At 37.1% G+C, this 60,948-nt stretch overlaps 2 protein-coding genes across 2 annotated transcripts; both read left to right on the forward strand.

The window, feature by feature from the left end:
* Positions 1–8,413: 8,413 nt before the first annotated feature.
* Positions 8,414–50,403, forward strand: egln1b (egl-9 family hypoxia-inducible factor 1b). The gene is made up of 5 exons (XM_079844796.1): positions 8,414–9,368; positions 36,169–36,288; positions 47,783–47,919; positions 48,007–48,074; positions 49,600–50,403. The coding sequence occupies exons 1-5, from the start codon at positions 8,673–8,675 to the stop codon at positions 49,653–49,655; spliced, it is 1,077 nt and encodes a 358-aa protein (XP_079700922.1). The 5' UTR covers positions 8,414–8,672; the 3' UTR covers positions 49,656–50,403.
* Positions 50,404–51,927: 1,524 nt separating this feature from the next.
* On the forward strand, positions 51,928–60,731 carry LOC307142745 (D-serine dehydratase). Its single transcript, XM_079843817.1, has 8 exons — positions 51,928–51,982; positions 52,253–52,411; positions 54,408–54,688; positions 54,781–54,961; positions 56,506–56,627; positions 56,720–56,909; positions 58,421–58,526; positions 60,184–60,731. The coding sequence occupies exons 2-8, from the start codon at positions 52,263–52,265 to the stop codon at positions 60,271–60,273; spliced, it is 1,119 nt and encodes a 372-aa protein (XP_079699943.1). The 5' UTR covers positions 51,928–51,982; positions 52,253–52,262; the 3' UTR covers positions 60,274–60,731.
* The last annotated feature ends 217 nt before the right edge of the window (positions 60,732–60,948 follow it).

Consider the following 60,948-nt stretch of genomic DNA (forward strand, 5'->3'; position numbering starts at 1 on the left):
TTAAAGACATTATGGGGAATAAAAAACCAAATTGAGTCAGGATCACCAATACACTTTTTGATCCAATTAATCTTGAAGGTATTATTTATATCTACATAATCCAATATTTCAAATCCTCCTTCAGATTTCTTCCCAGCTAATACAGATTTTTTAAGATGGTGGTGTTTATTTTTCCAACAAAAATTTATCAGCAACTTATTAATTTCTTTACAAGTGGAATCCTGAACAAACAAAGAAAGGCCAGGGAAAATAAATCTAGAAACACCTTCTGCCTTAGACAAAAGAACTCTTCCTAAAATAGACAGATCTCTCCGTAACCAGTTATCAAAAATCAATTTTGTTTTCTTAATTTTATTATTAAAGTTAAGCTGCTGTCTAACTGACATGTTTTTTGATATATAAATTCCTAAGTACTTTATACAGTCCTTTACTGGAATGTTTGACAATGATTGTTCAGCCAAATCATGCACAGGAAGAATTTCACATTTAGTGAGATTTAAATGGAGCCCTGAAGCATCAGAAAATTTTTTAACTAAATTAATTGCATTATCAATTTGACTCTTATCTTTCAAAAATAAAGTTGTATCATCAGCTAATTGTGAAATTTTTATCTCTTTATTGAATAATGTTATACCATGAAGATTAGATTTAACTATACTGATTGACAATAGCTCCACTACAATCAAAAACAAAAAGGGGGAAATTGGGCAACCCTGCCTCACTCCTCTATTGATAGAAAACCTTCCAGAAGTATTAGCCTGTAATATAATTGAACTATTAATGCCTTCATAAAACATTTTAATCGTTTGAATAAATTTACTACCAAATCCAAAAGAATTTAAACCCTGTAACAAAAATGGGTGCTCAATGGTGTCAAACGCCTTATAAAAGTCAAGGAACAAAATGAGAGCCTCTGAATTAACAAATTGATTATAATCTAATAGGTCTAATATTAGCCTAATATTATAGCTAATATGACGTTTTGCCATAAAACCAGTTTGAAATTCACTAATTATGTTACCTAAACCACTTTTTAATCTTGTTGCATACACTAAAGCTAAAATTTTATAGTCAACATTTAATAAAGTAATTGGTCTCCAATTATCGATGAGTAAAGGATCTTTGTCTGGCTTTTGGATTAAGCAAATAACCCCTTGTTTCATTGTTATACTCATTTCTTTTTCTTCTAAACACTCTTTATACATATTATATAGAGCATCTTCTATCAGCTCCCAAAAAGCACAGTAAAATTCAACAGATAACCCATCTGTTCCCGGGGATTTGCCTTTTTTCATAGAAAAAAGAGCTTTAGAAATCTCAGCTTTGGAGATATCATCCTCACATAAGTCTCTATAATCATCAGAAATAACAGGGACAAAATCTACGATTGTCTGTAGGAAATTACTTATTTTTACATTATCATTATGTGAGGTATAGAGTTTTTCATAAAAAGAGTAAACAAATGACGTTATCTCTGAAGGGTTATTGGAAATTCTTTCATTTATTTTTAATGATGAAACAGAGTTTCTAGCATAATTTCTTTTTTCTAGAGCAAAAAAATAACTAGTATTTTTTTCCCCTTCCTCAAACCATTTGGCTCTTGACCTTACATAAGCACCTTTGGCTAATTCCATGTACATGTTATCTATTTCTAAACTGAGTTTATGCATTTTAGAGTTTTCGTCTTCTGATAGAACGTTTTTTTTAATTAAAGTATTAAGTTCTTCTGTTATCTCTGTAATCTTTCTAAGTTTGTTTCTCTTTAACTCTTTGCCTCTTTTCATAGCCATTTCCCTGACCTTAAATTTAAATAGCTCCCATTTTTGTATACAATTCAAATTCTGTTTTTCAAAAATATTTGCTAACAATTTGACCTGTTTCACAAAATATTTGTCTGATAGTAAATTATTGTTTAATTTCCAGTATCCACGAATAGTATTACCCTTATTCATAGACCCATCAAAGGAAATCGAAATCAATTTGTGATCCGATAGCGGGGCACAAGTGATTTTTGTTTCAGATATATAGTGCATTAAATCATGAGGTATCAACCAGTAATCTATTCTTGATTTTAAAGAAAGAGAAGAATTACACCATGTGTAATCACAACAGTTAGGGTTTAAATATCTCCATGCATCAGTAACTTGTAACATATCAGTTATAAAATAAAACAAGTCTGAGATTCGTGAGCTGGTGCCTTTAGGCGGAAAACGGTCAACAGAGTCATCTGGAGTATCGTTGAAGTCACCACCTATGATTACATATCCTTCTTTGTATTTCTTTTTTAGATTTGTTAATATTTCACAAATTTTCTTAAACATTTCTAGATTATGTACTCGAACATTAAAGCCATAGACATTGCAGATTATTAAAGTAGAATTATCCAATCTAATAGACATTATAATCCATCTTCCATTATCAGACCGAATAGTTTCCAAAACATTACCTTTAAATTTATTAAAGAGAATAGCAACACCTGCTGAGTGATTGGATCCATGGCTAAAAACAATAGAATCTCCCCATTGGGTTTTCCAAAAATTCGCATCAGAGTCACAAGAATGAGTCTCTTGAAAAAAAAGTACTTGAGCATCTGTATGTCTTCCGAAAAGAAATATAGCTTTTCTTTTGATGGCGTCGCGAATGCCTCGAACATTTAAGGAAATAAATTTAAACTTACCAAACTTAAAATCTGCCGTTGCAAAAGGTAACTAAATAAACAATAGAATAGTGAGAATAAACTTTGGAGAAAGTGAATACTGAGAAGTCATGAAACATTGAAACATTCAAACTTGCAACGTTCCCGATTTTTCCCCCTTTTTTTTCTTCTTTTTTTCTTCATGTTCCTTGCAAGATAGCAGTCAGAATCCAATCATTCAGGTAACATCTGGAACATTAATGCGCACCCCTTCAATGAAGGCAAAACCTCCTCGAAAGCCGGCCCTTTTGCCCTCTTCCCTCGCTCTTTTCACCAATGGCCATGTCTTCTTTCTTGCAGCTCTCTCCTCCGAAGACAGATCTTCTTTGATGTGTAGCCCGTTGTCTTTCAGGTATTGGTTGTCTTTGGCATCTCTCCACACTGTGTCCCGATAGAGTCGCATAGCAAACTGTATGATTATCACCCTAGGGCGACCATCACCTCTTTTCTGTCCCAGTCTATGAACCGAATCCACCACATCTGGAAATTTCTGCGCAATCTTTGGAGATACTTTAGAAAGAATCTTGATTACAACATCTCGTGTGTTGTTCTCCCTGTCAAGACCACTTTCTTTTACCCCGTAAATCCTGAGATCCCATCTTCTTTTGTAATTCTGCATTCCCATACACGTCTCCTTTAAATGCTTATTTTCTTGCTGCAACGCGGCAACATTTTTTTCCAGATTCAAAATCTTCTCCTTGTGGGACGTGGTCTCTAGTAACAGTTTGCTTACTGTGGTAGAAAGAGCGGAGATAGAAGACGCCGTATTTTCCATTATTTTTTCCATGGACTCGACTCTTTGAAATGTGCCTTCACACTTCGATGTAAGTTCCGCAACAGCCACAAGAAGTGAATCGATTTTCTCATCAATGTTGGCCTTCAATTTACCCTTTTTTTCGGGTGGACTTTTACACGGAGTGCATGGAAGCGGTGTAGCAAGCAGCACTTCAGAATCCATAGAAACTTCGTCACTATCTTTGCTTTCCTCAGTCGCCATGTCGGTTACTTTCAGATAAGCCTTTTCTCGATTTCTTTTCTTACCCATATGGGCCTGGCGAGCTTCACAATAGAAGAGGAGCACTTTAACTAATCATCAAGAAAATATATCGGGGTTATCATACTTAGTTTCATGTACAACTCAGAGTTGCCTGACGACACCCCTCAAAACGTGTCTACACGGATGAACGCCATCTTGGCCCCCCCCCGCAATAGACATGGCATAATTACGTCATTGTGAAATGACGTCATTACGTTTGAGCGCAAAAGAACTGGTGAACCAGTTTTTGATCCGGTTCATTGGACGAACTGTCCGAAAGAACCGGTTCGCGGAAAAGAACCAAACTTCCCATCACAACCGGGCAGGGAAGGGAAGGGTTAATTTTAGAACATAACACAGTAGCATGTGCTATAGACCTGCCGACTGCACGCGAAATATTCCTGCAGTCTAAGAACACCCTGCTGTGGAGGTCTGTGTCGAGAGCGACCCAGTAAGTGCACTGGTTCCACTGAGCTAGCCGCACGGCACACTTCTCAGAGAAGAGTTTGTGGTATGTGTAAAAATGACCTCCCCCATAGGACAGCGCGAGCTCGGCTATGATTGCCAGATAATCATTCAGCTCGCGGCGCCTTTGGGGGAAAACTGAACAAATAATGTCCGTGAAACGGGAAAAAGCAATCGAAAATTCAGGAAAAGAAAGTAAGCGGGATGAATGTGGGTTGGGGTTTTTTAAAGTGACTGAAAAGTCCCCGCAGTCTATTTGACGATTTATGTCTGACACAGGAAACAGAGAGAGTGATGACAAATCAATGTCCAAACCTGCCAGGATCTGAGCCCTGTTTTGGGCCACTGGAGGCGGCTCAGAGGAAAACGCGTTAGCTGGGACAGACATCTGTGTTGCTGTGAGGAGAGAGAACGAAGATTTAGTTTGCAGAAGGCGGTTGGAATAGAGAGGAACCGGGGCTGCGTCTGGAGCATGGAAGGAACAAAATGTTAGGGGCATGAGAAAGAGAAGGAAGCATCCGAGACGTATGCTCTTGTGCTGCTGGTAGAGGCGGCCCTGCGTTTGCTGGAGCTGCAGGCCACTGAAAAGAATGAGTGTTAGTTAATTGTTGATAGCTTGGACCGCTAGCAAGCTCACGCTAGCATCTGCAGTGGGAGCTGGAGGCCACTGAAAATGCAAAGGATTAGGAACTGGAGGAGGAATGAGCTGAGAGGCTGAGAGGAGACCTGTGGGCCCAGCCCCAAACATCTCTGCGCCTGTAGAAGTCCATGCTAAGAAACTGTCAACGACAGGAAGGTAAATCGGCAGTCTATATACACCTCCTATCGTTGATTTTTTAATGAGCTCCTCTTGTGTTCAATTAGGTTTAATTATCTGGGTCTGCTCCACTTAACAGTTTTAATTTCCTGAATGTGTTCCTCCCGAAATTTGTTTATAAAACATCAATTCCTGAAGCAGTTTTACTTTGTGGCAGGGCTCATTATCCTGCTGAAAGAGACCACAGCCATTAGGGAATACCGTTTCCATGAAAGGGTGTACATGGTCTGCAACAATGGGTAGGTGGTACAGTCAAAGTAACATCCACATGGATGGCAGGACCCAAGGTTTCCCAGCAGAACATTGCCCAAAGCATCACACTGCCTCCACCAGCTTTCCTTCTTCCCATAGTGCATCCTGGTACCATGTGTTCCCCAGTTAAGTGACACACACACACACACGGCCATCCATGTGATGGAAAAGAAAATGTGATTCATCAGACCAGGCCATGGGCACCCTGACTGGTCTGCAGCTATGCAGCCCCATACGCAACAAACTGCGATGCACTGTGTATTCTGACACCTTTCTTTCAGAACCAGCATTAACTTCTTGAGCAATTTGAGCTACAGTAGCTCGTCTGTTTGATCAGACCACACGGGCCAGCCTTTACTTCCCACGTGCATCAATGAGCCTTGGCCGCCCATGACTCTGTCGCCGGTTCACCACTGTTCCTTCCTTCTGACCACTGCAGACCGGGAACATCCCACAAGAGCTGCAGTTTTGGAGATGCTCTGACCCAGTCGTCTAGCCATCACAATTTGGCCCTTGTCAAACTCGCTCAAATCCTTACGTTTTCCCATTTTTCCTGCTTCTGTCACATCAACTTTGAGGACAAAATGTTCACTTGCTGCCTAATATATCCCACCCACTAACAGGTGCTGTGATGAAGAGATGATCAATGTTATTCACTTCACCTGTCAGTGGTCATAATGTTATACCTAATCTGTGTACATAAACATAGTAAAAAAGAGTATTTGGTATTTTAAAAGAGATACTTAAATTCACCTTATAAAATGAATATGTACACTACCATTCAATAGGTTGAAAACACAATGAATTGCATTAAAATTGGTATATTCACCAAGGTTGCACATTTTTTGTTCATCAAATAATCTTCAATGTGTATGTTTGCAGACCTTTGGCATTCAATCTGTCAGGTTATTAATATAATCATTCTTCATGTCCTTTCTGTGGCACTTCTCCCAGACCTTATATGTTCCCAATGTCCAGCTCAGTTTCAACATTATTCATACATGTTTTTGTAGTATTTCAGATGTGGCTGTATATTTGAAACTCTTGCATCTTGAAATGTTGTTTTTTTTTTTTTGCTGTGACCTGTTCAGTATCTGGGGCTTCCACTTCTCTCTTTGTCCTGCAAGTTGCTTTCTTAATAAATTATAAATACAAGTAGCACAACCATTTGGAAATGTGTTGAGATAACAATAAGTGTATTCGTAGCAAATTAACAGCAAAATAGAATGATTGCTTTTGCATGACTTTACACAATGTTTCATAGTAGACAATCGCTGCTAAAATTATTAATAAATTATTATTTATTCTAAACAGTAATAATTTGCATCTTTAATATAATGTATTATATATATTAAAATGCTACCTTGGTGAAATTTATTTCAGGAAAAACGATATTAGTCTCTTATGCTCACCAAGGCTGCATTTATTTGCTCAAAAATACAGTAAAAACAGTAATTCTGTGAAATATTATTGTAAGTTAAAATAACTGTTTTCTGTTTTCATACATTTTAAAATGTCATTTATTCCTGTGATGGCAAAGCTGAATTTTCAGCATCATTACTCCAGTCTTCAATGTCACATGATCCTTTAGAATTTGCTGCTCATGAAGCATTTCTTCTTATTAATGTTGAATTATGAAATGAGTTCAATTCAGCCATAAGCAGCTCTAGAAGTATTGTTGTTCACGTTCTACCTTTGCATCTGTCTTGGTCAGAAAATTATGCACATTTAAGCACAGTTATATACGCACCTATGCACTACTTTGCCAGGCCACACATCAACACACAGTCTTGTCAAAAATAGAACAGCCTCCTGAGGTACAGCAAGAGAGAGATGGAGGGAAGATGGAGCGATGGCCTCAGGCTTGGGATAGCCCTCCATAGGGACAGCGATGAGGACTGGTCCTGGATGTGGACCCACCCTGAGCTCTATATGACTGAAGATGCAGTCTGCATAAGTACTCAGACACAGAGAGAGATAAACACAAACATGCACACTGAGATTGTAAATAAACATGTCCGTATCTGAGCTTGGTGGGGCGGTTAGGCCAACAAAGCCCTCTGTGAGAAATTGTACTCCAAACATCAGCCATGCCAAAACTAGACAGACAAAGCCATGGCCATCGTTTCACCCTCAAACCCAGCGAGGACAAAAGAATCTCAATCATGAAAGACTCAAGCATTATCCAAATACTCCAATTGTGACAACAAAGTGTTTTTCTGCCTGTAATTGAGGCAAGGGAACTGTCATCATCACTTTCACAACTTTCTCATTACATGAGCAGCATATTTTGGCATACGATGACTGTGTTCAGCTACAAAATAAATGCTTGGAGGAAAACATATATAACAACAATACTGTCATTTGAGTGTGTTAAAATGGCGTAGAGAAAGCAGAGTAGGCCTATCATATCAGTTTTATCTTAAACAGTGCAAAGCTAATCTTTATTGCTTCCACGCGAATAATATTAATTGGGTGATGGAAATATCTTTGAATACGTGCTACACGATTGGGATGCAAGCCAAGATTTCATTTGGACTTTGTTTTATGAAATGACATCAATGAGTTAGGCCATAACATTTATGGACGCATTGTAGAGATTTTTATTTTAAGGAAACCACACAGATTTTTGAAAGGTGTAATTATGGTAAGACTTTATCCATTAAAAGGCAGTTCTGGTAGTGTTCTTTTTATTTTCCATATTTATTTATTTCATGCTCCTAAATGATTTTAAAATAAACTTTATTTACCTTTTTTTACCACTTTGAATTGCCATTAGGCCCATGTATACAGTATGCAATGTGCAATATGCATTTGAATAAAATATAAACTATTTGCTCACTTGTTTACTTATTTGTCTATGTGCTTGTCTTACTCTGTAGATACACCAAGTTCCCCCCAATAATTAGACATTAGAAATGGTAGTTTATTTGTGTTTATTTACTTTTTGGCCTTTCTATTATGCAAATTGGAGTTTATTTATACATTTGTGTTTATTCTTTTGTTTTCTAACACGCAGATGCAGTATTTCTGCTCATAAAATGTTTTTGGGCGACTGCTTGTGTTAATTTTCATTCTGCCCACATTAAGTTGAGAGAAGCACATGTGAATCATGCCCACAGTGTTGTCTAGCCGGTCTCTAGTGCGCATGCGCAGATGGTTGACGTGCGCTATGCGCTGAAGAAAAGGAACAGCAGGCGCCATGCGCTTCCATCAAACTCACGGCTCGCGCCGGGACTTCACAAGTGTCAAACCATAGATGTCTCGGGAATGTGAGAGCGTCACGTTGCCCTCCGTCAAATGGAATGAAATTGGCAGCGGGGGCAAAGGGACAGCGTTTCTTTTCATTTCGCTTTTGGATACTTGTGGTGAAGTTGCTGGCTGATACTGTAATACAGCACTGAAACATGGAGGGAAACTCAAGGGAAAGCGACCGTCTGGAGCGAGAGCGCCAGTACTGCGAGCTGTGCGGGAAAATGGAGAACCTGATGAAGTGCGGACGGTGCCGTAGCTCTTTCTACTGCAGCAAAGAGCACCAGAGACAGGACTGGAAGAAGCACAAACGGGTGTGCAAGGAGGCCGAGAAGCAGCAACAGCCGGCAGAAGAAGAGAGCAGCGCCGTCCAGTGCAACACTTCTGAACAGTCGAACACTTCTCAGAGTAACTCCGCTCTTACGTCACCCAGCGAAAGAATGCAAGATTTTATCAAGTCGGCCACGAGCTCAGACACCAAACCGACCGCGGACAGCTCGAAACCCAACGGACAGACGCGGTCGACGCCTCAGAAACTGGCAACGGACTATATTGTGCCCTGTATGAACAAGCACGGCATCTGTGTGGTCGACAACTTCCTAGGTGACGAGGTCGGACGCAGTATTCTGGAGGACGTGCAGGCGCTTTACCTGACCGGCGGCTTTACGGACGGACAGCTGGTCAGTCAGAGGAACGACTCGTCTAAGGACATTCGGGGGGATAAGATCACCTGGGTGGAGGGGAAGGAGGCCGGCTGTGAGAAGATAGCGTTTCTCATGAGCCGCATGGACGATCTGATCCGACACTGTAACGGGAAACTTGGCAACTACAGGATCAATGGAAGGACGAAAGTAAGTACGTTAGAGCTGTCATCAGGAGAACTGTAATGCCTTACGCTTAAAAGGTACGCTCAGTAATTTTGTGCAAGTTAAACAAAAAAAAAAAGTTTTATGCAAAAACATATGAGAAATATATCTAGATACGGCTGTTTTTATTATACAATTTACAAAAGGTAGATCCTATTTCGGGCGTACTGATGGGTTTGCCATTTAAACGACCAATCGGGTAAAGCTGTTTATGAATATTAATATGCCTATAAGTTTTTGGATATTTGCAAGTGAAGGGGCGATGTCACATGACCAGCCACTCAGCCGCTGCTAATTCACCAGTTGCGCAAAAAAAAGAAAATTCTATTATACAGATTTGTGTCGGATGAGATTCACAGAATTGAAATAATACAAAAATAAAACCATTTGGTGTCAATGGGTTTCTGTTAGTAAACAAACGTCAAGCCGATAGGTGTCAGTATAGAGTATAACTACTATTACTGCTGTGATGAATAAGAGTCTTAACACAAGAGTTTTATTAAGAGTTTTATTTGTCACATACACAGTTATATACACAATATACAACTGGCAGTGAAATGTAAACAGGTCCGCTCCATGGACAGTGCAAATAACAGTTACAAGAAATTAAATAGAAATAGAATAAAATTAGAATAAAAAGTATTAACATAAGTAGAATTATAAATAAATCAAGTAAAAGATAAAAATAGGAAATAAGATAAAAATAAAAATATAAAAAAATATGTGGATATGATAAGTGAGATAAACTGTAGACTTAAAAATAAGTGGTTAACATAAAATATATAATATGTATATATAAAGAAGTATAATGTGCAAGGTTTATTACAGGTTGTTACGCAGTAACAATAGGGACGTAAAGTGCAGTGCAATTGCAGTATGTGGATGTTAATGTTAAAAGACTGTATGTTTATGTGTGTGCGGGGGTGAAGTGAGTCACGTGACTGAGTTCAGGAGTCTGATGGCCTGGGGGAAGAAACTCCTCCTGAGTCTTTCAGTCTTTGCCATCAGGCTACGGAAGCGCTTACCAGATGGCAGCAGGGTGAAGTGAGAGTTTGCAGGGTGATTAATGTCTCTGATGATTTTAGTAGCTCTACCTCTGCAGCGTTTGGTGTAGATGTCCTGCAGAGACGGGAGAGCTGAGCCTGAGATGCGCTCGGATAAGCGCACCACTCTTTGCAGGGCTTTGCAGTCGTGACTGGTGCTGTTCCCGTACCACGCTGTGATGCACTGAGTCAGGACACTTTCTATCGCCCCTCGATAGAAAGTTTTCAGGATGGCTGGTGAAACCCTGAATTTCCTCAGCTGGCGCAGGTGGTACAGTCTTTGCCTGGCTTTTTTCACCTGTGTCTGGATGTGTGTAGTCCAGGTCAGATCCTCGGAGATGTTCACTCCCAGGTATTTGAAGCTGCTCACTCTCTCTACCGGTGTCCCGCTGATCATGAGAGGGGAGTATGACCGATGCTGTCTCTTCCTGAAGTCCACAATCAGTTCTTTGGTCTTGTTAACATTCAGAGAGAGACAGTTGTCCTGGCACCATGATGTCAGTTGCTCCACTTCGTCCAAGTATGCCGTCTCATTGTTGTTGGAGATGAGACCCAGGACAACAGTATCATCAGCAAACTTGATGATCGAGGTGGAGCTGTGTGTGGACAAACAGTCATGGGTGTAGAGAGAGTAGAGCAGGGGACTCAGCACACAGCCCTGTGGAGCTCCAACACTCAGGGTGATGGAGGTGGAGGTGAACTGGCCTACTCTCACCGCCTGGGGTCTGCCAGTGAGGAAATCTTCAATCCAGAGGCAGAGAGAAGGATTCAGGCCTAGATCCAGGCATAAACAAGCATAAACATACTGAGTGCACCTTTAAGTTATCAAGACATTTTTTTTTTTTGATAAGCATATTGAACATCAACAAAAAGACAATCACAATTGAAAGAATTACAAACAAGGACTGAGATTACAATCAGTAAGTTAAAGATAAAAGAAAAAGAGAACATAAATAAATGATCAAAATAAAATAAAATGTAGGGGTGAAAGGAAGAGTTTTTCCTCTAAGTTATAAAACTAAAATCTTCTAGTAAGGAGTACATATGCAATGCTTTGGGGGGTTTTCATCTCTCTCAGTGTTTCTAGATATACTCGAAATTCCTCTTTAGAAACCCAATCATTGTGGAGGGGTTTTGAAAAATGTACATTTGTGTTTGTAAAATTTCAACAAAAGACACATCATATTTATTACATAAGATCCCTTTTTATCCTTAATTAACAAACCACATTTAACAGTTTTCCATGACATTGTCAATTTTGTAGGTATTCCTTGTTGCATCCAGTTGAATGCATCTTTCCAGAATGTGTTAACCAATTTACACAGAAAAAAACCGTTTCTATCTCTAACTTGCATATTTGGCACAAGTTTGAATCTCCTACATTAAATCTTATTCTTAAAAATTCTTTTGCAGGGTATATATGATTCATATAGTTATCAAGACATTATCTGGGATAGGGAAATCTGAAAATATCAGGTCATTTTGAAGGCCTAGAAAGTCAGTAATGTTATAGGGTTTTTTTTTTTTTTTTTTGTATAGTTACGCTCATCTCTGCTTTGTCAAGTGCAATATTATTGGTCAACAGGTGTGAAAAGAAACATATGGCTGGGTGATCAAGTGAAAGCCCCAGTTTACACATTAACACCGCTTTCATGGAATTAGTTAAAAATCTGTGTCACTTTAGATGAGAAGAGGCTTCACCTTTTGATCCTAATGTGATGCAGATATCTGCACCTGCCTTTCAATAGAAAGTGAATCTTAAGAAATATTATGCAGACACTGTATCGGAAAAAGAAGTGGACGATATTTTTATTATAGATGGTGTAAATATATCGCTTTGTATTTAGCATTAAGGGCATTACTGAACAGCATCTGTGATATTAGCGTAAACCGCTACTTTAAAACAACCTTCTTCACTGTCTTTGTAGCAAACATGAAAATCTCCTACAATTAATAATTCTGGACTAAACGTATTAAAGACCCTGAAAATATGCACCATCAGGTCTCTCCTCCAGATTCAATTGTTCTTGAATTTTCTACCCCCACAGAAATGTCAGACTGACCGTTTTATTTAAAACAGGAGCTTCCTCTGGAGCCACAGACTATGTTACTGATAGTGCCATTGTGAGTTATCCACGACCAGCATGGCTCTCATATTTCCCCAGGTCAGGGGAACGCCTGCGACCACCAGCTGCTATCAGGCGTACCCAGCGCACGTACAATGTTTGGACAAACCTCCAACCTCTCAGGGTTTAGGGAAACCGTCACCTTTTCCCTCTTGCTGTAAACACATGCACGCTTATTGTGACATACAGGAAATTTGTAACACCGTTAGCTTACGAATTTGCAAGAGTTGGTACGATTATGCAAGGTTATGTATTTGTATGTCTCGTTTTATATCGCACACTATGGTGAATCATTTGGAAAGACAATGACCTCCGTACTTCACTGACTGTCTGTGCCTGGGGGAGTATGCGTTCCCTTTCTTTTATTTTTTATTTATTTTTTAGATTCACTCCCTCTACGCCACAGCAAGCCATCACAGGCATGCTTTACGATCAGTCACGTAGACCATTATCAGACTGTCAATAAAAACCACAGCACTATGAAAGAAAAACAATAATGCTTAAAAAACGTTCTTTAAACATAAATGTTTCCTTGGCTAAAGATAAATATCATTTATTAAAATGTCGTAAATTGCATAAAAATGTACTTTATACATTTGTTCTTAAAACTAAGGCATTTGCTGTGTACAGGATGTTGTAGTGTGAATATCAGAAGCCTTGAGGGGAGGTTATAGAACTTCCTGCGACTGCATAGTTTTTTTAATGTCATTGTGAGTGTCGCAGATGTACAGCTGGACAATTCAGGATGCTCAGCAGGCGTATGAAAGAATCAGCCGAAGGGAAAGAGTCTGTTACATAAAACACAATGAACGGATAATATGTTTATGTTTTGTATTGATATTAAACTATAAACGAGCTTTGTGCTTGTTAAATGTTGGAGGATCAGAGGCAGAGTGTGTATATATATATCTGGACTTCAGTGAGGCCGGGCGGAGATTGTGTAAGGGAAGGAGATGAGTAGAGAAAGAAGTGAGAACAGGAATGAAAGGTAAATGTTCATTATGAAACAACAGAACAGGCCTACATTTAGTTTTTTTTGAGTGGTTTTCATTGATTTAGAATAGATGCATAATGTTTTGATGCATTAAAATTTCATATGTAATTATTATGATTCATCTCATGTCTCGTTTTCCACCGAGCGGGACAGATCAGCACAGTTCAGTACGCTATGCAATTTTTGCTGTTTCCATTGTGAATGACGTTGAACGCTACACCACGCCAGTTGGTGGTGGAAACGCAAGCCGGATCAGGGTTTACGGTCCCGAATCGTACTGTACTGTACCGTACCGCTCAGTAGAAACGAGCCATTAAAGGGATCGTTCACCCCAAAATTTTAATTCTGTCATTTACTCCCCTTCATGTTAGAGCTGCACAATCAATCGAAATTAAACCGCACGAGTTTTGGCAAAGGTTGCGTTTTGTTGGGGTTTTTTTTCTGCGCTGCTTGTCAGTGAAGCACAGCTCTGTGATCAGTAGTATGCCCCTCCAAATATGCCCCTCAGAAGTACAATAACGCACATCATTCCAGGAAATCCCTATGGGCATCATACTATTGCTGTAGCTGAATAAACAGAAGATTGAAATGCTTAATGTTGATTAAACAGGATATGACTAATGATATGATTAATAAACACAACACTACGACAATAAATGGTTTAGTTCAAACTTTCTCTGGTATTTTCATGATAAAGTATATATAAATATATATATATATATACTTTAATGCTAATCGACATAGCCTTGTCGATGTTATTAAATTATTTATTTTTTTGGATTAGAGGTCATAAATACTTCTCGCAGTGCTTTCAGGTGGAGAAGCATTTAACTACTGATCACAGAGCCTTGCTTTACTGACAAGCTGTGCATAAAAAAATAATCACCGCCTTTTGCAATTTCATAATCGCAATAAGCCAAATCGATGCAGCCCTACTTCATGTCATCCCAAACCTGTATAATTTTTCTCTTCTGTGGAACAAGATATTTTGAGAAATGTCTTTTTTTTGTTTTTGTTTTTTTTTGTTCTGGTTCCAAAAAATGGAAGGTCACCAAAACTGCCTGGTTACCAGTATTCTTCAAAATATCTTATTTTGTGTTCCTAAATATACAGTAAGTCTACAGGTTTGGATGATTGAGTAGCTATGATGGATAGTAATTTAAATTGTTCTTTTTTTTTTGTTGTTGAGTGAACTAGACTACCCCTTTAACGATTCAAGTTCCTTAATAACTCCATTATTAATTCTTGTAGTCCTTTTGAGGAAGTATCTCAAAATAAGTAATTGTAATGTGGACCCTGTTAGTAATATTTTAATCAATTATTTAAAAAAATCAAAACTGCCCTAAAGTTACTGAATGAAATGTTCTCTAAGACTGTGCAAGCATTAGGGGTGTTGATGGACTCGATCTACTCCATCTGTGTTTTGATCATCGTTCTGAATCTGATCTGGATGTAGTATTTGACAAAAACGTGATTTTCTCAGCTTTTTGTTCAAATTTTTTTATTATTTTGATTAAACTTAAAATAGGAATGCATGAAGCTAGAATATTTTTTGTTGTTGTTTAAAAGCAGAGGGTCTGCTCTTTCTTTTGATATGTGGCATGCTCAGATATTCATACAACAAAATATTCTATGTGCTATATCACATTTTTGTGAAAATGACCAAAAACCCTGGCGGTGGCTGGCAACCTTTTTTAAAAACACTGACGGGGAAAGAGTTAAACAATCATTTAAAAAAAACTAAAATAAATGCATAGTTTAGTTTGTCACTTTTTAAAATGAATATTTTTTTAATGTACCATATCAGGTGGTTGCTTGTATCCATTCCATGGTTCTTGCATCGCCTTTCAGTAGCAACATTCCCTCCTGAATCATTGAATTCATGGAAATGAAATGATATCCGAGTTGTGAATGTGCGTGTGCAGGCTGTGCTAATGCAATAAAAAAGACTGTTAACACAAAACAATGGCAGGAGTTGTCTTCACTCAAACAAGCATAAGAAGTGACCAGTGTAGTCCAATTCACAAACAAATGACTTATGATATGAATATTTTAGTGAATCAAAAACATGCCACATGACCAGTGTAGCTCAATTTCCGAAACAAATTACTCTATGCTAGTTCTTTTTTCGAATTAATAATTCAATAGGATGCAGTCTGAAACCCCTGTATAATTTGCAGTGGCAAGAAAAAGTATGTGAACCACTTGCAGAATCTGTGAAAATGTGAATAATTTGAACTAAATAAAAGAGATCATACAATCATAACAATCATGTTATTCTTTATTTAGTACTGTCCTGAATAAGACATTTTACATAATTTTTTTTTACATATAGTCCACAAGACAAAAAAATACCTGAATTTACTAAAATAACCCTGTTCAAAAGTTTATGAAGCATTGATTCTCAATAGTGTGTGTTGTTACCTGGATGATCCACGGCTGTTTAATTTTTTGTTTTGTGATGGTTGTTCATGAGTCCCTTGTTTGTCCTGAGCAGTTAAACTGGCCAATGTTCTTCAGAAAAATCCTCCTGGTCCTGCACATTCTTCAGTTTTCCAGCATCTTTTTCATATTTAAACCCTCTCCAGCAGGGACTGTATGATTTTAAGATCCATCTCTTCACACTGAGGACAATTGAGGGACTCAAACACAACTTTTAAAAAAGTTCAAACATTCATTAATGCTCCAGAAGGAAACACGATGCATTAAGATACATTTTTGGAAAAACATTGGGCAGTTTAACTGCACAGGACAAACAAGGTACCCATGGACAACCATCACAAAACAAAAAAACAGCCGTGGATCATCCAGGGAATGACACACAGTATTGAGAATTAATAGTTCATAAACTTTTGAACAGGGTTATTTTAATAAATTCAGCAATTTTTGTTTTTTGTCTTTGTAGACTATATGTAAACATTGTATATGAAAAATATCTTATTCAGGACAGCACTAAATAAAAAATAACATGCATTGTGTATGATCTCTTTTATTTAGTCAAAATTATTCACATTATCACAGATTCTGCAGGTGGTTCACATACTTTTTCTTGCCACTGTACATCATTAGCTGAGAGAGAATTTCTTCCAAATCACAGAAAAATGCACATGTATAACTAAAATGTTCTCAAAATAGATGGCATGCACTGACGTCAATTTCCCACCGGAACACGCCCCCTCAGCCGGACTGAGTGGCAAAAGAGTCTGCTGCATGACTGCATTTAATAGGGGAAACTGCGAAAATGAGAGTAAAACAAATGATTATTAGTTTAAAGTAAACTATTAGACTCGATATAAGTCAATCATATCAATATGATATGATATAAATCACTTATATCAATGTTATATATATATATATATATCGTCATTTCGTCAAGCCCTAAAACTTATGTTTATTTAAAAACATCCAATTATGCAGAATATATAATGTTAAATATTTAATTGATGAATGCAATATATAGGGTAGGATTTTACCCCAAAATTCAACATTAACTGCAAATCCACGTTTCGCTGCCTGTAGTCCAGTTGTTTCTGTGAATTGCAGCGATCCATTTGCTTCTCCTCTTTGTAGCTTTCGCCAGTCTGTAAAAATGTACCTCAGATTTCTTGTCAAATCTATTTGTACAGTCAATTTCAAGGCTATTTCCGTTTATAGATGTTTTTTGTTTTTCACAGCGTTCACGCTAAAAACGAATGCTTGCCAGCAGTGATGGGAATAACGGCGTTATATATAAACGGCGTTACTAACGGAATAATTTTTTTCAGTAACGAGTAATCAAACAAATTACTGTTTCTCCCGTTACAACGCCGTTAGCGTTACTTAGAATAAAATGCGACGTTACTATAATTGACCAAAGGAGTAGTATTGTACTGATCATATTTACACAATATTTACTAGGGGTGTAGCGGTACGCGTATTCGTACCGAACCGTTTCGGGACAGGGCTTTCGGTACGGAGCGCGAATGGTTACGAATGCAATCTTTAACAGTTCACAATTAGCTTGTTTTATGCGCGTAACACACTTCAGTCCTAGTTCCCACACTAACATATTAAGTATTCAGTCCATTTTATCACAAAATTCAAACGATAAATGCCGTTTTGGCGCTCTTTAATGTGACGACTGATCATGTAGACACGTCAGCTATTCCTAAAGAATAAACATGAATTAATATCTTAAGGTATGTTGAGGATACATTAACACTGAAACGTATCATATGTGATGTAATCGCTCAGTCAGTGTTTCAACCGCGGAAAGACGTCAATATTAAAACAGCAAGTAAACAATATATAGCATCACAATTTACCTCAGAAGTCATTCAGTGTCCACAGCTGTTAGTTCACTAGATAAATCAACTATTTTGCTAAATATATGCACTATATTAGCCTATATATTCATTATATTCTACTTAACCTGTTAGTGATGTCTTGATTATTTCATGTTGGCCTGTTTTAAATAAACCTGTCATGAAAATGACACTCACTGTGTATTTGATTATATTTCAACAACGAATTGGAGAAAAAACATAATTTTATAAATTTGATTTAGAAATTAATGCAAAAACAGCCTTATGTGAAGCTTATGAGTATTGATTATTATACCTAAAAATAAATAGCAACTGAATTTGTGCAAGTAAGGGCTCCTTTTATAGTTTACACAGCAATATCTTTAATAAACTTTGAGTTATAATTTAATTCATTTAAGGACAGATGCTTTTTTTTTCTTCAGTAAACCACTGTTTAATAAAAATAAATAAAAAGCAATTTTGCAAAACTGCTGTACTGAACCGTGACTTCAAAACCGAGGTACGTACCGAACCGTCAGTTTTGTGTACCGTTACACCCCTAATATTTGCACTATAGTAGGTCTACTGATAATATTTACAATAATATATTGAATTTGATAGGTGTCTCTCACATTGTCCCACAGCAACATTACAATAGTGTACATTAATGTATAATGTTTTATAATAATAATTTATTCTATTTAGTGTCCAATTCATTCATTTAACATATTTAATATTGGGGGCATCCAAGTTATTTGACATATTTGAACATTTGAAGAAATAAAAAAAAAAGTAACACAGTAACTTTCCCTGGTAATTAGTTACTTTTATAATGATGTAACTCGACTTCCGGTTTGAGCGATGACGGCGTAGGTCGCAAACTGGGAGAGCTCTGTTGAAATCCTTCCTAAATTCGACTATTATACACTTTATTATTATAATTAACTTGAGCAAGCCTGTGTGAAAGCATATTTAAGATGGAGAAGCTGAGCAAAGCCAACCCACAGAAGGCTCTTCAGAGGATGGCCACGATGCCGGAATGCAAGCTAATCAAAATAATGATATAACTCAGTTATTATTTGTAAGAAGTAACTAGTAACTATAACTAATTACTTTTTTAAAGTAACGTGCCCAACACTGCTTGCCAGTTGCCACTCAGTCTTTTTGCCACTCAGTGGGCTTGAACGCAGTCACTCGTCACGTGCATACCCTCTATAATCGAAATCAAATCGAGAGCTTGTGAATCTGAACACAAATCGAATCAGAAAATATAGTTCTTTCCCCTCAAGGTTTTTGTGTGGTATTTTTGTTTTTATTATTGCTTATCACTGGTCTAGAGGGTTTGTCAGCTTCTGAGTGTCCGTGTGAAGAATGTTTGCTGGAGTATAACACAATGAATTGTTAAGTGGTCATGTTTACTTTACGTGACCAGAGATGCTGGCACTGGATCAGAATGGGCTGTTTTTGAGCATATTCGTTAGAGCATTTCATTCCCTTTGGAAAGTCCCACCTCACCAGGAAGGATGTATAATATTTCTTTGCGTCTGCATCAACGTTCAGTTACGTGATTTTTGTTTTTGTACCCTTATGTCAGGAAACCTTGCGTGCAACCAACAGGAGACATAGGGTTGTTTTTTGAAGGGGGAAAGCTGATGTGTAAAACACCTGTAGACTTCATAATGAACCATAATGAAGCCTGCTTTTTTATTTCTGGTGTATATTTTAAGGCGCTTTATGTGTGCGTGCTGTTAGGGTGTGTTTTTTAAAATTAAAACGAACAATGGTGCGATTGCTCTGTTAGTGCGGTTCATTTAAATAAGTGTGAATGCTGCGATCCGAACCCTGGTGCGCATTGTTAGGGGACAACAGTTTAGAACCCAAGACCTGTTTTGAAGAATGAAGACCAAGAGTCAGGAGTGCAATTAATTAAAGAAAAATGTACTGAAGAATAGTTTGCGGTTTCATCAGCAGAAGCCAGCTTCAAGTCTCACAAGGAGTTCGTAGGCCGCGCTCTCCCTCTACCTGTTTTCGTACATACAATTTCTCAACAGTTATGCTCTTTTCAAGGTCTACGTCATTACTGCAGTTTGAATGATTCTGATTGGCTAAGAGAAAATAGATAGTCATAGTAAATTTCCACACATTGTCAGTTAATCAGATGCACGTCTTCATAGATCACTTGTTGACACTTTCACCCCGGAATAGTGAACGTAGTGACCTTCCAGGTTTGGAGCAGGCGCCAGCTTGCCCAGAAAACAAGTCCACCCGTCTCTCAGGATGCCCGTAATCCACCTCCAATACTGATCTGCAACACAGAATACTGACGCACATACACAGATACACAGTTTCTCCAAGATTGGAGTTGGAGCATCAACTGAAAACAATATGGTTCTCCAAAACATACAGATAACTTGTTCTTCTCCTCAGAGAGAAGTATAGGCAATATTCATCTTTATTCTTTAGTGTAAAGTTTTTTGTTTTAGGATTCTTTGATGAATAGAAAGTTCATAAGAACAATTTTGTAACGTACTACTGTTCAAAAGTTTTGGGTCGGTAAGAATTATATTTTTTTGGGGGGGGGGATTAATACATTTATTCAGCAAGGATGCATTAAATTGATCAAGTGATATATAACTGCAACACGGACCAAAGACATGTATACGAACCAAAAAACAGAAAGATGATACCCTAAAAAGGACAGGATGCATACCTGTTTTTTCACGTCATAGTCGTGATGTTGCCATCACAGTTCTGTACAGGCATAAGAACCGCATCTCCTAGCAGCAGATGTGTGTGTGTGATGGAGATCTTCAGAAGTCCAAAATATCATCAAATGCAAGTTACGCGCCTACAATGAGTGCATTTAGCATTTTGTTTTGGATGTTCGGTAAGTTCTGTCACAAAAGCGACCAATCAGGTTGTGAACGTATCCCTATGCCTTTAGGTTCGGTGATAAAAAATCTGAATGCTAAGCGCTTGTTTGTTTTGGTCTGGAACAAACAAATCAAGCAAACCAAACCACAAGCATGAACACCCCCTTAGTTGCATGTTGTGCCCATTTTTCATCAGCAAAAGCTTATATGTATGACTTATCTCTTGGACATGTGCACTGTCACTGCTTTTTCCTCAACGTGTTTATTAATGGTGCAGTGTGTCGTGTCAGTCTGCCAGGGTGTCAGCGCTGGAACAGCAGTGCAGCTGCACGCTCTGCACGTAGCTGGACTATTAGAACTGTCTGTCTGGCTAAAGTCCAGCCGCTGAGGTTTATATCAGCTCTGCATTGCTCACTGGAACAGATGCAGTATTACATAAAGGAGAAAGGACATGTTGTAAACTAGGGCCTCTTACAGGAAAAACCCTGGATCCAGATGACCCCCAGGCATGATTAACATATTAAGGGAATGTTTTTAGTTAGAAATCATTAAAGACTTGATGCACACTGAAATCAGTTCATATTAGGTGCAACGTGCCTAAAAAATTACATTTTATGTAATTTGTTATGTTTTAAAGCACAATATGTATGTAGAAATGTCTATGAAAGCTAGTTAGTTAAAACACCATTGATTAGAATCAGTAGTTCAGATGTATTTATCTAAAAAATGACGTGTATTATAATTTTGTCTGGACATAGTGTTTGTGTAGAATAAAATGCATCAAAGTCAGGCTGATTATTTAGGGATTCATTCGTTTATTTTAGGGCGATTTTAGGATATTTTAAATGGATTTTCCTATTGTCATTGTCTGTATTTATTTCCTTATGTCCACTAGACTTGATGTAAAGGGGAAGTTCACCCCAAAATTTAGAATGTACTCCTAATATTGTTCCAAACATGAATGCAGAAGTGAAATTACAATTTGAGAGCTAAGGTGTTCCGTGTCACATGATCCTTCAGAAATATGCTGATTTGGTGCTCAAGAAACATTTCTTATTATCAATGTTGAAAACATTTGCGCTGCTTAGTATTCTTCTGGAAACCATGATACATATTTTTGGGATTCATTTATTAATAGAAAGTTCAAACAGCATTTAATTGAAATCTAAAATCTTTTGTAACATGAATGTCTTTTAGGTTCACTATACTGTAACTGTACTTAATGCAAATTACTACAAAAGAAAAGAAAAAAACACTTTCACTGTATCAAAATTCTGCTTTTGCCATGAATATTGACAATATTAGAAATATAGATATTAGATATGTGCTGGTATACGGTAATACAATATATATCACGATAATGAACATGCACGATATTGTTATCGTGGTCCCTTCAAAATGCCGTGAATAATTATTTATTACAAATTATTCTGATTTTTAGAATGCATTTTAGGAATACTTAACCCCTCTACCGTTTAAAATGAACAACACCGCTGTATGCTTCCCCAAAGAGGAACGCGCACTGATGTAAACAAACCCAATGTGCATGAGCATCACATGGCGGAACGAGTGAAGGAGACGCACATTCACTCTCTGACAGCAGATGGCGCTGATGGAACAGCAGAAATGCAGTCGTTTCACGGGAAACCTCGTAAACAAAACAGACTCACGCTACTAAACGTTTTTTAAATGTTTCACACAGCCAAGCAGATTTCTGTATTCGCTACGGTGCTCATCACATCACCAATTACTTAGTACTTAAAGACTTAAGGCTATTTATTTTCAAACTTAAACATTTTATATTTTAATCTGGACTACATGCCCTAGATATTGTTTGAATATGTTCTGATTTTTTGTTGTTCAGTCATACACTTTACAATAAGGCTCCATTATTTAACATTGGTTAATTCATTAGTTAACAAACTGGCAATGAAAAATACTTCTAAAGCATTTATTAATATGTACTTAGTTAAATGTAAATTTCAACATTTAATAACATATTATTAAAATCAAAAGTTGTAACTGTATTATGTAAAGGACCTGAGCTTAATGCATTAACTAACATTAACTACTAGTGAGACCTTATTGTAAAGTGATAGCCTATGTATTGTTCTTTATAATTCTTTTGCACTAATCGGTTTGAAACATTTGTTTACTTTATACATTGTTGTGTATTGCTTTATTGTACTTAAATGTTTAGTTCTTTTTGTCATAAGAAAAATGTATTAAACCTGTTATGAAAATAGTATGACGACACTTTTTTTTATTAAACTTATTTCAATATCGTGATTATACCGTGATAAAAGCTTCAGCAATTAATCGCAACATGAAAAATTGATACCGTCACATGCCAAATAGATATATAGATGGCAGTCACAGCTGTTTGTGCTCACAGCGTCACATCCAGGTGTGTCTGAGACATTGAAACTGTAATACACGCACACTGAAGCTCTGATTGAAATGCTCTTTGTTTTGTGGGACTGTGGCATCCCCTCAATCTCCGTCACCCTCCTTCACGGTCATGGATCTTTGCAGGTGGTGATGGGAGAGTGGCGGCATGGCATCCTGACGCAAAAGCCGCTGCGTGATGTTGATGAGTTCCATCCGCACCCACCCCTCCTCACCCGGTTGTTTTCTCAGCCTAGCATGCCTTGCTTACTTTCTGACGCAGTTGGCTCTCACACTCACCCCCAGCTGAATGATTGAAGCGCCATTGAGCGATTTCACCCTTATCTGCTCCGGCCCATTCACGTGGGGGGCTCGCGGATTGCGTCAATGCCCTCGGTTCGCTTTTTTGTCTTTCCTTCTCCCCCTATATATCCTTCTCCTACTGGTTAAATCGCTCCCTCACTTCCTCTCTCTTCGTCTTTATTTGCGTTGTCCCTCGCTTTTGCACCTGCCGCCAGGGAAAACAGTTCAGTTAAAATGTTGTCACATGTATTGTGATCCGCCGTGCATTGCGTGCCATTGCAGGCTGCATGACTTGGCTGTAGAGGTCCCTATTAAACACCTTTTAAAGAAGTCGATGTACGAAGGTTATTAAAAACTAGGGGTGGGAGATGACCAAAGTCTTATATCATGCTATGAATAAGACTATTTCACTATATCTATATATATCACAATGTGGTTATTTTTGCTTTAAATAAAGTTTGTATGATAACATTTTTGATGCCATTAAATTAAATATACATTTATTCTTATTAACCCCCTCAAGTTGGCGTTCGCGCCGTCGATGACTTGCTTTTTTTCTTATCAGTGCCAAAGAGACTCAAATAACGTTGTTTTTTTTAATCGTTCAGGCAAGTGTTATACATCATTATAATCTGTTAGAAAAAAGAAAACCAACATGATGCGCGATCTTCAGCCTCTCTCTCTCAATGTCTTATCAGATTCTCTTCAGAAAATGACCTGTTAACTTACCACACAAACATGAGACATATGTCTAAAGAAAAGTTAAAATGTCAAGTTTTAAATGATGTAAATCAAATCGAATACAAATATTCTGAGTTTGTTATCTGTTTGAAAAGAGAGTGATGTCAGTCATTTGCGAGCCTCTTCATTATCTGGTAATGTGACCACGCCCACGGAGCGCACGCTCTGAGATTCAGATACTGAGGCGATCCATCCGTCAAAGGCCACACATCAACCCAAACAAACACTTCAAGTGAAGCGCTACACTTCAGCTACATCATTTTGAGACGCGTTGAGGAATAATCCTGGAATAATTCTCCTCATGGAAAGCTGTTCATGTTCTGTTCAGAGCAACGGATTCAGCAGCTGATTGTGGTTGGCTAAGTTTATTCTGTTAGCATCTGTGAATATTAAACGCAAAAAGTTTAAATATGAATCATGCCGCAAAATAAAGTACATCATAGACACAAGACTGTTTAGACAAGATTTATTTGCCCTGTTTTCGTTTTGTATAAATTGTATCTTAATTTTAATCAATGTTTTTAATATATTTGCTTCTTATTTAATAAGAAGCCATAACAAGGGATGCATAACAAAACAAACTATCCCATACCAGATCTGTTTACATTTCAACGAAAATTATGATGAAGAAATGTTAAATCATTACATTAATGATGTGAACAAAATAATGCATTAGTCCACATGGTTTCCATCAAGATAAAAGATAAAAGGGTGCCAGATTTTGTCAAACTGCTCAAATTTGTCCTTCAAAAAGCATTTAATTTGTTTGAAAACCATAATTTGATCGTAGGACTCGGAGCCTCCTTTTTCTTCCAGACCAAAAAATAATTATACAAATTATTGGCCTTATATGGCCTTATAACCTATTCTAGTAGACCCCAAAAACCAACTCAAGACTGGGTATGATATGGCCTCTTTAACAGTAAAAGGATAACAATAGTCATCGTCTTGCTGACTGGCCTTTCCGTGACTTTTGCATTCCCCGTCTTCCACTTGAAATAAGTGATTTACTGTCAGCCACACCCCAGCACTGCTAACGGTTATGGTGCTGGAAAAAAGGTCCTTGTGTACAGTCGTTTTAAGACTTGTTCCCTGCATGCTTTCCTCAGCTGTTGTCTCCTGGAAATGATGACGCTCTTTCACTGGAAATCTGATATCAAATTATAGGCCTCAGGAAGCTGGGGAGAAGAGATGTTAAGGGGGGACACACACTGCCGTTAGCATCTATGTGTGCTTGTGAGTGAAAGAGTTTGTATGTTTTTGGGTGTAACGGTTCAGATTTCTCATTGCTGTTTGTATCACTGTTCTGTGGTCACGGTTTCAATACTTTTCGGGAGGGACAATTTAGATACCGATATTTTAACACTGTGATTAGCTTGTACCAATCTGATTGCGAATTTATTTATTTTTTCCCCCTCAAATAATACAAAATATATGCTGCAGAAAAATGCACTGTAAATCAATGCCAAAAGTTTGACAATGTTTTGACATCATAGTGGTTTTAGGACTGATATTGGTATGTTATGTATGTATGTAGGGCTGTACGATTAATCGAAAAATAACCGAAACCGACATTCAGAACCTCTAACCGACGTATTTTTTCCCATGTCGGTTATTTAGGTTTTCACGTGACTCCGCCCCGTCAGTCACATCAAGTGCAGTTTGCAGGCACACAGAGAGATGCAGGAGCGGTTATCTGTGTTTTTAGATGCCCAGAATCACTATAGTAACTGCATGTTTTACACAGTTTATACAGGTAAGTTAATTGCCGTTCTTCATATAGCCTACCGCTGACGCACACACACACACACACACACACACACACAGACGGTGCGCGCAAGCCCTGAAGCCAGATCGCTTTCACTTTCGTGCTCATAAAGTTTGTCAAGTACATGCGTTTAAAGGCTTGCCAGTTTCAACATTTATAGCGATTGTGCACTATTCAAAAACAACAATACGGAAAACGTATCCGTTCAGTCCTCAGCTTTTTTCTGTGACACAGAGAGCCGAGCCGAGCGCATCTCTGACAACACGCGCGCCCTGAAGGCAGACCTCTTTCACCTGTCCTCACAAAGCTTTGTCATTTGTATGTGGTTTAAACCCTGCCAGTTTGAACATTAAAGCGAGTTTCGGCCATCAGATGTGTATTATGTTGAACTAATGCCTGATATATTGTGACAAACGAACACTCAGACAGAAGCTCGCACATCACGCGAAGAATGCGCGCAGAAACGCACTCTCAACGCTGTCCTGTGACTAAAGTAAAGTCACTAAAGTAGCTTAGAAACTCAACCGTTATAGGCATACATTTTAATACCTTTGAAGTACAAACCACAGCTTCATAATGAATAGAGACGGTATGAGTAATTCACACACACAATCTCTCTCTCATTAATGCATTCAGATAAATGTAATGTAGGCCTACTGTGCTAATGTATCTGTATCTGATGTACAACAAGCAGAAATCTGCCCCATAGACAATAACTGCTGAAAGTGAACCGTTTCCTTCAAGTATTTTAAAATCACAAAGAAATGCACTTTTTCATTAGAAAAAAAAATCCACCTGTTCTATATATAAATATGTAGAACATATTTACAGTACAAACCTTATCAGTGAACTTACTCAAAAACCTTGTGAGGGCAAAAAAAAAAAAAAAAAGCAAAATAATCGTTCATTAATCGTAATCGAGGTAAAATGTTCAATTAATCGAGGTTTTTATTTTTGGGCAAATCGTTACAACCCTATATGTATGTAAGTTTATGTTATTTTATTTTTGGCCAATATATTTGCCATTTTCAATCATCAAGCTCTAATAGATAACTATTTAACCAGTACCTCAGATGAAACTCAAGGATCGGTATCTGCGCAGATTAAGGTTTTTAATAGGGATGCACCGAATATTCGGCCACCGAAAATTTTCGGCCGAAAATGCCCCAAAAGTGCATTTTCGGTTTTCGGCCGAAAGACTTTTATCACCGAAACAACATGGCCGACATGTTGTGATGACGCAAACAGAAACCGCGACCTGCACGTGCTTGTCTGAAGCAACATGTCTTTGCTTTGATACACTATTATGTTAAAGGCCTACAGAGAAAATAAATGTATCTTTAAGCAGTTGCACTTGTTCTGAATGCACTTTCTTGTAGTAGTCCTACAGAGAACAATTTTAAATGCACTAGACCTAAATGCACTTTGTTTTTATGAGAGAACATTTAATTTAAAAACCTTTCTGTAGGCCTGTACATTATTATTTAATGTACAAATGAGTGGGGTCAAGTTAAACATTTTAGTTTGAATTTTATTTTATACTGTGCATTGTTGCAATGTGCTAAATAAATATTGGCATAACTTGTAATTGATTTATTCTTTGAATCTTTAATATTAATGTATGCAATTGCAATGCCTTGATTTTAGTAAAGTTAGTACACATTCATAGCGATAAATGCAATGGTACTAATATTTGGCATAATTTCTTTCGGTGTTTCGGTTTTCGGCTTTCGGCCTTGGTTTCCTCTTTTTCGGTTTTCGGTTTCGGCCAAGAATTTTCATTTCGGTGCATCCCTAGTTTTTAATATATATATAAATATATTATACGCCCACATATATATATATATATATATATATATATATAATTTTTTTTTTTTTTTTTTTTTTTTTTTTTTTTTTTTTAAAGCATCGGTATCTGCTGTCCTAAGGGCCAGTCCTTTATTTTATGTCAGGTAAGGTGGCAGTATTTGCCTTCAAGTGGGTTTGTCAACCATGAACCATCATTAAAAGTAGAAGAAGCTCAAATGTGTGTGCATGACGTGCAAGAACCAATGGCCATTTCTCAATACCAAGCAAGTACACAAAGTTCAGACTTGCGTCCTTGGTAGTTCGAACTTGCCATGTTCAAGTCAGGAGAACGAACTCCCGAGGACAGGAAGATGCAAGCCCGGTAATTCTGCAAATGGTACAGCAGTATTCTTGATCACGTCACTCAGCCCTCTCTGGCTACTCCGGTTATCTCTGTGTGTATATTTTAGGCAACAATAAAACAAAATATGTTCTAAAACACCACTCTGCCTCTTTTTTTTATTTTCAGTTAAAAAAAAATCTTAAAACACATTATCCACACAAATGTGTTTCAGGGAACGCATTGATTCTTCACTGCATGTATATTTAAAAATATATATATATATAAAACACAATCCTGCCTCTTTTCGTAAACATTTTTGAAATATTAAACATATTAATATGTGGTTCAGGCAATATGTGCGTATGTACTCTGATGTATGTACTCTTCACTGTAATAAAATTAATATGATATAAAACAGCCCTGTCACTTTTTGTTAAATGTCACTTTCAATGATCAATAATAGCCATTATAAAAGTATAAGGTATAAGCAGCTATACAATAAGAAATAAACAATTCAGTCAAACGTACAGCACTCTAGTGGGCTACAATGGTAAAGTTAAATAGCCTAAATATATAACGTTATGAAACTTCACTTTGCCCTCAGCCAGGGAACAAATTATAGATTCATGAGACCAAAGATCTCCGTTAGATATACACAAGACAAATGATATCTCAAGTTTAACCACCACAGAGACATCAGTCAGCGGCAAACGTCAGAAGGACTAATCGAGGTACTGCTGTTCTCGGCAGGGTTAATGATCACTGAGCGCCCGGTGATCGCCTGGATCTCACAACTACGAGAACGTCAGATCACATTTTCAAATGGGTGCTATCTTTATAAGTAAACCATAGATTTGAGCTTTAAACAACTACAATATTGCCTAAAACACTCTTAAAACTAAATTTTCGTGACACAAAACAGTATTCTTTTTTAAATTGCGCAGGTTTTCTCATCCATTGTTGACACATGCTGGATGGCGCGAAATGCATTCTGGAATACCTGGCCGCCTCAAGTCCGCACAAGTCACCTCTCGATGCATCCTCGATAAAAGGGGCGGATCAAGAACACATCCGGGGATTTGAACTGTTCTTGGTTGTGAACTTTGAATTGGAACAGTACTTGGGCTGCGACAGATGACGTTTCGCAAGTCCACAAGAACACAAACAAGTACAGACAAGAACACGGCAGAAACGGCCAATGAGGTCTGTTCTAGCTCATCACATATGTTGGAGCTTCCTTGTTTAGCATCTTTGATGCACATTTTGTAATTAATTAGGCTTGCTACGATAGTCGGTGTTGCCGGTGTTACCGGTGTCCAGACTTAACACCGGTTACATCACTTGCCCACCGTGGCATCGCCCACTGTCTTTTTGATTTTTTTATAGTAATAAAATAATTTAGTTCAGTTAGAGAACAGACAATACAAATAAAAACTGAACGTGTCTGCTTAATAAAGCAGGATCCGACCGTGAGTCTCGGCAGCGGCAGGAGTCATTCATCAGATTTAAGAGTGAGGAGTTGACTGAGATGATCGCGGAAGATTTGGTTTCAAAGCGAAACGTAAAAGCGCCTATTTAAGGGAGTTTGTCATTTGTTTTGTTGTTGTGTTTTTCATTAAAAATAATAGGCTAATGAACCCCCAATTCAAGCAACCCGCAGCCGAATTGGCGCGAATTCAAAACCGAAAGTAAAATGTGCACGGCCGCACAGAGCGCGCATTGTTTACTTTCGCCTGGCTCCGCAGTGCGAGCCTCCGCTACGCTGACTGCGCGCATTTATTTTTGCTGCGCGCACCCTCGCGCTTGTGCGGCCGCGTCGAGTATAAACAAGGCTTTACGGACGAACTGTTATTCATTCATGGCGTGCATCTCAATCATAGACTGATCAATGCTTGATCAGTGCCCTGACTACTGAACTAGGGAACTGATTGAGACGCACCCATGGCCTCACAGACGAGCTGTCATTCACGGTGTGTGCGCACTGGCGCGTTTTCAGTTCAGAGCGGTCGTGTGCATGTTACTTTCGGTTAGATAGAATTAGTGATTTAAAAGCCTCCGCCGGTGATACCGGTATTACCAGTGTTGTCACACATCAATTAACTGGTGGGAAAATTTCCTCACTGTCACATGCCTATAATTAATCAACACGAAAATCAAGTTTACTTTTTATTTTTATCTGCCATCAGACTGAGACGCCGTTGCCATAATGCATCTATCTTCGGACTTGACTGACAGACTGGCACCCTGACACCACGAGCTTCATGCTTTCTAACCTTAACTTATCTAACTTGTTTGTTTTTTTTTTGCAATTATTCTGTTTATTGTACAGAAAACAGCATGTGAGTCGTCTTTGTGCTCAAATGTTTAAAATAACATTTTCTTGGTGCGTTTTTGATGTGTTTTTCAGAGAAAGGCAAGTCTTTTGAGACTGAATGGTTTAACCCTCTGGGGTTCTTCGGTCATTTCTGACCCAATTTTTATTTTATTTTTAAATGTTAAAAATCGTAGCTTCATCGGAATGGTCCGAAACTTGGTGACTTTATTGGTACTTGGTATATGAACACCAAAAAAAAATCTGTGGTCGTAAAAAAAAATTTCACACTCAGGACCTTCGGGTCAAAAATGACCCCCATAGGAAACGAATGGGAAATTGGCAAAAATATGAAAATAAAGAGTTTTTTTTGTGCATACAATCTACAAATCAGCCAGGATGCAGAAAAAAAGGACTCAACAGTGAAGGGGTGAATCTCTAAAACATCAAGAGTGCAAAACAGACAAAAAAACTCACACACACACACACAAAAACACAATTCGCTTTTGAAAAGGCATGCGTTAATTTGTGTGTGCGTGTGTTTTTGTGTCAGTGTGTGTGTGTGTGTGAGGGTTTTTTTTGTCTGTTTTGCATCATAAATGAAGAACCCCAGAGGGGTAATATCGCATTAAAATGTGCACACAACCGATAAGCTGAACCTAAATGCTCGTTTCTTATCGAACCACTGGTTTTGGGGAAACTTGGAACCGTTTCTAAAACAGAACCGGTTCTCAATACCCATACCCATCCTTGCATAAAATAATACATTTTTCATCAATAGTCCGTAGGGGTGTAATGATATATACAGTGAGGAAAATAAGTATTTGAACACCCTGCTATTTTGCAAGTATCATACAAATAAATAGTTAAAAAATCATACATTGTGATTTCTGGATTTTTTTTTTAGATTATGTCTCTCACAGTGGACATGCACCTACGATGACAATTTCAGACCCCTCCATGATTTCTAAGTGGGAGAACTTGCAAAATAGCAGGGTGTTCAAATACTTATTTTCCTCACTGTATGTTGTTATTTTGAAATATCATGATTGACACATAGCCTATGTAACGGTGGTGTGAACCATATGAATCCCAATATAGAGTTTGTTTTATCCACAGCTCAGCTTACTGTATTTATAAGGTATAATTCACCCAAAAATGTAAATTCTGTCGTCATGTACTCACCTTCATGTCGTTTCAAACCTGTAAGATTTTCATTCATCTTCCAAACTCAAATAAAGATATATATTTTTTTATCCAAGTCTTCTGAAGAGACACTGATCAACACACATACTGGAGTAGACACGGACGTTCAAATGTACATGCATGCATGAGTAAATTAAGACATATTTAATTTGAGTAATATTCGATTCAATTCAAATTTATTTGTATGGCGCTTTTCACAATACACATTGTTTCAAAGCAGCTTTACAGAAAGTGCATTTCATAAATGTACATTGAAAAATGTTAGAGAATATTAAAGAAAAATGTTAGAAAAAGTTAATCAATCATGTATTCATTTATACTAGTGTCCCGAGATAACAACTGAAAAGCAGATGGGAAATAATTAGCATAGCTGCTGTTCAGAATATTAATGCTTTTGATCCGATTTGTCTGTAGTATAAAACGTATTTATAATGTGAATGCTTGGCTAAAGAGATGCGTCTTTAATCTAGTTTTAAACTGGGACAGCGAGTCTGAACCTCGAACAATATCAGGAAGACTATTCCAGAGTTTAGGAGCTAAATGTGAAAATGCCCTCCCTCCTTTAGTGGACTTAGATATCCTAGGAATGACCAGAAGCCTCGAGTTTAGTGATCTTAAAGAGCGCGATGGATTGTAGGGCGATAGAAGATCCGTTAAATACACTGGAGCTAAACCATTTAGGGCTTTATAGGTCAGTAGCAATACTTCGTAATTGATACGGAACTTAATAGGTAACCAGTGTAGAGATGATAAAATTGGTGTTATATGATCATATTTTCTTGACCTAGTAAGAACTCTAGCAGCTGCGTTTTGGACTAACTGTAGCTTGTTTATTGATGATGCAGGACAACCAGCTAATAAAGCATTACAGTAATCTAGTCTCGAGGTCATGAATGCATGAACTAACTTTTCTGCATCAGAAATAGATAGCATGTTACATAGCTTAGCAATGTTTCTAAGGGAAATGCCGTTCTTGTAACATATGAAATATGATTTTCGAAAGACAAGTTGCGGTCTAATATAACACCCAGGTCTTTTACTGTAGTGGATAAAGTGACAGGACATCCTTCCAAGTTAAAGTTGTATTGTGAGAGGTTTTGTGGGCAGTTTTTTGGACCAATAAGTAATACCTCCGTTTTATCTGAATTTAATAGCAGATAATTACACGTCATCCAGTATTTAATATCTTCAACACACGCTGTCAGTTTAGATAATTTTGCGTTTTCATCTGGTCGTGACTCGTGATGAAATATATAATTGAGTGTCATCAGCACAACAGTGGAAATTAATTCCATGTTTTCTTATAATATTACCAAGTGGCAGCATATATATTGAGAATAGCAGAGGGCCTAACTAGGAGCAATTCTAAATAAAGCAATTCTTACACATTTATTTTATATATAGTTTTTATCTTTTGCTATGTAAATGTGTCTTAAATATATTTAGATAAATGTATTTATACTGTTTCCTTCTACATATGTTTATACTACGTGTTTATTTTAAAGGGGTCATAGAATGGTACATGCACTTTTACAAGTTGATTATACGGAAATGTGTGTTGGCAGTGCCTGTACACAACCATCCTATAATGATAAAAATACATCCAGTGTTTTTTTTTAATCTCCTTATATATTTTCCCCTGTCTCAAATCGAGCCGTCTGATCGCGTGACGTTACACGGTGTACGCCCCTCCTAAGATTGTTGATTGACAGCAGCGTTTCAACACAGACCCGCCCTGAGCGAGCTGTCATTAGTCCGCCATTGTTGATACGCTGGAGCAGAATGGCGTCTAAGCGATTGTTGTGTTGTGTTGTTGGGTGTAATAACGAACACAGCAGTCATTTTGATGTTCCTAAATCCGAACCGCTGAAGACCCAGTGGCTGCTGAGTTTTGTTTTAGAAGGGAATATTCCCCCCAATCAACGTCAATGTTTGCGCGAATCATTTCTCAGCAGACTGCTTTATGAACGAGCGTCAGTATAAAGCAGGTTTTGCTAATAAGCTGCTCTTGAAAAAAGGATCGTGTTCCTGCTGCACCTCAGGAAGATGTGAGTGTAACGTTTTATTAACCTTTATATTAATCTTTGCAAATCGCTTGCACGCTTCACGATGAATGAGGCTAAAGTTTACAGGGTAAGTTACATTACGGCATGCTTTCTGTGTATGACGTTCTCAATATAATTCATAATCCCACGTTTATAATGAACAACGCGTTATGTTTGTTATTACAAACTGTGTAAGTTACTCGGGTGATAAAGTTAACGTGCTACACTAAGCTTACTTTTGTACATGGTTTATAACGGTGTCTGTTACTGATTAAGAAGTAATGTAAAAAAAAAATCTTATAACATAACATCAATCTGTCAATGAACTAACACATCAGTAAACACATAGCAACTACGCTACTCTGCCAGTACAAAGATAGATCAAAGTGACATGACGTTAACCAACCATTCAGAAACGTTCGTCATCTGTTCCTGGTCAGACTCCGGTTCAAAATGATAAGGTTGCTCAGATGTGTCCTCAGAGACTCCCGTTGCCATTATTTCTCGAAAATATACCCTCAAATGTTGTCAAGGCAACACTCCACGTGTGTTGTGTTGTTGTGTCGGGTCGAACCGAACCGAACGCCCCACAGAGCAGAGGGGGCGGGGTGAGCAAAGCTCATTATCATTTAAAGTCACATACACTGAAATGACTTGCTGAAAACTAAGCTGGTTTTGACCAGGTAAAATGAGTGTTTTCTTACAATACTAATGAGAATTTTTAATTAAAGTATATTACAAACTTTTCATTTAGACACTAAAGAATCATATTATCTTGTACAAAAATGTCATTCTATGACCCCTTTAAAAATTTTTAATGATTATATTTCGAATGTTCTTGCCATGGCAATAGACTTTAATGCTGACATGGCATAAAACAGGTAAATAAATACATATATTTATATTTTCAAAGCATCGTATGACATGACACGACTGAACTACACTACGCATGCAAACCAAAACGATAAAGGTTTTTTTTTTCTTCATGGGAACCATTTCACCTCTAGTATGTATGCAAGTAAGACAAAGAATGTTGGAAGAGATGTTTGTTTTTCAGCCATAAAAACACCCTCCCTCCCTGCCTTCCTCAGACAGGCCTAACACGCACACACACACATATGCTGAGAGTCAGTGGAAAACAAGCTGATGTCGTGTCCCCGGGGAGGACGTCTCGGTCCCTTTGACATTATGCTTTAGGGTTAGGGTTAGAGGGTTAAGTTAAGGCCTAAAAATTCCCTGCTGGGCTAGTGCTGCTTATAAATAGAGTGTTAGGTCACAAACTATCAGTGAAGTGATCAGATTCATGAGCCTACGTGCAGTGGGTGGGTGAAAAACAAGGCAAAAGGCGAGTTCCCGGAGGGGATCGATATCAGAGAACCATTCCGACTGTACTTTTTTCAGTTCACAGAAACACTGCTCACAGTATCAGCCCAAAGGTTTCTGATATTTAAGTGTTTGTTTGGTGCTTGTTTGAAACGTTTTGTTAATGTTAAAGGTAAACGTTGGCATTAGTCATGGTTTTGCTTAAAGTTTGACATCTTTTTTACTTGAAGAGGAATATTCTCCAACCTTTTAAGCTATTTTTAAACTTCTAATTATAATATTTTAAAGCTTCTAAGGTCACTTGGACGGATGAACTGATGATCTATTTTTATGAACTTTTGACTCATAATATGCTCCTTTGTAACACTGTCCTGATAGCTCGTAACGGATGTTTCCATGTGCACAAATACATTTACACTGCTATTTTCCTCTTTGTGATTAATTAACACTTTCCATGTAAACTCAAGACCAAAATAAAAGGGGCAAAGGAAGAGCAGGAAAGGAAAAGCCTCAGCAAAGGAAAGACTCCAGCAATGGCTTCATTGTTCCCTCAGCCTCATAACCCAGATTCAACAAGATTAAATGATATAATCATCACAGGGCTGAGAATATCACAGTTATCACCGTATTTCTTCCACTTTGATTCATATAGTTGTGTGTTGTGAAGTATCTGAATGGAATTCAGTGATCACTCTGAACTGCATTACACAAATACGTTAACAGGGTAACAGTGAGTCTCATGAAGAATATATCTTGATCATATTTCACATAAAACATATATTTCATAATTTTTTATCATGCAAAAAGTTGTATGCTTAGACATGATTTAAAAAAATATACTATTGTGCAGTGTCTAGAAAAAATAAAATTGTACATAAAGTGGTTCCCGTACATAGCCATTTTTAATAATACTATATCGATTTTTTTTCATTACAGTAATAAGGATTATGGAAATATGTTTAATTCGCCCTGACAATGCAAAATTGTCCTAAAAATATGCTTGCAATATTATCAGGACATTTTCTTGACAGTCTTTGTGAGATTCTTGTTACAAAATGTTTTAATATAAATAATTAAAATAAATATATGAATAAGACTATAAATATGTATTAGCAAAATGTGATGGAAAAAATGGAAATCTTCATTGTATAGAGTGAGCTTCATCCAACCACTGTGAAAAGTCTGTCATCATATGTTCTTTTGTTTGGCTATTTCGGCCAATTACTAAAACAACCCGTTTTTCCTTCCAGGCAATGGTGGCGTGTTACCCTGCCAAAGGGACTGGATATGTACGGCATGTGGATAACCCTAATGGAGATGGGAGATGTGTCACATGCATATATTACCTGAATAAAGACTGGGATTCCAAGGTAGAATTTTGTTCTTCTTCCCCAGCCAGTGAACTTGTATACATTCTGTAGCGTGTAAAGCTGCATGAGATTTGTTTAAGCTCTTCTCTGTTTATTTAGGTATCTTATCTGATGTAGACTGCTCATACTTGCATCTGAGCTTGCATTCAATTCAATGGAAGATCAAAACCAACCTTGTGTAGAGAGTTTGCTGTTGGTACTTTATATAAATAGGCCACACAAGAGACTGTTTGTGCTGTTATTAGAGGTCTGCTAGAACAGTGGAACTTTGGTTTCTGTTGGGTTTGTGAATAATAGAAACATTTTAAACTTTGAAATAAATTTAAAGTTTAAACTTTACTTATTTGTACAATGTACTGCAAAATAATGGCAAGAAACCATGTGGGCTCCACACAAAAACACACAGCGCAATCAGTGTAGCCCTATTCCTGGAATAAATGACTCTTACAAACCGGTTCTCTGTAGTGAATCAAAAACACAGCACAACCATTGCAATCTAATTGGCAAAGAAATGACTCATTTTTAGCAAATCAAAAACCTACAGCATCACCTTTGTAGCCTGATTCACTGTAGCATGACCAGTTTGTGAATTAGGCTACACTGGACATATGCTGTATGTAAGGGGTCATGAACTGCGTTGTTTTATTGTTTTATGATGTTTCCTGGAGTGCACTTATAATGTTAGAATGCTTGTTTTACATTAAAAAATGTCATCATTTTTAAATAAAAGGCATTTTTCCTACCATGATTTTAGCCCTCTGCTCTGAACGCTCTGTTTTGGGGGGCGTGTCTGCTGTGAGGCTTCAGTGTAAACACCAACTGCTGTGATTGGCTAATGTCTTTCCATTTGAAATAGCTAGCACACCGCATGCCAGTTTGTGTATCGTACTACAGTGGTCGCATTGTTTGTTTTTGAGTCACCGCTAGGGCTGTGCGATTAATCGAAAAATAACCGAAACCCACATTCAGAACCTCTAACCAACGTATTTTTCCCATGTCGGTTATTTCGGTTTTCACGTGACTCCGCCCCGTCAGTCACATCAAGTGCTGTTTGCAGGCACACAGAGATGCAGGAGCAGTTATCTTTGATTATAGATGCCCAGAATCACTATAGTAGCTGCATGTTTTACACAGTTTATAGTATACAGGTCAGTTAATTGCCGTTCTTATAGCCTATACGCGCTGCCATCGACACACACACACGCGCGCGCAAGCCGCGAAGCCAGATCGCTTTCACTTTCGTGCTCATAAAGTTTGTCAAGTAAATGCTTTTAAAGGCTTGCCAGTTTCAACATTTAAAGCGATTGTGCACTATTCAAAAACAACAATACGTATCCGTTCAGTGCTCCGCTTCTTTCTGTGACACAGAGAGCCGAGCCGTGTCGCGTCTCTGACAACACGCGCGCGCCCTGAAGGCAGATCACTTTCACCTGCGTCCTCACAAAGCTTTGTCATTTGTATGTGTTTTAAGCCCTGCCAGTTTGAACATTAAAGCGAGTTTAGACCATCAGATGTGTATTATGTTGAACTAATGCCTGATATATTGTGACAAACGAACACTCAGACAGAAGCTTGCACATCACGTGAAGATCGGGTGCAGAGAGCAGTGCAGAAACGCAGTGTCAACACTGTCCTGTGACTAAAGTAAAGTCTTAAAGCTTAGAAACTCAACCGTTATAGGCATATATTTTAATACCTTTGAAGTAAGTACAAACCACAGCTTCATAATGAATGGAGACGGTATGAGTAATTCACACACACAATCACTCTCTCATTAATGCATTCAAATAAATGTAATGTAGGCCTACTGTGTCAATTTATCTGTATCTGATGTACAACAAACAGAAATCTGCCCCATAGACAATAACTGCTGAAAGTGAACCGTTTCCTTCAAGTGTTTTAAAATCACAAAGAAGGTTTTTTTTTACAGCCCTAGTCACAGCGTCACAAAATAGATCATATAGGACTTAATTAGGCTACACAAATGAGCTTATGGACCACTTGTTTTTACAGAATCAGACATCATGACCAGTGTAGCCTGATTCTTAAAACAAATGACTGGTTCTTGAGTCCAGAAACATTACAAACTGGTTCTTTTATAGGGGTCATGAACTGGCTTTTTAAAAAATGTTATACTGTTGTCTGACAAACTTATGACGTTTGCGTGGTTTTTACATTCAAAAACATCATAATGAATAAGTAATAGGCTATTTTCTGCCTTGGTTTTGAGGCTCTCTGAAAAACGGTCGGTTTGCATATTTAATGAGCTTCTGCTCCCCTGTCAGTGAAAGCGTGTGGCAAACGGCAACCGGAATGAATCGCTCAGCCCACAGCCAGGGCTCGTAAAATGTATTTATCAAACAAACACAATGATTCATCTCTCATCCACCCTCGATTGATTGGAATGTTATTTCTGTATTATTTCGCCCGATCATCAGTGAATATAACCGCGAACCGTACACACACACACATGCATGCGCACGCAAGAAAGGAATGTTATTTATAGCCTGTCTGAAAAACACATAGCCCCGGGACGTTGGGCTTTGCGAGCTGGCGTTACAAGTCCGGGTCTGATCACGAATGAACCAATAACACCTCCTCCAGCCTGTGACAGCGTGCTAAGGTATGTAATCAATAGATATCAAACGATCTGTAACAATGCAATAGTAAAACATATAAAAAAACATGTTTTACTCACATAAATGTGTTGCACCGTTCCTGTCGGATCCAAAATAGAAGGCACAGCATTGTGTTTTAATCTCAATATGTCTGTAAATCCAGTCTCGACCTCTATCTTGTTTACAACCGATTCCGCTGTGAAATGAAGTGAACAAACGCAATGTCTTTATGTACGGGAGCTGGAACCGGCATCGTTTAGCTCCACGAGTCGGTGGGCGGGCTTGAGGCGGCGATTCTGCATCCTATTACTTCAATGGTCGACATATTATGAGAGCTCTCGTTTTCTGGGCCTGGTGTCTATAAAAGCTTTTCTTTGACTAACATGGGCGTTTTCAGTTCTGAAACTTACAAGGCATTCTTATATCACGATTAACTGTTATATACCAAAGGCTCAAAGGAAAGTTGATTTCTCAATTCATCACCCCTTTAAAGAATAATTCAAATAGGGATGTGGCCAAAAAACGGAACCGGCCGGTTTTTGCTTCTAGCACGCGATCGGCAACCGGTTTTCTTTGTTTTTTCTGCCGATTTTTCCGGAAGTGCGCCCGCGTGCACATACGCGCCTATATTACAATCATTCACTAACACGAACATGTCACATGTCACTGTGTTACAAACGGAAACTGGAGAACTGAGGGAAGAGACGAGATGCTGAAGGGAATGAAGAGCCGCTTTCCTGCGCGAGCTGATCTCTCCGCCCTGCACAAGCGTTGATAAGTGAGCGTTTGTTCAGCTCAGCTTCTCAAGTGTTGGATCGGATGAGAACGAAACAGACTAACTTGTGACAAAGCCGAAATACTTCTTTTTGTAGCCTAAAGAAGAACATGCATGCACTTTTGAAATGAAATACTATCAGTTCTGTATAGGATGATCATTTTTATTTTACCTTAAAATTACATTGACTTAATTTGATTTAAAAAGCACCTGCTCTAGCATCTTAGTTTTTTTTTGTTGCACTAAACATTATTTGATTTAACAGTTTGGAACAATTATATACTTTGGTTTTATTTAATTTCACTGGTAAATACTTTTTTTTCTTTACACTGAATGTAAAAACAAATGCTGATTTAAGTAACATCTTTGTTTGGATTGCAGAATATGCAGTTGTTGCCTTTAATTTCACCTTTCAGCCTTTTCATTTCCAATTCAATTTCCCGTTAATTTCAGATTGCGGACTTGTTTTCATTAGCCAAAAGCCAATTTAGCCTGTTAAATACCAAATAAACATCTTGTTCATGTATACTTTCGTTCTATTATTGTGTAAAAAAATATATAAAAAAATCGGAAATCAGTATCGGAATCGGCCAGTTTTATTGAAAAAAATCGGTATCGGAATCGGCCATGTAAAATCATGATCGGTGCATCACTAAATTCAAATAAACAACTTTATTTAATTATTTGAATCGGTCTTAAATACGGCCCTGTATATACTGTAGTGGACGACAGAATGGTGTATATATATATTTATAAGTATTGATAACTTGTGAAATTTCTGCCTTCATTCTTATGGTTATGTTAAACATTTACTCTTGAAGTTCCATGAGCGTTTGCTGTGACATCAGACCTGACATTTTCCACCACTGACTTGACCACCTTCGTCACCTTCCAGCTATTACATCAGCACATGTCAGAGAGAGCTTCTGCTCTAGAACATTCCGACCAGCCCTGGAAACTATCCAGAGGGTTGATCAGATGTTCGGATATTAAGTGAATGGCAAAGAGAGAGTTTGCCAGTTTCACAAGCAAGATACAGGGGTGGTAGAAGGGTTTGTCTGTAGTGTTTAGCCTACATTAAACACTCAGGGGCACATTGCTCTTTATCCAAATGTTTTTAAGGTTGATCTGTCCTGTATTCTGGCTTGTAAGAATACAGGACAGTCTGCAAACGCTGTTTTCTTCCAGTCCTCTGTTTCTGTAAGTATCAGAACCGTGATGTAAGGATAGGTCACATTTTACACGCATACAACCCTGATATTTTCTGTCCTTCTCCAGTAATACATGGTATAATCTATGCAATGATAATATGCATTCCTGCTCGGATGTGTTACATTCCATACATGCATACATCCAAATTGATGTTCTTCTCTCTCTCTCTCCTCTCTCTCTCACTCTCTCTCTCTCTCTCTCTCTCTCTCACTCTCTCTCTCACTCTCTCACTGAATGGAGAGGAAAATAGCCGTCTCAAGCAAACCTGCTCAGGGCTCCAGACTAACTTTTTTCACTAGGAGCACAGTGGCCCCCAACTGAAAATTTTAGGTCCGCACACCATAAATCAGCATGCTAACCAAATCTACTAATTTCCACTGTATTACTAATAGGGATGGGTATCATTTTAAAGGTATTACTACTCTTGCCGATACTGCTTATCGATCCGGTACTTTAACGGTATTCTTATCGGTTCTTTTTATTATACTGTTGGCTATATTTTTTTTTAATGAAAAAAAAAAAACATAATTAAGAACATAATTAACATGGCTTTATAATCTGAAAAGTAAAATATCTATAGCAAAAGAAACAGCAATGTTTGAACAAAAATATAAAACGTAAATGGACCAGTGTGCAGGCATTCGGAAGGTCTGCTAACATTAATATTACTTAGAAAGAACAAACCTACAAAGAAATCTAATAAAGTAATGAAATGTAAAATAACACTGCATAGTTTTCACTGTATAAATTGATAGATTAATGCGTATAAAAGCTAAAGTTATTCTTTCAAGAGATGTGAATATTTTATATTTGCCTTTTGTTCGATTCGAATTAATGGCTCAATAGTCAGCAGGTTTATTAGACGCCGCCCCTTTAAGACCGAATGCAGAACTAATAATATCATGTTCTCCTATTTGTCCAAACTATTTACGTCCATTTAAGATATAAACTGTTACTGTTAACTGTAAAAAGTAACTACTCTCCAATCCGGCCATTTTGACACAGGCTATTTGTTGTTTATTTTATGGTTTAGACACGCACACGAAGCCTAAAATATTAAGTGCAAGTTGGTCCATTTCGCAGCACACACACATAAGCCGCCTTAAAGTTGGAAACCGCATTATCAAACACATCCCGCAGTTTAGCAACAGTGGAGACTGCAGTTTACAACAACCACTGATTCTGACGTTAAGTTTAGGGAGAAATGACAGCGCAAGGCTGTGAAGGGAAGGATGTCGCGCTCGACGGAACACGGCTATAGTATTAGTATACTACACGGAATAGTTTTACCTCATATCATCTTTTTATTATTCTTGGAAGCCGAAATCAGAAATTAGATTAATATCACAGCACATCCCTAAAGTTTAAGAAGACTAAACTTTTGTTTAGTTCTCTTGGCCATCGTCACTCAAGCTGACTGTGGTGTTGCGTTCGCTGTATAGCTCCACGTGAGAGAGCTCGCTCGCTTTCTCTCTCTTCTGGATTGCCCATAGCAAAAATGCATCACGGACAAATTGTTTAATATGATCTCATATAGAAACAGCTGGCAAAGATAGATAATTGATATAACGTCTATCAATTATAAATAGTAAGTGTATTTTCTTTCTCCAGTAGGCTACCGACAGCAGGCAAATTTACTCAGAGCCGGCCCAAGGAGATAGGTCTAACTGCTGAACCGCAGAACCCATATACGTCATTCACAACAGTCTGAGGACAACAGCGCCACACCACGGTCTCATGCCGGAAGTGGGCGGAGCTGATTTATCTTAGTATACATTGCTCCATTTGGAGTGTTTCAAACTCGAGTTTAAAACCATGTTAATAATGTCAAGTATTTTATTAATACGTTCTAATTGAAGAGAGACATAGATATACTCACTTTTCATTAATAGTAGATAGTTAAATCATAAAAATACACACATTACACTTTGAAAAAAAATATATATATATAAAATGTAAGTTTATATATATATATATATATATATATATATATATATATATATATATATATATATATATATATATATATATATATATATATATACATAACCCCATTGCAACGTTTTGTTAAGGATTTTTAAAGTAAAAAGTTGCTATTTATATTATGTCTTTAAAGATTATATTAGATCAATTGAACATAAAGCTTAAAACACTAAAAATGAAAACAAAGATTGAGCATTTGAACATTTATTTATATGACACAAAATATTTTTTACTCAAGCATTTCAGAATTAACCTTTTTTCATAGTATATAATACACATTACAATTTTACACTGGAATGCACAATTAAAGAAGATTCAGATTAATCAAATCCCAAAACAACACGCAAAAATTATTTCATTTTAATAAATGTACTTCCCCAAAGGCATCATATACTAGCTGTGGTTTGCTTTAAAAAAATACACAATCAGACCAAAGAGAATATTGAACTAGGTTGAAAGTTATTGCACAGCAGTACATGACAAATTAAATCTAAAATAAATGAAATCTCCATAAACATGCAATTAATTCTGAGACTCCTTTTGTCCAAACACTAAACACTTAAAAAACACTAAAGGTTCTTTGGCCAGTTGTTGGTCAACCATTTCAGCCTGTGAAAGTTGAAGGGCTTTTTCCTGGTCTTCAGAAATCACGGCTCTTCCGCTAAACCTTTGAACACTTTTGGTAGTTCCACAGTCTTTCAGCTGCAGTGCAGAGGTCTTCTGTGGTCCGTGGCTCCTTCATGAGAGAAGGGTACAAAAAAAATGGGGTGAAATGTTGGAAGTGTTTTAACAATATCTTGTGTAGAAGGATGTAGCATGTATAATAAAGTTTTGAAATTCAATTTTCCTCATGTCTATATTTGTGACATAAATCATACCCTGTCACATATCAAATTAATTAACCATTTCCAGTTCAAAATGTATACAGAAATCAAAGGCAAGCTTTTCACACTGAGCTTATCGTCGTTCTAAACACACTTTTAACCCCGGCTAAAGTAACATTTCACACTTTTATATTTACGTGCTTTGGACAGTCACTGAAACACTGTGCATTCTATATAAATAATAAATTCAGCGTTGGAGAGGAAAAACATCAAATGCTAACAGAAAATGCAACAATTGCAGTGAAGAAGAGACCATTTTAATTATTTTACAGTCTGAAATGTCCATTCAGAATAAACTTGTAATACGAGGACATGCAAAGCTTGAGCATTTATGTAAACATATTGTGTGCGGTGTTCGTCCAATCAGTGACACTGCAAATAAGGATGTTATCCCTTGGTTTAGTAAAGTACAGTGTGGAACGGCAGTGTATGAATACCCAGGATTAATTGTTCATCTCAGGTTAATAATGATCAGTGTGACACATGAAGCAAGATAACCCAGGATTCTGTATACCCGGGGTTTACTATTTCAAGTGTGAAAAGCCCTCATGTTTTTCATCCTAATGAAGAGAAGCTCTTATTAAAAAAAAAAAAAAAAATCTTACCATTATTAACAATAATATCCCATAGTCAATAGAGCCGACCAACTGTTGTGGAACAGTCTAAAACAATAGAACATTATTAAGTTATTCCTGAAAAAGATGTGACAGACATAACAACACACAATCTGTATAAGTAGCGTGTGTCTTTTATGAGAGCCTTTTAAAACTAACCTTGTTTTTGATCAGCTTCCATTGTCCTGTCCTGGGGTGAGTCTGCTTGTCAATTTACTGCAACAAAATCAAACAGAAATATATTATATATAAATAATGTAACCATACAAATTGTACAAGAGAGCCAAGTTTCATTGTTCTAAAGCAAAAAATTACCACTTACTGCAAATTCAGAATATAAAATAAACTTTCAGAACGTCATCCAAATGAACAATATCTATATTTGGCAATACATATCACATGTTTGGTTGTCTATTTGATTTGATTTTAATAGGACACATTCAAACACATGAAATATTGTTTGCATTTTGTTAGCTTAAGCACATTGTGCTTATATATAAATATATATACTTTAAACTTCAAACTTCATGACATTTTTGACCAAATCTTGCAGAAAACCAACTAATTCCGTTCAACTAGTGCCATCTGGTCAGTTTAAAAACACTGGGCAGTGAAAACTGTTGCAGAATGTCTTCCATTGATGAAAATGAAGTAAAGCTGAGCCTCGCCAAATCGTAATATGCCTCTATAAATTAGAAACAAATCCACATAAAACACATTGGTCAGTATCAGAAAAGGTCATTAAATAAAAAATACAGCGCCAACAACAAAGTAAAATCACAAACAATGAATATGTAACTTAAAGCAAGACCATATCAACAGACGCGAGAGACATCGTAAAGCTTGTTTAAAAAAAGATTAGAGCCACGTGCTGTATAAAGTGTTAATACAACAACGATGGATCAAATACACAACACAAATAAACTTGATAGATTGAAACCACAACACAAAAACAACTGTTTACCGTGTTCTCTTCTTCCGCCATGCCGATTGTTTAGTTTTCGTTAACTCCGCCCACTTCCGGCATGAGACTGAGGCGTGGTGCTGTTGTCCTCAGACTGTTGTGAGTGACGTATATGGGTTCTGCGGTTCTGCAGTTGGATAATATTGGGCCCAAGGCATATAAGCGAACTAAGCGGCTGCTTAGGGCCCTCTTCGCCACCAGGGGGCCCCCAAGAGCACATTAAATTACTTGCTGCATGTTGCTTTATTGAAATCGCGAAATGGCCTTAAAAATTTACTAGATAAACTGCACTTTTTTTGAAAAAAGCTTTCTAATATATGCACGGATTGATTCTGACAGCGCTGCACCATTGGCTGGACACTATCAGCTTGTTAGCCAGGGTTCAAAGTCCAAAGTGCGAGAAAAATCAGCGCTGAAACGGTGCTACGTCAGTTGCCCGGTAACCTTTTTATGAATGGATGGATTTGAGAATGTGATATGGTTTAGTGCGAATATCTTACCTGACGTGCTGCATGTTTTGGACGGAGTACAGCATAGCTTTCAGTTTCTGTTCTCAGTAAATGCTTCTCTGCAAGTAGGCTACTATATATTTGAGTCGCTCAAAATGATCATTTGGGAACGCAACATGCAGCAAACATCTTCCCAAATTCGTAATGAGAATCATTTATAAATGAATAAAAGGTCTTCCTGCGTGTTTCTGCCAAATAAAAGCTGTATCAACATTTCTTGTTTTTAAAAGTCTCTTAATGCCCACCAAGACTGCATTTATTTGACCAAAAATACAGTAGAAACGGACAGTAATATTGTGAAATAGAATTTAAAATAGCTGTTTTCTATGTGAATATATAGTAAAGTGTAATTTATTCCTGTGATCAAAGCTGAATTTATCATCATTACTCCAGTCTTCTGTGTCACATGATCCTTCACAAATCATTCTATGAGGATTTGATGATCAAGAAACATTTATGATTATTATCAGTGTTGAAAACAGTTGTGTAAAAAACATTGTTTTTAGGATTCTTTGAAAGCTTTCTATTTCAGATAAATGCTGTTCTTTTGAACTTTCTATTCATCAAATAAGTCTGGGGCAAAAATTGTGAGCATATTCAGCATAAGAGGCTTCTTTTAAAAATATACATATATATTTTTTTTAAAGTGCACATATCCCAGTCTGAACTGTAGTACTGTAAGACTTTGAATATTAAAGTGCAAGTTAACATCTGACCACTCTTGTGGGTTTGCTACTGTTACAATTAAAAACCGTATAAAGGTAAAAACATGACAGGCAGACATGATGTAAGCAACACAGCTACAACTAATAACATTAATACTGGGTGTGCGAATTATCAGGAACTGGCAATAGTCAGTCGTATTGGTGGCACCAAGGGGTCCCCAAATAAAATTCTGCTTAGGGCCCCATAAAGGCTTGGGCCGGCCCTGAATTTACTGGTCGCACATATGCGAGTGGATGTTAAATTCAATCGCACACTCTCAAATTTGAGTCGCAAAATGCGACCATTTGGTCGTAGTCTGGAGCCCTGCTGCTTGTTCCCTGTTGACTTCGCTTATGTAAAAGTTAGTGTGTCTGATTTTTTCTTTTCTTTCTTAAAGCTAAATTTAGCAACAGGTCGTCCTGGGGCAGGAAAAAAGACATTCCCTCCCAGAGTTTTCCCATTCACAACATTCTTTTGTGTTAAGGAAATTTGAAATTCTTATTTGTTATTGAATTTGAATGTTTTTGAAAGACGTCTCTTGTGCTCACCAAGGCTTTGTTTATTTGATCAAAAATACTTTAAAAAGTAAAATTGTGAAATATTATTACAGTTTAAAGTTCATTATTTCAATATATTTTAAAATATAATTTATTCCTGTGTTCATACACACACACATTTATTTATTTATTTGTGTCTGAAAGGAATGCCCAGGCAGGTACTAAGCCGGATTGTATCCAAAAATCATAAAACCACAGCTGCTCTCCTGTTTCCACCAATACTCGTGGTCAGGCTGCTAAAGCCAAACCTTTGGTCACTCGTGTCAATGCAAAATCTTGGACTGTGGACAGTGTGAAACATGTATTGTTCTCTGATGAGTCCACCTTAACTGTCTTTACCGGGAGATTTGCGGTGTGGAGAAGCCCCAAAGAGGCTTAACACTTGGACTGTTGCGTGTCTATAGTGAAGAACGGGGTGGATCAGTGATTGTTTGGGCTGCAATATATTTTTGAGCCACTTTGGGGTGTTTTTTGGATGAGTATGTCAGAAAACGTTTTCCTCCACCGGCATCACATAGTGACCTGGCCAATGTTCTGGAAGAGGAATGGCTCAAAATCCCTCTGCAAAAGGAGGACCTTCACCATACTAATGAATGATTCTGGTCTAAACCAGGTGTTTCAGTTTCACTGTCCAACCTCTGTATACCATAATTCTCATCTGCTTACTCTATAGGATCACGGTGGCCTTTTGCGGATCTTTCCAGAGGGAACCGCTCAGTTTGCAGATATTGAGCCCAAGTTTGACAGACTTCTGCTGTTTTGGTCAGACAGACGGAACCCACATGAGGTCCAGCCAGCTTATGCCACGAGGTCAGTGATAATGACACATTTCATTTGGTAAAATAGTCCTGTAAGATGCTTATGCTTGTATACAATTCTGTGTGAATTTATGTGCAGGTATGCTATAACGGTGTGGTATTTTGACGCTGATGAGCGAGCTCGAGCTAAGGAGAAATATCTAACAGGTGAGATCTGCTCAAACATGACCAGGCACTTACATTGATCCAAAATTTGTGTGTTATCTATAGATTTCTCTGCTGTATCTATGGGATTATGGGCAGATTGCTTTGCTGGAATACTATTTAAAGGGGCAGCGCAGCCAAAATGAACATTTACTCACTCTTATGTTGTTCCACACCCATATGACTCTTTTCTTTTTCTTTTTCTTTTCTGTCGAACACAAAAGTAGAAGTTTAGTAGGTTTTTTGACGACACTCTTCTATCGAGTAGAAGTAAATGGTTACTTTGGTTGTCCAAAAAAAAAAAGGGCAGCATAAAAGCAGCTCATATGATTCATTTCAGGTTTTCTTTCACTATGATCTATCATAGTCTTTCATAAGTCTCACAGTACACAGAACCGTTCAAAAGTTTAGGGTCAGTCTCTCATGCTCACCATAACTAAATAAGCATTTGATGTGAAATATTGTTACAATTAAAATACAACTTTTTGATTGGACTGTATTTTAAAATGTAATTTGTTCCTGTGATGGCAAAGCTGAATTTTCAGCATCATTACTCCAGGCTTCAGTGTCACATGATCCTTCAGAAATCATTCTAATATGCTGGTTTGGTGCTCAAGAAATATTTATTATTATTATGATCAGTTTAAAACAGTTGTGCTGTAATATTTTTGTGGAAGTTATTTTGTATGTTATTTCCTGTTTAAAAACCAATAAAATTCAATAAAAAAAAATGAAATTAAAATAAAAAAATAAATATTTTTGGAAACCATGATGCATTTTGTTTCAAGATTCTTAGAATAGATAGTAAAAAAAAAGAAGTATTTATTTATTTAACACTAGAACTACCAGTCATTTTGACCGTTTTTAATTTTGCAATGTAATAAACTTTGTTGAAATTAAACCCATATAGCTATAGTACCTTGACTTTTCCTAAATGTGTGTGTATTTTGTTCTAATATTGTTATTTTATTAAAATGATAAAACACAAGAGTTCTGAGTATTTCTACCTAGAATGGCCGTAACGGTCAAATTGACCGTGCCCTTTTCAGACGATTATATATTAGAAAAAAGATTGTAATATGTATACCTATCTGCTTTTGCTTGGTGCTCGGTGCTCCGTTTAATCCATGTCAAATCAATTGTTTGAGGATTTTGACACATTTTTAGGATGATGTCTTCATAAAATATGATGTATAAAGCTTCATTCTAAAACCTCAAAGGAAGCTTCAAATGTAAATATGATATGACAAAAATGTATTCCGGTAGTCAGAATGACCGCTATGGCCATTCTAGTAGTTCTAGTGTTAAAAGATGGTTTGAATGGTAGTTTAGTAATCAGTAACCACTCACTTTCATTGTACAATCTGCTTGTATGACATAAGGGTGAGTAAATAATGACAGTATTTTCTTTTCAGGATGAAGTATTCCTTTTAATAGTTCAATAATGAACCTAATAACAGATATGGACTGTCAGAGAGAGCAAATAGAAGGTTCAACTTTGACATTTTTCTCTTTCTCTGTCTTTTAGGGGCGGGTGAACGGGGCGTAAAAGTGGAGCTAAACAAGCCGTCAGAGCCCAGCTAGTGAACGAGGGATGAATGAAGAGGAGTGTACAGGGTTGGACCTCCGGAGTGCTGCTGAGAGATGATGAGCAGAGGCCAGAAGAAAGTCAGGAAGCGGCTTTCTCTCTCATTCACCTCTCCATCCATCATCTATAAGGGGCTTCTCATAGAGACTCAGAATGTGATAGAGCTGTGAAGACAGGCGTGAATTAACATGCTTTGTGTTTCCATTATGAAGAATGCTGGCTTACATGAGCATAGGATGGACGTAATGCTCAACTCGAGGGTGTGTGTGTGCGCACTTGTGTTCAACACAAGATTATTTTGAGCTACGACCCCTACAGTTTCCTTCCTCGGTCCCCCTTGTCAACTTTGTTATTGCACACGTTAATAAAGGTACAGTTTTGTTTGGCAGTGCATACGCAAAAGAAAAGCACAGAAATCCCCTTTTTAAGGTTACAAGCTCTGTGCAATGTCCTATATGTGTTATTCTGCTCATAAGCCACTGTAATTATTGGATTTGTGTTTTTTTTATGGCTCGTTATTCCGCTTTCCAAGCTCTCCCAATTGAAGCCATAAGGAACGTGCTTTATCATGGCTTCTTCCACCTGTTGCTTGGTAACCGGGTGCATTGCTGAATTTTCCTTGCCAGTCATCAGCGATATGTCTGTTGTTGCAGACCTTATGTCTCTCCTGTCTTAAGCCAAACTTGACACCTTGTCTAACAACTCTGAGTTTTAAATAAAAAAAGTTTTCCTAAATCTTTTTTCACTTTGTGTGCACGTGTTTTAATGGTTCCATCTTATGTCTGATGGGTAATAACCTTGTCACTAGAAGTCATGTGACTTTTTTTCTGTGTGTTTGAAGTCCTGCAGCACCCCCTGGCTGTTTGTAGTGGCAAATACAAATCCATCATCTACATGAGATAAATCCCAACTGGAAGAGCAGGAAGAACGAAGGCTTCCGCATGAGATTGGAGAATTATTTTTTCTTTCAAATAGAATGGTAGAAAATAATGCACAATTGTCAATATTGATGCATGCTTTTTAAAAATGAGATTTTATGCCTGGAAAGTGATACAAATGAATAAAATGTACATATACATTTTTCACCTATAAAATATTTAATCGGCCAGATGCATGACTGGAAAAATGCACACATACACTATTTCTTAAAAGTATGGGCTCAATAAGATTTTTATTTGTGAAATATGTTCAAAAATGCTGTTGGTTTGAACTTTCTAATCATCAGAGAATGAAGGATCAATTTACACAAAAATATTAAGCAGCACTTCAAGTCTTCAGCATTGAGAAGTAAAATCCAGCCTTTCCATTTCAGGAATATGAATTACATTTTAAAACATAATAAATTGTAATATTTCACAATTTTACTGTATTTGTGATCAAATAAATGCAGCCTTGATGAGCATAAGAGACTTCTTTCAAAAATATTTTAACTGTATTGTACTATATGCCTAAATTTGTAATTCATATCAGAAACATTACCACAACGGCCAGAATCTGAAAAGATTGGAGCTGTAGAGTTCATGTAGCCTTTGCACCACAGAACTCTCGGTACTCTCTTAAAAGACACCAAGGGATAAAGTGAAAACGGCCTGAAGGTCTTTCCGGTAATCTGACGTGGCTCTGGTAATTGAGGATTTTATCCAAGTGGGAGAGGAGGGATTAGTGTTAATGACTACATGCCTTAATTAGCCATTTTATTAACTTACTTAGTAATAATCCACTCTAATGAATAACAAAAAGTTAATCTGGTACATTAGATACATGCATGTGTGTGTATTTATATATAAATCATAATTATAAGCAGTAGACACATATATTATGTAAACACAAACTTTTATTTTGGATGTGATTAATCGCGATTAATCGATTTGACAGCACCAAATATAATATAATATCAATTCTGACATAGTTTGCAGCTTCAAAAGCGCAAATTATATTATAGATCTTTCATAACAGCCTGTGCAAAAAAAAGACAATACAAATTGTTATAAAAAAAATACAAAAAATAATCCTGGTCTGTGCACCTAAAAGTCTACATAATATTAATAATAAAATCATTTACATTTTCTGATTGTGATAGTTTGCAAGGGACGACGATAAAGCAATAACATCTATACATTAAGGTCATTTAAATAGTAGCAAAACTAAATGATAATGTTAACACACGTCGAAATCTGTTAACATTAATAATAAACCATTTGGTATATTTTCCTTAAATCTCGTCAGGAGCTTTTAGGTTGAAAATCCCAGTTTTTCATATCTTGCGTCGAGTCTGGCTTCACACTGTCGCTTTCATTGATCAGAACTTGGGTCGCGCTTTATGGTGAGTGAATCAAAAGCTCCGATTTAAAGTGTATCATCAGTTCCAGTTTATCATCACTGTTGGACACGTGTCACTTTGACCATAAACCTCATAAATCTCATGTTTACTCGATCTTTTTCTTATTTTTCCACAACCGTAGGCTAATTAATTAATTAGGCTATAGAAAACATTTTACATTAATTTTTTTCTGCACTATCCTGTAGCCTATCTTGTTACAGGTCCGCAGGCTTCCATTTCGCTTAAAATGTTATTGTATTTTATTTGTTTTAGATTTTGGATAATGGCCAGTGTTGAATTCGTCAAAGACCTTTGTACTCCAGCGCTGGTTATTGACCTGGATAAAGTGAAAAGAAATGCTGAAGGCATGCGGGAGCGCTTCCAAACACTGGGCGTCCAGCTCCGACCTCACATGAAAACACACAAAACACTGTAAGATTCTCACGTCAACACCAGCCTGTTTATCAACTGTATGATTTCACTTGAAAATGCTCAAACATCTTGTTTGTTGTAAAATACGTTTATAATATGAACTATAGCCTAATTAACTAGGCTATAGTTCACACTAGTAATTTTGTAAATAGGGGAGCACGGGACACAACCTAACGCGGGGTTAGTTGTAACACACATGGTTTAATATTTACCACACATGATGACAAAACTTAGCGTATTTACTAGTTCAACATTATTTAAAGAAAAAATTGCGCCAAAATTAAAAAATCTTTGGAAGATATCACTGAACATTTATTTTACCCGAGCAAAAGTACATTTCTTACTTAAGTTAATTTTTTATCTCTGCTTTTTGTGTTTATTTAAAATAAAACAAATCTGACATTATTTTAATCTTAATCTGTTATTTAACAGTTGATATAGTTCTTTAATGCTGATCTAACCAGCAGAAGACAGGAGCTGGGTTTAAATCCCAGTTGTGCAGGAGGGGTGTGTTGTCACACTGCGTTACAATGAGCCCCTATTAGAAATATGCCGTTATATTCTATACTTTTATGAATTCTATTGAGAAACCACGAGAAAAGGGTGAATAATGACTGAGAGTCAATGTTCAGAAATGATTCATTATTATGTTTTTTCATTATATTATGTGCTGTATTGCTGTATTTTAGCGATTTGTTTGTTGTCAACTAAAAAAAATTGTATATTTTTATGATTAAAAAAATGCCGTTATTTTATTTTAAAAAGTTAATAATTGTATTTTATTGACAAAATATTTTAGTTTGTCTTGGACATTTGTTTGATTATATCAGGTAACATTTTAAGCTGTCATTGGTCATGTTACAATGTACATGTCATAATGGTACCCGCATGTTGTCACATTTCACTTCCATTCTTTCGGGGTAGGCTAAATCAAGAAAAAAAGTATACATTATTAATGAAACAAAACCACGTAATTGTACTAGAAGTGTGAAATTAATGTGGGAAAAAATAAACACTCTGAACCACAAGTGGATTTACACAAAGTGAGAAAGTTAAAAAGCGTTAGGTTGTGCCCCGCTCTCCCCTAAGTATTTGGGCACTTAGAGGGATAGTTCACCCAGAAATGTAAAAAACATCTTCCTTTTTTAACTTCCTTTAAAAAAACATCTTCCTTTTTTAACAATGACTTCAGTGCCGTTCTTTGTTCTTTTCTCAAAGAAAAGCTTAACTCCAAGTCTTCCAGAGTCGCGGCCAAAGCCGATTCGAAAGACCGCTGTTCGCCAGCTTCTTGGTTTACAAGTAGCACACGGAACCGTCCCAACTCTGCCGTCATTATGTTAAGCCCGCCCTAGTCTATACACGATGTGATTGGCCTGACTAGAGTTTGGTTTTTCTAGCTCGCAAGCCAACGGAGAGTTGCTAGACGCCCTGGCTCCAAATTAGATTTGCTGATGCTTGGGTGCGTCTAGATTTCTAGGCTACTCATCTTCACAATACCTGCGGAAGTTCTGATGATTCGGCCGTGCAGGTCCACGTTATAATACTGCCTGGCCTTAAACATGGGCTGGTATGCAATTTTGGGGAGGCGTAAATATTAATGATCCCGACTGTTACGTCACAGTCTGTGTTATGTTAGGATTCACCCGTTTTTCAGTGGTCTTTTTTAAGCACAAGATTTACATATGATGGAGGAAACAGTGGTGTTTGAGGCTCATGTTCTGCTAGTTGAATAATAAGAGGTCTGTACATGGAACTATGTCAAGGTAAATACAGGTTTACATTCTATGAATGGATAATCCATGAATATCTTTTATTATAAAAAATTATCAAACATTTTTCAAACTAAACATTTCTCAAAAAGAAGTTTTGAAGGTAACAATGAGGTTTGTTAACATTAGTTAACATGAACTAGCAATGAAAAATACCTCTAAAGCCTTTTTTTTAATTTAATCATTGTGTTTTTTCATCATGAATGTCACATGTCTGTTGTTTTCAGGGAATGTGCGGACATCATGACAGGAGGCTCTCGTCGTTGTATCGTGGTTTCTACTTTAGCTGAGGCGTCGTTCTATGCTGATAATGGCTATGATGATATACTCTACGCATACCCACTGCCATTTGATAAAGTGGAGCGCTGTGCTGAGCTATCTGAGAGACTTTCTCTATTCCACGTCGTAGTGGACAACCACCTTGCCCTACAGGAGCTGAAGAGGAGACCTCTGACGCAGGGAAAAGTCTGGAAGGTGTGGATGAAACTGGATTGTGACAATGGGAGAGGTAACACTTGAAGAGGGAGTTCACCAGATGTTTGAAGCAGAGTTTTGGGTGTACTGCAGTAAGATACATTTGTTTGTTTTGTGTTTTGACAGCGGGTGTTCCTCATTTTGACCCAGCTGCACTGAAACTTGCCCAGGAGGTCTCGGATACTGAGGGGGTGGAGCTGACGGGAATTTACGCCCACTGTGGGAATACCTACGCCTGTCAGGGGGAGGAGCAAATCAAAGCCGTTGCTCAGGAAACCACTAGCATCACGCTGCAGTTCATGGAGAAGTATGCGGACATCATCTAACGCTCACTTTAAATTAATCTTTGAAAACACTGATCATTTACCAATAATAATTGTAAATCTAATAAATGTAATCCTTAGGGGGAAAAAAGAATATAAATTTTTACTATACATTACACTGTACATAATAATATTGTGATCCCTAAATTAAAAAAAAATAATAATAATTATTATATTTTTAATTGATTTAGACAGCACAGCTAAACATTTTAAATACTAATAATTTAACAACACTAATAAATGGAATCTTTAGCAAAAAAATTATAAAAATAAATATTTAATATTGTACATTATAATATTGTGATGTCTAAATTCACTTGTAGCAATTAAAAATTACTGATTATACTTTTTTTTTATTTCGTTAGACACTTAAGTATATAATTTTAAGCACTGATCATTTAAAGGTACACTATGTAACTTTTCCATCCACTAGAGGTCGCCTATTCAAAACAAAGACACAGTTTGTTTTTGGGTAACGCAGATATGACGCAATTGAGAGGCGACTACCTCACACGTCCCTGTTCCTTGGTTAAATTGTTATATCACAATTTCTCATGATTTACAAATATTTGGAAACATTTGGGATATTGTAAGTACTCAACTGAACAAAATGTATAACACTGGCCTAGTGGTTTTTGGATATTTTACTGAAAAAAATTGACATAGTGCACCTTTAACAACACTAATAAATGCAACATTTTTTTATAATTAATTTTTTATACTATGCATTGTAATATTGTGATCTCTAAATTCACTTTTAGCATTTAAGATAACTCATTTTAGTTTATTTTTATTTATATAGACAACAAAGCATGATCATTTTAGACGCTGATAATTTGACAACAATAAGTGTATTCTTTTGCAGAAAATATAAAAATGTATATTATTTTTACTATACATTATAATATTGTGATGCTTAAATTCACTTATCAATTAAAATTTGATTTTATTTTTTTATTTAACAAAGCATATCATTGTAAGCACTGATAATTAAACAACACTAATAAATGTAATATTTTTATACTATGCATTGTAATATTTGACACCTAAATTCACTTGTAGCATTTAAAATAATTGAGTTTAACTATAGTGTTTTGTTTTTATTTTATTTAGACAACAAAGCATGATCATGTAATAGCACTAATAAATGTAATCTTTTGCAAAAAATAAAAAAATGATATACTTTTTTATACTATACATTATAATATTGTGATGCTTAAATTCACTTTTATTTAAAATAATAGATTTTAATTTTAATCTATATAGATGACAAACATAAGTTTAAACACTAGTAAATCTAATAATAATCTTTAAAATAATATTTTTTATATTGTACATTATAATATTATGATGCCAAAATGTATGTGTAACATTTAAAATTAATAATAATTTTACATTTTTTATTTATTTAGAACATAAAGTATATACATTTAATATAGGCATAAAATTAAAATTATCATCTGGTTATCATCATTTCCAAAATGTTAATATCAATGCATCCCTACTAATATTTCTACTATCCATATAGGCTGAATGCTGCTGGAATACACACTCCCAAATCCAGCATTGGCTCCACCCCTTCCTGTAGCCACCCAGTTCCAGACATGGCCATGTTGAGTGAGGTGCATCCTGGGAACTACGTATTTTATGGTACGTGTCGCCACGTTCTCCTGTTTAATTATAAGCAGTAATGTTCTCAGTTTGTTTTTCAATCATCATAATATTATCCGTTGCACATCCAGATGTGCAGCAGTCCCTCATTGGGTCCTGTAGACTTGAGGATGTTGCAGTACGGGTACTGACGCGGGTCATAGGTCACTATCCACACAGGAACCAGTTACTTGTAGACTGTGGGTGGACAGCACTGAGTCATGATGGTGGTGGGCGCTTACCCACAGGATACGCCATCATTGAAGGACACCCAGAACTCAAGTAAGAGATCATAATGTGGATTTATACACTCATGGCCAGAATTATTGGCACCCCTGGTAAATATGATCAAAGATGGCTGTAAAAATAAATCTGCTTTGTTTATCCTTTTGAAAAAATTCTAACCATTCATTGAAGTAAAAGAATTGAAAGTGGGGGGAAACTCACATTACGAAATAAATGTTTTTCCCCAAAACACATTGGACACGATTATTAGCACCCCTAAAATTGTTTATGAGGTGTATTCCCATTAATATTTTAATTTTTTCAGCACACCAGGGTGACTAGGAATATGAAATTGTCTTGCTATGACTTCTCTAATCATCCATCACAATGAGTAAAACTAAAGAATTAGAGCTGGGGAAAAATGAATCGTGATTAATTGCATCCAAAATAAAAGTTTGTGTTTACATAATATATGTGTGTGTGTACTGTGTATAATTATTATGTATATATAAATACTCACACATGCATTTTGTGTGTACTTTTATTAGGCGAGGATTGAATTGATCGAAAGTGACAGTAAAGGCACTGATAATGTCACAAACAAATATATATTTCAAATAAATGCTGTTCTTTTGAACTTTATATATCAAAGAAAAAAATATTGGGGTTTACACAAAAATATTGAGCAACACAATATTAGAATTCCTGAATTATGATGATGAAGAGTAATGATGCGGAAAATTCTGCATTGTCATCACAGTATTACATTACATTTTAAAATATATTTTAGAGTTATTTTAAATAATACAATTTCACAAAATGACTTTTACTGTCATTTTGAGCAAATAAATGCGGCCTAAAAGACTTTTGATCATCTCACTCGGCACTTAAGAATTTACTAACAGTATTAAAAATATTCTTCGCAAATTTTAAGATAAATATTCACTCTTCAAACTGTAGATTATAATGTTGTGATGCCTCACTTGTAGCTTGCGCTGTCAAATCCAACAAAATTATAATTATAGTGAACAAGTGAACATTTTGTCCTCAAAATGGGCAAGCGTAAGGATTTGAGCGAATTTGACAAGGGCAAAATTGTGATGGCTAGACGACTGGGTCAGAGCATCTCCAAAACTGCATCTCTTGTGAGTTGTTACTGGTCTGCAGTGGTCAGTATCTATCAAAAGAACAGTGTTGAACCGGCGACAGGATCATGGGCGGCCAAGGTTCATTGATGCACGTGGGGAGTCATAATGTTATGCCTGATCGGTGTATATGACATTTAAATAGACCGTGTAGAATTTTAATATCAACCATTTATTAGTTATCAGCCATACCAGAATTATCGACTTACTGTTATTGGCATGAATTTTAATATCGGAGCATCCCTAGATCCCTGTCTGCATTGCATTGAATCCATTCTCAAATAATAAAAACTAAGTGGTGACATTGCATAATCATTTTTTGCACATGTTTAGATGTTGTTTTTTTACTTCACAACAGCGGGGGTAGGAGGTTTTGTGAGTCAGACGATATAAATAGCATGAAGGGTGTCGTCTGTTTTGCAGACTACTGTCTATGACTCAGGAACACGGCAGGGTGGAGCCCATCTCTGGAAAACTGGACTTCAAGCAGTTCCCGCTGGGGTCACTCCTCACTCTCATGCCTTACCATGTGAGTTACTAACCCCCTCACTGCAACAAAGCACACACAGAAACACACTGTATTCAACTGTCTGAAAGGACATTCTCCATTTGACTAAGCCGTTGCTGGTAGAAAATAAATTGAATCCATGTGTTGTGCATTTAAAGTGCCCCTATTATGCTTTTTCATATATTACCTATCATTCGTAACATAGTTGTTTGTGAATGTAAAAGGTCAGCAAAGTCGAATACTTCTCTACTATATAGTTTGCGAAAAACAGTATGCCGACAGAGTAGTATGTCCGAATTCATAATATTCGAAAAACATTAGGCGAAAAGTACCCGGATGACCTACTACTTCCGGCGAGATTCTGAAGTGCGCATACGATGGACACTTTACTATCCCATGAGGCCACGGGAGACGATTTATGAATGGAGGTGATGGGACGCAACTGACGCTGGTAGGTCACATGATCATGACAACATGGCGGATGTAGTAAGTCCTGATTACATTCATACTACATTCATTCATATTATATAGAATGTACTTTTTTCACGGTCACGAAGTTCGTTCAAGTTCAAGTGTAGTACCTACTCACATAGTAGGCGGTGCGATTTCGGACGCAGCCATTGTCTCCTAAAAGAAAACCGATTCTGAAATGCTTGAAACGAGTCGTCAGTAATTTCAGTCTTACTTCAAGGGATGAGGACTCGCGCTCGAATTGATACAGTAAAACTGACGCCATTGTTGCTGTTCTTTGTTTAACGAGTAGCACACGGAACTGCGGCAACTCTGCCGTCATTATGTTAAGCCCGCCCACCGACTCTATACACGATGTGATTGGCCTGACCAGAGTTTGGTTTTTCCAGCTCGCAAGCCAACGGAGAGTTGCTAGACTACCCTGGCTGTAAATTAGATTTGCTGCCGCTAGGGTGCATCTAGATTTCTTGGCTAGCTGAGGAAGCCTCCGGAGCTAACCTTCACATATGGTAAGCTTTAGACCAATCACAACAGACTGGGCCATCTGACCAATCAGAGCAGAGTATGCTCTCAGAAAGGAGGAGTTTGGAGAGAGCAAATCCTTTATCGAACCGTTTCAGACACTGCCATAATGTACACACAATGTATATTATGAGAAAATGAAAGTGTTTTTTGACCTTGAATGCGTGTAAACCTTTTGTAGGAGACTAAACAAAATTAGGAACCTTTAAAATAGCATAATAGGGACATTTTTAAATTCAGTTCTTGTAGATCAGAAGTCTGTTTTCTTTCAGGACCCAGATTTTATATTGGACAAACATGGGACCAAAGGTGTTTCATTTAAAACTAAACTTTAAAAGCTTTTTAAAGCAAACATTCATTACCACAGAGTGCATAATCCCAATATTATGCAACATTATTAACCTGGCCAGGGCAGAATAGGAAAATATGTCCAATAATTCACAGCACAATAACATAGTTGTCAACACAAACTTTGTTTTATTTGTGAGCTCATATTTAACATAGCCTGAGGGCTTGTCATGCCATCTATCAACATTGGAAATTGAACTTACCTTTGTTTTTCCGTTCTGCTCCTTAATGCTAACATGACACATGGCACATCTCGATGCAATGAAATTAATTTAATTGAAATTTAAGAGCAGTTTGAAGAATAGAAAACCTAAACACTTGTATGTTTTGTTGACAGGCTTGTGCTACAGCTATGATGCATCCGGTCTATTTTGTCCATTCTAATGGGAAGATTATAGACACATGGAAACCCACTCGAGGCTGGTAACAATCTCTAACAGAGGGACTGTGGTACAGCTGGGGACTGTGGTTAGAAATATTCATGACTTGTAGCAACTAATTTGCTGTCTAAGGCGGGTGTCTATTAGAAACCCTTATTGAGAGAGAGTTGTTCAGTAGCCAAATGCATTATGGGTTGGAAGCATGGCAGTTCTGTCCTTGAGGAGCACTCATTGTTGAAAGTATAATATTCCAGCAAAACGCTCTTTGTGTAAACTGGAAGGCTTACATTGGATTTACAAGTTTTGAAATGTTAAAAAACACATTACAATATTTTCTGCAGATTTATGAAAGACTGTGATTTCTTCTTTGTATCTGACTGAACTTGCATGCAGTATGTGCTCAAAAAGAGTTTTAGAGAGATTTGAATTTCTGCGTTTTACTAAATGTTAAAAACATGCACCTCAGTTTGTAATAAAATCATCTACCACAGTGGTCATCAGATGCTCTAATTGTCTTTTCTTTTCTTATCTTATTTATGCTTTAATGTTCCAACTTAAAGTATTCTCTTTAAAAATACAATAAATCAGTAGTTGGTAAGATGGTTAATAATAAAACAAGCTTTCTGTTAATGGAAGTTTCTTCATCTTTGGACACTTTTGGTCCAGTGTACTTTAAGAAAAAATCATCTCTATTAAAACATTTTTCAAAAATCACATATACA

This window comes from Gobio gobio, assembly GCF_949357685.1.
Source record: "Gobio gobio genome assembly, chromosome: 19".
NCBI classification, from domain to species: domain Eukaryota; kingdom Metazoa; phylum Chordata; class Actinopteri; order Cypriniformes; family Gobionidae; genus Gobio; species Gobio gobio.

Bases quoted from the DNA above. Each gene is read 5' to 3' on its own strand.
- egln1b (XM_079844796.1), top strand. From the start codon at position 8,673: ATGGAGGGAAACTCAAGGGAAAGCGACCGTCTGGAGCGAGAGCGCCAG. The intron at 36,289-47,782 runs GTAGAATTTTGT...CTTACTCTATAG, and splicing joins ATAAAGACTGGGATTCCAAG to GATCACGGTGGCCTTTTGCG. The intron at 47,920-48,006 runs GTCAGTGATAAT...ATTTATGTGCAG, and splicing joins CAGCCAGCTTATGCCACGAG to GTATGCTATAACGGTGTGGT.
- LOC307142745 (XM_079843817.1), top strand. From the start codon at position 52,263: ATGGCCAGTGTTGAATTCGTCAAAGACCTTTGTACTCCAGCGCTGGTT. The intron at 56,910-58,420 runs GTAAGAGATCAT...TCTGTTTTGCAG, and splicing joins GAAGGACACCCAGAACTCAA to ACTACTGTCTATGACTCAGG. The intron at 58,527-60,183 runs GTGAGTTACTAA...TTTTGTTGACAG, and splicing joins TCACTCTCATGCCTTACCAT to GCTTGTGCTACAGCTATGAT.